General features: G+C 37.6%; 1 protein-coding gene across 1 annotated transcript; it reads right to left on the bottom strand.

Annotated features, from left to right (window-relative positions):
- Positions 1-20,292: 20,292 nt before the first annotated feature.
- HtrA2 (HTRA2-related serine protease) lies at positions 20,293-53,410 on the bottom strand. The gene is made up of 7 exons (XM_083127494.1): positions 52,883-53,410; positions 47,223-47,346; positions 46,453-46,539; positions 44,681-44,875; positions 41,450-41,606; positions 35,544-35,712; positions 20,293-21,559 (listed from the first exon to the last, which is right to left on the bottom strand). Exons 1-7 carry the CDS (start codon positions 53,299-53,301, stop codon positions 21,400-21,402), a joined length of 1,311 nt encoding a protein of 436 aa, XP_082983620.1. The 5' UTR covers positions 53,302-53,410; the 3' UTR covers positions 20,293-21,399.
- Between the last annotated feature and the right edge of the window lie 18,679 nt (positions 53,411-72,089).

Here is a 72,089-nt window from a genome sequence, read left to right as displayed (position 1 = left end):
TTGGTTTGTTATGAGATTGATTAATTGATTATGTAATGTATTTAAATATGCATTAAAGAAACTTTGAATATGTACACAATTTAGTGTTAAGATTTTTGCATATGTATTTTCTTATTTTACGTTGCTCCATGTTTCATATGTCTTCCACGTAGTACACCCTGGACTACAGACTAACGAGGCTCTGGCGAATGGCCCCATGGCCAGTATAATTTTGTTTGTGTTTTCCTGTATTTTGTCCTTATTTGTGCTGAGTGCTCTTTTACAGCCTCAGCTTTTAACGAAAGTCAGAAGATTTTAATATTTTATGATTTTAGTTCTGCAACATTAGAGTTGTTATGTGTAACGATAAGGGGCTGGACCCCGTATAATGTGACGAGTGCAAAATAGCCTTAGTGCTGACGAACCCAAAATTTTAAATTCAAATTCAAATTCATGCTTCATATGCGAAAAGAAAATATTTTACATGAAAATTTTACATGCCATATGAACATTTGGAATGCATTTAGCATGCACTTCCTTTCTTTCACAAACAGTTTGTGTGCTTGTTTTCCATTATTAGCTAATGTAAAATTAAGGTGTTGAAAAAAAATATTTCGAATCCTTTGTTTCAACACAAATGCGTTAGAACCAACTTCTACCCACCCCCTTTTTGCATGATTTATGAGAATAATAATGCCTTTGATGTTACTTTATTACTGTTATTGTTGTTGTTGTTGGCATGTTTATCCAGGTACTTGCCTCTCCAAAAGAAAATTCGTGGTTGCGCCTCTGCAGGCCCGTAGCCAGAATTGATTGGCGGGATGGGGGCGGGGGGCTCATGGGTTATCAGGGAGGTCTTCATAAACCAAGTCCATTTTCAAAGGTTTAATAGTATTGTATGAAAGTAAATTATATGCGTGTGTTGTGTGTGTAGCCTAATCATTAAGTTAATATAGGACACAGAAAATCTAGAAATATTGTTCAGATACTTACAATATATTTTCAATATCTTCCCATTCATAGCTGAAGCCGAGAGAAAATATTCTAATTACTACCTGCTACTTTGACTTCGGCTCGTAAATCAAATGAAATCATTTTACGCCTATCTGTTCTTTGTATTCTGTGAGTTTAACCTTTATCAAGTTTTGAGTAAAATAATATCTGCAGTCTACATTTTCACTCGTCACTGCAAACAAATTTTACAAAGTAGTTTACCAAACTTCAGAAAGGGGGGGGGGGGATGATAACGGCAATGCCACCGGACCCTGTCTGGCTACGGCTCTGGTGTTCGCAGTAGAACAGTGTGTTGCTCTACTCGCGACCTCGGCGTCGAATGTGACATGTTCCAGTAGTGCCCTGGATTATTGGTTGTTTACGACATATTCTTATGGAGCCTATACCATGGAAAACCTATTTCAATGTGTGTGGGTGCAAAAGTAGCAAGCAACATTCTTAAATCTCATTTCATTGGCGATGTGGCTTTGAGTTCCCTTTCTAAGTAGTGAAAATCTATTGAAGTTGGCAACACTGCAGACAGGTGTGCGACCGGTGGAGTTCCTACTCGAAGCAACTATGTCATGCAGAGGGAGGGGCCTGCAGTTGATGGAAAGAACGAACTGAGACCTACTAGGTATCGTAAGACTGCGGGTACCCAGTGGGTCTACAATGCCTGCCAGGAACGATCTGGGCAGGTGGGCATACAAGCTGCTCAAGCGAGGGTGTTGCGCAGGTTGCTGGAATTTTAGGAGCGATGTTTCGCTAATGGGTCTGCTCCAGGTCTTGTGCAGGTCTCTGATAGAGAGGTGTACATTTCTGATTTTCAAATATATTAAAATAGTAAAGCAATTTTGGATGCAATAGATCACCAATGTACTTATGGTAGCAGTGGCGAAGCTTGGTCTTAAGGGAAAGGCAAGCAATGCAGTACTCCGAAAGAGTGGGGGAGGTTGTCCCAGTTTTTCTAGGAGAGAAAGGGCATTTTAAATAATAATAATAATAATAATAATCCCCAACTCCTCTCTCAACAGCCATGCTTGTTAGTTCAAATTCTTGGTCACGTTATTGATATAACTTGCTATTACTTACAGTTTCCCGTACACAATTTGAAATATCCATGTTTGTTTTGGTAAATTCTCAGCACACCAAACAAAAGAGAACTCTTACTTGAACCACTCGTTCTTGGGTCATTCCACGTCAAATCATCCAGGCCATGTCACCCACCATCTCCGATTTTGATGAAATTCGGTATACTTATAGAACTTTTCATGCTAATTACAAAAATGACAACTTTTTTGAGATGGGTCAAGGGGTTCAGAAATTACGCGATTTTAAAAATCTCCCTGTACGCCACATGCGGCTCCACTTTGAATGACACGCATTAGGTTATAAATTATAGTATCTTCTCTCAGGTTTGCCGTAGAAACTTCAAGTTTGATTTCTTTTGCTCAGGATAGTGTAAGATTTCATTTAAATAAGGTTTCTGATCAGTGTATCAATAATCATGTATTTTATGTATAGTTTCATGTATTTTTTTAGAAAAATAAATGACTAACTTCAAGAGCGAATTTCGTGCAATGCCCCCCCTTCAATTTCACCCAAATTTTATATACAGGTAGCTGAGAGTGGGTACTAACGCTTGATGGAAAAATTGGGATGGGCGGTTCAGAGACAGGGTGATAAAAAAATCATTTGCATTAAAAGTTAATCTTATTAAAAATACTTATGTATTTAGCACTAAGTCTGAAGTACAATATGTTTTGAGGTATAACATTCAAAATTTCTGTTCACTATGTGTGAAGGTAAGCATAGGCGTAACCTGGTGGGGGCAAAGGGAATCATTTTTCCTATCCAAAATGTATAGATTAATTAAAACCTACAAGTTAAATATATTTTGTGAACCTCCTGGCACTTGAGGAACAAACAAAAAAAGAGTAATTATTTTGATTTTTCAAATGTATTTAGCAAATAATCTTTGACACTATTTCTATGGGACTGAAAACTTTGATTCTCTCAACCAAAGATAGTTCCCAAGTTCCCAAGTTACGCCCATGAAGATAGTACCGAAAACTCGATTGTATTCTATGCATTGCCAAAATTTCATGCACTATAAATTGTGCCGTTCACATTTTCTGTTCCCAACTGTAAAAAAAATATATCTGTACCTTCTCTGGATGCTACGTAAAAGGATTTTCTTGGAATTGCTGGCCTGTCAAGGAAGCTATGCTTTGTTGCATGCTAACTTCATCCACGCTTTACTTCAATTCATATCTACTTGTATGTGAAAGCTTCAGTATTTTAGGTGGACTGTCGAGCTAGGAAACAGTCATCGTTGAAGGAGTGGATCTTTGGATTTTGTTGAACTTGGAATGGAGGAGAAAGAAATAGGTTCAAGTGGAATCAATGACACCATATTCAAAATACCGTGGTCAGCATTCAAATGATTTCTTAATTAAAATCGTTCAAGCAAAGTTGATTCTGTGTTTCATCATTTATTTGCAGTAGTAATGTAGGTTTATGATGACATACGGATTATGTACTAGAAACACAATTTGTAATTTTTACACAAATCAATGATCATTAACTGTAAGTTTCTTTGACAGTAACTGTAAAGTAACTCAGTTACTTTCAAAGTACCAGTAACTGTAACAGAGTTACTTTTTAAATGAGTAACTTACCGAACACTGTAAATAACCTGTAGCCTAAGTTCAAAACAGTGCATACTTAATCTTCCTGGTGCTGTTGTATAGTACTTTGCAATCGCTGACACATTGTACTGCGGGTTGTTATCATTTCACCTTACGTGATTAATAAGAAATTTATGCCTCGAATACTATTTCTATGGAATTGGTACTTCATTGCTGAACTTGTTACTTGATACTGTTGATGTCTATACAAGTCTTCTAAGTGTTCCAACCACCCCTTCACAAGGAGATTTTCTGTGGTATGTGGCAAGAAATGCTCCATTTGGAAAAACTTCAATCAGCACAAATGTGTATTATTAATTCTTACTTCATATTACTTATCTCCGTGAAGAGTATAAAGAAAAATTCCATATTGAGATAAAATGCACAAAAAGAAGAATGTTCTCGAAGAAAATTTGCTAAGCTTGGGAATGCTAATGACTATGATTATAATATTTTTAAAAAATTGAAGACAGTTGAAACTAACTTAGATAGAGTGGAACTTCGATTTTAGGTTGTTCAGGGGACCAAGCTGAAAAAACTTAGAATGCGAGAAAATATAAAACCGAGGAAAATTTGCTATGTTGGGACCGCCAATATTGAATGTAAAATGCAGGGAAATGTAAAATCGAGGAACTTGAAATCGGGGTTCCACTGCAATTATTATTTGTAGGTTTTAATTAATCTATAAATTTTGGATAGGAAAAATGATTCCCTTTGCCCCCACCAGGTTACGCCTATGCTTACCTTCACACATAGTGAACAGAAATTTTGAATGTTATACCTCAAAACATATTGTACTTCAGACTTAGTGCTAAATACATAAGTATTTTTAATAAGATTAACTTTTAATGCAAATGATTTTTTTATCACCCTGTCTCTGAACCGCCCATCCCAATTTTTCCATGAAGCATTAGTACCCACTCTCAGCTACCTGTATATAAAATTTGGGTGAAATTGAAGGGGGGGCATTGCACGAAATTCGCTCTTGAAGTTAGTCATTTATTTTTCTAAAAAAATACATGAAACTATACATAAAATACATGATTATTGATACACTGATAAGAAACCTTATTTAAATGAAATCTTACACTATCCTGAGCAAAAGAAATCAAACTTGAAGTTTCTACGGCAAACCTGAGAGAAGATACTATAATTTATAACCTAATGCGTGTCATTCAAAGTGGAGCCGCATGTGGCGTACAGGGAGATTTTTAAAATCGCGTAATTTCTGAACCCCTTGACCAATCTCAAAAAAGTTGTCATTTTTGTAATTAGCATGAAAAGTTCTATAAGTATACCGAATTTCATCAAAATCGGAGATGGTGGGTGACATTTTCACAAAATTCTGGATGATTTGACATGGAATGACCCTCTTCCCACACAAATGGAAAATGTTCCGAAAAGCTCCGAAACTAACAGAAAAGTGATACCAACTTCGTTGTAAAAATTATTGTTCACGGTAGAATAAAATAACTGACTTGAAGCTTAAAATTATATGAAGCATTGGAATAATAAGTCATTAGAACAGGAATAAAATACGCCGGTTCTTTTTTTTGACTATGTATCATATTAATAAAAATAGTATTTTGAGTTTGATAGCATTTAGGACTTAACGTTTTTGCTATTTGCAGGTCTCAGAAGAGTGTTTCATTGCTTTCTTGACATAAGTGTTATCGAAAAAACATCAGTTTATTGAATTTGTTTGTATGGAAACTCACGAAAAATATCTTGTAAATTATTTGGTAGTAGTTGTCAACACTGGTGTGGCGTTGCAATTTGAGATGAGAGAGTGTGAGGCGGACAATAGCCAGCTGTTCTGCAGATTCCAGTGCTCTCCAGCGCCGGGGACAACATGTTTATCTGCACGTTTTACAAATCGTGAAAGTTAAAGTAATGCTTCAAAGTATGTTTACGTGGAATTGGAACAGTTATAATGATTTATTTCAATAATTCTGTGTTTATAATAAAGCAAATATCCATCTTCGATATCGTGTTAACACTTATATGCTTTCTGCTAGTAGTGTCTGCTGTCTGCTTGGCTCGGCTGTTTTCGAGAAGCAGAAAAGCAGAGCTTTTATTAGTGGTTTGGGGACCGTACCTTCACCAGCATCTACCCTTCGCCATATGATACTTCAGAAGCGTTGGTTTCCCGCGCAGTGGCTGCAAGCAGAGAGTTTGGTGCTTGCCAACGGGCTGCTGAGAGAGTTTGCGGCCGTAAAATTTCGCGAAATCGAGTGCGATAGAAACTAAATAAGGCACTCAACATTAAATACTATTTTAATAGTGCAAGCAGTGCTTGCATTGCTTGTACTATATCTTCGCCACTGTATGGTAGTATTGCAATGAGCATAAAAATATGGACAACTTTTGATTTACTAAGTTTTTTTGAGATTATGTGGGTACACATGTATATTACGTACAATTTGCAAACACAATCTAGCAAAATTATGATGTTATAAACTTGATATTTGATTAAATTTTACGGTTTGGTCTAAGAAGTAATCGTGAGTATGTATAAAATTATATTTCTCACTTTGAAATGTTTAGAAATTTATATTCTGTGCATATGGTAAAAAGAATACGAATGTGGATACACTGACACTGAAAAATGGAAGGACTTGGAAAGTGAAGTTGTTAAATTTGTGAAATGACTGAAATCAGTCTTTTTCTTGTTCTAAACAAGATAAATGTACCACATTTAATGTTGTGTTAGAATTATATTTCCATATTTGATATGTATTGACAAAACCCACATTGGTAAGTTGAGAAATGGATAAATTTTCGGATGTATCATACATGAAGAGAACGTGAATTCAGCAACCATTTTATTTGATCTTGGACTTTGGGACTTTGAGATAAGTATTAAATATAACAATTCTTTAATTGTTATATGACCAAATAAGTGAACTTTGTAAAAACAAATGGTTAATTTAATCTTCTAGATTCTTCAAAGTTTATCTATTGAAATTACGTTCAACAGAAGAAGGATATATACTATTGTAGAATGTAACTATTTTGACACACACGTGCTTCACGTAAGATTTATAAATCTGAAAATAAACTATATATATATATATTGAAAACTACAGAGCATTGCCTGACATTCGCTACGAGACTTGGCGGCAAGCGGCCCGGCGTAAGCGCTTGTCTTTCCCGGTCAACGGGGTCTGCTACAGTCTGTTTTTTTTTCATGCTCTTTCCTTTTCTGTTGACGTTGCAGACTGACGCCAGTATAATCCTCTCTCGGAAGTTGTGTTATGTCGTGTCCGTGTGTTGAAGATTGTGGCTTAATATGGCACCACAAAAGTTTGCATTACAACAAAGGATTTATCTTTTCGAGCGTTACTTCGGAAAGAGGAATTGTGGAGAAGTGCGACGACGTTTTGCAACGAAATTTCCTGGTGCTCCCGTTCCACATAGGACCACTACATTAAACCTCATAAAAATGTTTAGAGTAACAGGGTCAGTTCTGAATAAAAGTGGAAAGAAAACCCACGTGTACTTAGTGAGGAAAAACTCGATGAGATAGGACAAAGGTTAGAACAGTCTCCTCGAAATCTATCCGCCGCCTCTCACAAGAAACGGGTGTTTCAAAAGCCCTCTAGGTCCCCCAACTTGTCAGCCTGCGATTTTTATTTATGGGGAAATCTAAAAACCGAAGTATACAAAGACAATCCGCACACCATCTGCGAGTTAAAAGAGGGTATTGTACGAGAAATCAGGAGAATTATAGTAGACAAACTTGCACGTGTAAATGCCAATTTCCTTCGGAGATGTCAGGAATGTGTTGCAGCAGAGGGACATCATTTACAACACCTTCTGTAGTCAAGGTTAGTACACAATATGAAAACTGTAATTTAAATAGCAGACTCTAGCGACTGTCGCGGACCCTGTTCACCGGGAAATACAAGCGCTGATGCCGGGCCGCTTGCCACCGAGTCTCATAGCGAATGTCTGGGAATACTCTGTAGTACATATCACAACAACATGACGCTATCTATTGATGTATAAAAATGAATGTTAATTTCTTATGTTGAAATCTGCTAAATACATAACTTATTCATTATATTTACATGTATGATATTATTTAGAGAATAATCATTTTGCTATCCTTAAAGGATCTTATATTTTCATCTTAAAATATGAAATTTTCTTTAATATAGTGATGTAATTAATATTGACTTGCTACTACACCACAATAAGTAATTTATTTTCATACAACTGAGTCTATTTTGTTAAGACATAGTGCTGCAATTTTGACTGGTGCAATTACAAATCTTAATAATTAATTTGATAATGCAGTCTAGGTTTTTGCTCAGGTAAATTGTAGCTGCTGTGATATCGAAGGTAATTCACGAGTGGGTTATAGTCACACTTGGAGAAAAATGAGTTTGGGTGCTAATTTACTTTTAGTCCAGTAAAAGAAGGATTTTTATCAGAAATAATTAGGGAAAAGCTGAATTTTTGTGTATTGTTAGATATGTATATGTTAGATGTATCTTCCAAAAAGTTTCCATTCCTCCCCAATAGCTCCCCTGAACATTCAATATCCAGTGTTTCAGGAAATCATGCATATCTCTGAAACTAGTTAACATATTGTGACTTTTATACTTACTTTTTTCTTTTTGGCACCATATTTTCATTACAAATGATAATATTGGAAAATTATCCCAACAAAAGTTGTAGAGTATTAAATTATATTTCATTTGATATCAATAATGAAGAGCTTGCTACTAAAATTTGCAATGTAGTGAATAAAGTTTGAACATGCACGCGAGCTTTCACTCACTATGTGTGTTCCTCTATTCTCTCGGCCTCCTGCAAAAAATTGAGTTATTTAGTATCTGAATGCACACATTTTGATACTTTTTGTTCATATGTGCTACATTTAAACAATATTTTGTAACATTTCAAAGTAGCCCATGTGTTGTAGATAGATATAATATACAATTTTAGTTGTCTTTTGAAAATATTAAAAATGACCTGTATGAAAATATTTTTACTTATTTCAGAAAATATCATTCTTGTCTGTCATTCTCAAAATGTTGAACTTTACACATGATTGTTTCAAGTACTTTTTCGTAGCCTAATTACACTCTGTACCGGGAATCTGTGGAGCAGAGCTGTGCACAACGGTGGAAAAGGGGAGAGATCAAGTGAACATAAAAAGTGCGTACTGCTGGAAACAGCTGGTACCTGCAGCCACGATTCCCCTCCATGCACTCGCACACTAATTGGTTGAACCCTCTCGAGTCCTACTTGCGCAGACGACTTGTTTTTAGTTTGCTTGCTCCAGAGTTTCCCGAGACAAAGGGAACGTATTTAGCCCTCTTTGAAGAAAATATTCTTCATATTATGTGCATATGTATTACCAAGCAAATTGTCCACGACCATGTTTATTCTGTTTGTTTCATTCAATGAGAGCTTCAGGAATTTAAAAAAAAAAACACTACACAAGTTCTTTACAATGTCTGCTCCAGCATATGTAAAAATCCTTTTCTTAAAACATATAGGATGCAAGCGAGGAATTAATGAAAATAGTCACGGACAATTTGGCGAGCAATACTTGTGCATCCCACTGTACACATACACACAATATTTAGAGCGGTCTATGATATTTTACAACTAACGTTGTAAATTTAGTTAATTTTCATCAGCAAACACTAGGGAATTGTTCCAGGAAAGTCTGTTGTAGTGCTCGCACATAGCAGTGCAGCTATATCTTGATCTCCGGCAACCACAGAAGTCTCTACTAGCTGCCCTGCAGTCACATAAGTCATCAGGAGGAACAGATTGGGTGGTTGTTATTGGTTTCAAATCTTGGCCACGTTTTTTTTTCCATCCCTAGTCAATATGTTTCAGTTTTTTTCCAAACCATGTCTGGATGTGTAAGTGAGCCCTGAAAATATGTTGACATGTTGCTGAAGCAGTTGGAGCGAACTTATCTAAATTAGAATGACCTTTATAATCCGATTTGCTAGTTTGAATTATGAAGCTGAAGTTACAAACTTCATCTAGATGTTTGTATTTACTCAATCCAAACAAGACAAGAATAAACTTCTTTCCTATTGTAATCAATTCTTCTTGAAAGCATCCTCCTTGTCTGAAGATTGCTGCCTGATCTTTTGGATCAGATGATAAAAAGACAGCTTTTGTTTTCTCCAACCCCACTCCCCCTCAGAAAGGAAGCCCTTTACTTTAATGTACTGCAAAAGATGGGACTTCGGGGCCAGCGCAATTGTAGGACCAGCAAATCTACATCTGATCATTGTAACTTTTGACTAATCCTCAATTGTTATTGTAACTTTTGACTAATCCTCAATTGTTGTATGCCCACCTAAATTATGTCAACATCAGCAACTGCTTGTTCAAGAACTACTCCTAAAACAGATTTCGCAAGAGCATTAGCTAGCCTTCTTTTGTTGGATCCATTAGCCTGGTTGTTCTTTCAAACCTCTTAGCCGTAAAAAAATATTGACGACACAATTGATGTTGTTTCTGAAAGAGCCCTGAAGCAATGCTCGAAGTGAGACCGAATGGGATTGGATGTTATCCCTAAGCTAGCAAGATTTTCGCAAAGCATCCTCCCAGCTGTCTAATTGTTACCATATTAAATCATAGGAGCACCCCCTCCCCTCCCACACACACAGTCCCAGCTAACCCCATGGCTCGTCCAAACATCCCCCAGATAAGGTGCTTAGTTTTTTGGAGTTTGGTTTTAAGGCCACTTGGGACTGAACCTACAGTTTCCAAGTGGGATCCAAACCACTATGTGCCTCCATTAAGTATCAAACCCTAGACCTCTTGGTAATAAGTCGATGACATTACCACCACGCCATCCAACCATCCATACAGCCAATGTAATAGAAATGTCGGTAAAATTTTAATTGGTGACTGAAATGACCATTGCCTGACAGCTGATATTATCACATTAGTTATTCCTATTAATCTGTACAGTCATATAACCAATTTTCTCTGCTCTCTCTGTAAAAGCTTCAAGAGTTTCAGGCTCTAGTCCTTCTCTTCCAAGACTTATTGATTCCAGTGAAGTGAATTAATCTATGGTTTGGATGACTTTGATTATTATTAACAACAGCTACCGATAAGATCCACAACCGTTCTATAGTAGGGTCAAGGGAAATCGCAGCTGCAGCTACCAGCTGTTTGCAGCAGCATGCACTGCTTTTTACGTCCACTTGGTCTCTCCCCTATTCCACCATTGTGCACGGCTCTGCTCCACAGATTCCCGATACAGAGTGTAACTAGTTTACGGAAAAGTACTTGAAACAATCATGTGTAACGTTCAACAATTTGAGAATGACAGAGAAGAATGATATTTTCTGAGATAAGTACTAAAAATATTTGTGTACAGGTCATTTTTAATATTTTCAAACCTGGCCCCTAAATTAATATGGACAAAAACAATGTATGAAGTGGAGTGAAATAGCCATATTTAGTATCAAATCATGTATATTCGAAGATTCGGAAGTCAATAAAGCAAAATTGTCATATAACACACACGCAATATAAGTTATTTAATATGGCCATCAAATATGACTGTCAATGTTTATGCACAAATAATTTTCTGTCATGCGAGGGGTAGTTTAATTGTGGCAGTAATATCATATTCTAACCTTTGCTTAAGAGGCAAGTGTGAAAGTAAGTACATAGAAAAGAGAATGAAGAATTTGAATTCAATACAGTAGTGAAACAAGGGAATGGCTTTCGGGTGTCTTATTTAATTTGATACTGCATAAAGTAAAAAATGTAACTGACCAGAAGGGAACAATATTTGGAAAGTCAAGTCAAATCTGTGCATATGCAGATGATAGTACAATTATTACTAAAACAATAAGTACACTCAAACAAATTTATGGGCAACTGGAAAGAGAAGCAATAAAAATGTGGCTTACTGCAAATGAAAAGAAGACTAAGTACACGAGAATGCCTAACTCTTGATATCAGAAGAGCACCTCAAGATCTGACAATTGGAGAGAAAATTGAGTCCCCCTTGTTTCATATATCTGGGGGAAATAATATGAGTAAAGTAATGAAGGAAAGTGTACAGGCAGGCAATCATGCATATCTTGCAAATAAACAGCTGTTCGCACTTTGGGTTCCGGCTATGGGATGAGTGCAGGTTTGAGTCTCCTGGGGGAAGCGTAACAACTTTTCTCCCGTGATTTCGGCCTGTGTATGGGACCAGTGGCCACTCACCATTGTGAGGGAATTGGGGAGCTACAAATGAGTAGTGTAACCCAGTCATGGGAACCTACAACATTGACTGGGTGGACAAACGAATGCACCGTATGACACAAAACATGTCACATCTCTGAAACTATATGGAGTATTGTGATGATTTACGTATTGTTGGTGAGGGGAAGGACAGGCCTAACAGAAACACTTTTACCTGCTCAGAAAGTAGAAACATCTTTGAAGAAAGTAATATGTTGTGATGTAAACAACACTCAACTTCGGGTAATTGTTTGATAGGGAGTCCCAGGTTTTACCACAATGAAAAGTTCCCGGATTTGAACCGGCCGGAGATCGAACCCGGGACCTTTAGCATGGTAGTCAGACGTGTTACCGACTGAGCCCCCACGGCCATAAACAGTAATTTTGCCTGTAGTATTATATGGGTGTGAAACTTCGTCCCTTACATTGAAAGAGGAACATAAATTGAGAGTATTTGAAAATAAGATCCTTAGGAAAATATTTGGACCTAAAAGGGATGAGGAGACAGGTGAGTGGAGAAGGTTACATAATTTAGAACTACATAATTTGTATTCATGTCCAGATATTATTAGAATAATTAAATCAAGAAGACTTAGGTGGGCAGGCCAGGTGGCACGAATGGGAGAGGAAAGAGGAGTTCACAGGATTCTTGTTGGGAAACCCGATGGTAAGAGACCTGTAGGAAGGCCAAGACGAAGATGGAGGGACAACGTTGAGATGGACCTAAAGGAAATCGGTAGGGATGGAAAAAGAGTATATAGATCTTGCTCAAGATAGGGACAGATGGAAGGCCTGTGTTGCTGCAGCCATGAACCTTCGGGTTTAAAAGGCTAGAGAGTTAGTTAGTTAGTTACATGTTATTTCTAGTTTGTGTTGAACGAAATTTGCTTCAACAAATTTTCATTCTTGTTAGGTTAGGAGTGTTTCATGGTGATAGTATTACACGTTATTCTTCGATTCCCTGCATGTTTTGTGCAAATATAACAAACACTGTGGTAACACTTCCAATTGTTTTATGATTTTTTTCAAATTCTGCTAGAAGAAATACTAACTATTTTAGAATTTTGGCAATGATTATCACACGAAATTTGAACCTTCTTTAGAGTAATGAGCACTGTTTGGATTTTGAAAAAAGTTATTTATGTTGGGGAAAAGACGTTAAAATTATCACTGGTAAAGGTTCCGATTGTTTTTTCAAATTCTCCTAGCAGGAAGACTAAATATCGTAGAATCTTGGCAATCGTTGTCATTTTCTTTGGCGAATGCAATCCTCATTTCAGCTCTACGGAGGTCTGACGACCCCTTTCAAGGCATCCCTTAGGGGCTCACAGTTATAAGAACCCACAGCTACTTTCATATATATTTCCTATAACTTAAAAGCTATGATTCCTTTGAGGGATCAGCCTGGAACTTACTGACTTGAGGTACCAGACCAGGGATGCTTTTGCAATTTCTTTTCATGTTAGTTCATACCCTTGCTAACAGATGGCGTAAGCATTTACTTTTCAATTCATTAGTTGTGAAACTTTCTAATAGATGGAACCACTTGAAAAAGAAAGTTATTTTTGTTAAAAGTATGCCACATGGACTTTCATTAGTTCAGACAACTCTCATGAAAGTGAAAAAAAAAAAAAAAAAAAAAATCTTGTTCATTCCCACCCTGGCTCTTTACCTATGCACATTTTGCCCTCCTCAACCCCAATCATTTTATACATATTATCATAAAAATGGACCGTGAAAATAAATTCACACTTTTCGTAAATAACAAGTTTTATTTGTCTGTACTACAACAAAAACCTTTGAGCACACTGTTTCAGGTGACACTGCACCATATACTACAGAAACTCTCAGCTTTGAAGACATGAGTTGTAACCAAGAAGTACTAGAAAAAACAAGAAAATAGAAATCAGACTTCATTACGATTGATTTATTTTGTTTATTTTACTTTGCATTTATACAACTTTTGGCTAAATTGATGAAGGTACACAGCACCCGGGCCCAGGCAAAGATTTCAACTTCTGGCATCATAGCATGATGAGCTAGCAACTCCACCATGGAGGCTGGCAAACTTTATTACAATTTTACATGCTTAACTACTACAAAGAAGAAATTTATATCTTTGTTAGTGTCACTCATTTCTTACTTCTAAGTAATCATGCTAATGAGGACGAATAAAATTGATGAAGGTGCACCAAGAAAACTCCCAAACCAGGGCTCATCCCAGAAATGCAGTGGCAGCAGCAAGGGTAAAATCAACAAGGAAAAGTTTAAAATTCAGAATGACACTTATGAAATTATATAATCTGTGGCTCGATAACCCTTGAAGTACCTACGCCAGTGGCACAGTGGCAACCCCAGCAATGTTCTCTCTGTACTCCTGAAATCTTATATCATTTCAGAAATTCAAAAGATAGTGTTAGTAATTTTAAAACCCTATTTGTGAAATAGAAATAGTGGGTCAATAATGACAAAATTCGAGCTCGAAATTCACTGTGAGCACCGAATAGAAAGACCCAATTTTTTTCTTGTCGGTGAAGTTAAAATACTTATCACCAGAGTTAGCTGTAATGTACGAGGCGCATGTAAAAAAAAGGGGGGGGGGGCTGGTATTTTTTTAAAGTGGGGTTGGAAACACTGATGAAGTTGAGCATGTGCAGGAGCATGCCCTAGTATTCTGTGCTTGCAACAGAGATAGAATCGTCAGAGTGAGGTTGCGTACGTGCGAGTAGCAGTAAGGTGGAATGGCTGCTGTGATACAAAATCCCACCAAATGTGAAGAGAGATCTGTCATACGATTTCTGAATGCCAAAGGACAGAATGCAGCTGACATCCATCGGGAATTGTGTGCAATTTATGGGCCGACAGTGATGAGTGAAGGGAAGGTCAGGCAATGGTGCAGAGTTTCGGGATGGGCATTCAAATGTCCATGACGACGAACGTAGTGTTCAGACGGACGATCTGTTGGAACACATTAACGAGAAAGTGTGTTCCAATCACCTGTTCACAATATCTGAACTCACCAAAGAGTTTCCAGAAGTGTCTGCGAAAACAGTGAATCGAATTGTAACTGACAACCTCGGGTATCACAAACTGTGTGCAAGGTGGGCACAAAAAATGCTGACAGATGCTCACAAAGTGCAAAGAAGGACAGCTGCACGTGATTTTTTGGCCCGCTAGGGGGAGAATGGGGATGATCTCTTTTCGCACATAGCGACAGGGGATGAAACGTGGATATTGCATGCCACTGGGGAGTCAAAGCAGCAGTCAATGCAATGGCGGCACTCTGGTTCTCCTAAAGCGAAGAAATTCAAACAAACACCATCAGTTCAGAAAATCATGGCAACCGTGTTTTGGGACCAAAAGGGTGTGATTTTTGTGGAATTCTTGAAACCAGGATGAACAATTACAGCAGAGGTGTATTGCGAAACACTGAATAATCTGCGACGTGCCATCCAAAATCGGTGGAGAGGAATGCTACGCTCTGGAATTATTCTGATCCATGACAACGCCCGCCCACACACAGCTGCTCATACTGTTGAGACAATTGAAAGATTTTGATGGGAACTATTCAATCATCCCCCTTACAGCCCCGACCTTGCCCCCAGCGATTTCTTTCTTTTTCTTCACCTGAAAAAGTGGCTTGCATCGAAGCGTTTCAACAACAGTGACGTGTTTTCATCAGTTCTGGACTGGCTGCACTCTCAGGCGGCAGAATTTTACACACAGGGTATACGGAAGCTTGTGCCATGTTATCAGAAATGTCTGGAGTTTAATGGTGAGTACGTTGGAAAATAACCAAGGAACCAAGGTATGTACTTGTTTATGAATCACAATAAATTTCTTCTATCATTTTTTTGTTTTTTTTTAAAAATATCGGCCCTTTTTTTTGACAACAAAAAATAAGTATCAAGCAAAAATATGAAATATCATGCACCATATATTTGGCTGCATGAAGCGATCTGAAGAATCCTGGCTGCGCGCCTCTGTTTACGTAAAAGAAAATAATTCAAATTGCTTTTTCTAGATGTTTATCAGAGATTGAGACCGTTCTGCTTTAGTTTCCATAAGCTACTACACTACTTAATCTCGATAACAAAAAATGAGAAGGCAAAGTTAATTGTTTTCTTGTACTGCTGGGGGGCTTTCCCAAACTGTTGTACGTCCGTTACCTTCTGGCATCATCATCGGTGATATGTGCGTTACAGTATTTTCCAATAATATTTTCACTAAAGGGCCCCAATATTTTACTTGCAGGGAGGCCCCAGGAAAATGTGCTATGCCACTAGCCTAGGCTGATCTCCCGACTAACAGTCTTCCTCCTTCAGTCCTACCTAGAGGTGATGGGGTCAACACATCAAACCCCCAGCTGTTATGGTTTTCAGAGCCACCGTTCCTATACACAGACCGAGAGCCCAGAGACTGGACCCAGGCACACTCGAACCTATGCATGGTTGCCAGGAGTAGGTAAGTAACACTTTTTTCACCATAATTTTCATTTTCTTTTTTTCCTGTTTCCAGTATTTCCATGTCATAGACCATCACTAAACACACCTTTTGTTGCCTTCAAACATCAACAGTGTTGCCACTGTACCTCATAATTTTTTTTAAAACACCCATTTGGACCGGTACGCCTTTACGAGGCATTTCAGGATTGGCTATACGTGAAAACGATCGGTTTTCTTCTCTGAACTATAGATGGCGAAATAGTCCACCTACCCAAGGTGGAAATTGACGTCCAAATTTCCATACGAATGTTTGACATGCAATTTTCCATGTTTTGTGGAAAAATAAATGTACACTTTCACTTATATTTGGCAACACTGCAAGAACAACACTGCACCCCGTTTGTTGTTTCTATGTTTAAAAATATCTACTTGGACAGGGCTAACATTTGGTGTATGACTTATGTATGTACATGTTTCGGTTACAAAGTAACGAAACTCTTAATTCCCAGTTGCGCCGTTCGTGGGACACCCTGTAGAAGTCATAAGACAAAATTATAAATCTGAGATATGATAGAATAGTAACCATACGCAGAAAAGATTTTAATTTAAAATTAACAGATCTACTACACAGAAAACAGCTTCACTTATTTTCTTCTATTATACATATATGTACACAAAATATTATGCATTCAACCTGGCAACATTAACTATGTTTTCACACTGCTCAATGGAGTTTTCATATTAATCTCTCAAATAGGCAACATTGCGAGTACATATTCAACAGGTCTTTTAAAATTTTGAAACTAAAGTTCTATGGAATGTAAATTAAAGTTTAAAATGTCAAGACTGAATACTGTTACAAAGATTAATTCTGCAAACATTTTAAGTAGCATTCCTCCATAACAATCACTAAAATATATTTCCATTGGACAACTGTAAATGGGAAATGACTCTTCTCGATGTTGTTGTTGAGTTGGTGTTTTTAATTCCACTTTATACACAGTAAAGATAATCAGGACTGGACCTACAGTTTAAAGTGTGATCCGAACCACTATGCGCCACCACTGGGTATCGAACCCAAGACCACTTTATTACAAGGCGACGACGCAACCACTGTGCCATCAGGAAGGCCTGGGACTTCTTGCAGCTATGTGTATGGTGACATTTAATTGGTACACTATTACAGTATTGAAAAAGTGGCACACTAATTGTAAGGAAGATTTTGCAATGTCCACACAATGAGAGTCTGTTAGAAATAAATTCTCTGTAGCATATTACACATTCAATGATTCAGTTATGAGCCGTGCATTAGATGAAAACTGTGTTTTCCCAAAAACGAACATTGATGAACCTGACTGGCTTGTTGCTTGCTTGGAGTACTAGAAACTGATTGTAGAATTTCAAGTTGTAAAATGATCTGTCCTTCATATATTCTGGTGGGATCTTGCGCAACAGATGTTTGCCTGAAAACAACAGAGTGAACAGTGGTACTTTTAAAGCATGGAAACTTGAGTAGAAATATTTTGTAATTTTTCTGTAATTTTCCTAAAGTAGTTGTGTAAATGATGAAAATAATATTTTAGTCATTGAGAGGATCTTTGGAAATTTTAGGACTGAGCTGATACCTCCCTGAACTAATGCAAACACACTTCGAAATTTTCACTGGCTCAGTACTTGAAAATTTAACAATCATGTTTTCAAAATATTGTTTAAGAGTCTGGAAAACCTGGAAAAGTTTTGGAATTTATTTTTTTCTGGAAATGTCAGGGAAATTTACTGTCTGGAAAAGTCAACATTTTGGTAGTAGTGCACTACTGCAGCAATGGGTACAGCCGACAGGAACTCCTCCACCTCCTGGACACTACCAAAAGAATAATGAACCAGCTACGCCCCCAGAAAGAAAGGATAAAAGAGAAATGGATCGGCCTTCCCAGACATCCTGACTTAACAAAGAAAATTCAAAAAGTTCTAACCAGGCAGAGTTTCAAGATAGAAGACGAACTCTCTCCTTCCATAGCCTCCACCTAACCCATTTCAAACTATATTAAACCAACCCCAATGCAAGAAGTGGCATCTACATGATCACCTGCACATGTGAAAGCAAGTATGTAGGTATGGCAAAGCACAGACTTGATGATAGGCTCAAGGAGCATGATGCTGACAAGTAACTTGGGAGGAGAAGCTGCCACTTCATAGATGAAAGCCATAACATGGACTCTGCGAAAATAGTCATGCAAGCGATATCCACCTTGGAAAGGTTTTCAAAAGAAACCTATGCAATAGTGACCATTCCTGCAGAACTTAACACTGACTCTGGGGCCTTCAATAAAACCTGGCTTCCCATTATCATGAATATGCACACTCATCCAACCTGCTCCCCATGCACGACAAGAAACCAAGCATGGGACTTAAGCCTTCGCCAAAATAATAATAATAATAATAATAAGATAAAAAAAACTGCATGCGAACAAACACTGTCCTTCGGAAGCAGACGAGGAGACCAAGAACCAATGCCTACGGCACCAAAACCCTGATGCACGGCAAAAGAAAGAAACACTGCAACCACACCAGAATGGCAGAAAGTGAAGCGACCACGTCAACTAGCGCCATCGCGAGGACAAGCAGAAGAAGAAGGAACCACGTCGCTCGCAGCAAGACAGCACATGTCTGACGAACCCACCATACGGGTGGGAAAATCGATCGCGAGAAAAAAATTGCATGAAAAATTGAAAAGTAAGCTTAACAAGAGTAATTTACTAAAAGTAGGTTCTTGAACATAGAAAGGAAGAAAGGACAAGCAAGAAATTTAAAACCTGTCGACAAACTTTGAATTTTGAATTTGAATTTGAATTTAAAATTTTGGGTGCGTCAGCACTAAGGCTATTTTGCACCCGTCACATTATATGGGGTCCAGCCCCTTATCGTTACAAATCACAACTCTAACGTTGCAAAACTAAAATCATAAAATATTAAAATGTTCTGACTTTCGTTAAAAGCTGAGGCTGCAAAGGGGCACTCAGCACACATAAGGACAAAAGAACAGGACAATACAAACAAAATTATACTGGCCATGGGGCCAGTCGCCAGAGCCTCGTTAGTCTTCAGTCCAGGGTGTACTAACGTGGAAGTGAGGTTGACATTTGGGTATACTACGTGGAAGGTCACCCCTTGTCGACAAACTATACTTCAGTTTAATATACTGACCATTACCAGTTCTTACAGTAAAATTTGAACTGTTTTCATGTAGAAATCATTATAATAGGTGGCTGTGGGAATTTACCATTTCTTGTTGCGTCTTAGTGTCAGTTTGATAGTTATTGGGAACAATATGTGTGTTATTAAATTGTACTAATTATGTATTATTTATGCTGTAATTTGATTATTTTTAAAAATAATTCTTTGTTAATCATTAGACAATGATCAAGTCAAGTATCACATAAAAACTCACCCCTGATACTTGCTTCCCTCCCCATATCCAACAGTCAATTATTGTTGAGTTTCCCTTCTTGTTATTACCTTTACATGTGAAGTAGATATTCCAGTATTAGGTTTAGCTGAAATATAGTGACATTCTTCCAGACATGGACACTAATTGCACTAATGGTTTGGTCTGGGAAATTTTGATTCTTGGTATGGAAAATCTGGAAAAATCAGGGAATTTTGTTTTTACAAAATTGTAGACATCCTGTTTTTCTTTAGCCAAAAGTGGCATTAGATAACAAAATATGAAGAAAGAAAAAAATATAAACCTTCCTTTGCTCCTCTTGTGGCTGTTGAAATACAATATGTTTTACATACATGATTTTATAGGCTTACTATAGCTATCAGTTATATTTGAAAATCTGCACAATCATTGCATTGTAATATCCCAGCTTACATTATATTTGGAAAAAAATATATGTGATGGGGAAGAAATACATGTGAAACTATTCCATATGTCTCAAATTAGAATTCTGGTTGCGTTCTATGATTTCAATTATTATTGTCCACTTTTACAACAGATGTAACAAATTTGTCAAATTGAAATGAAGACAATTTTCTCGGATCGTGATAGCACATGCACCACGTCCATGATTAATGCAGATGGATTATAGTTGTTTCTCTTCAATAATTTCTTCTTACTTGAGTATTTTACTCCATGAACCAGGCAGGCTATATGTAAAAAATATTAATTATAAATTTATATTGTGTAATATTTTTATGGAAATTTTAAGTAATAGGTGCATTTTCATTGTATGTGTGGTGACTTTTAGGTAATAAAAAACTTTGTCTTAATGATTAAGAATGTGGATTTATCATTTTTAAATAAATCTCCATAAATTGTACAGCATACTATGCCAGAGTAAATGATCAGTTCTAACCATGACTATATATTTGGTATCTGTAAATAAATATATCATACTTTTCATGTTTCTTTTAGTCTTCTAGAAAATGTCTATCAACTTTTTTTTACACGTACAGAAAATAATAAATTTACATTTATTCCAGATCTACTTGTAACTACTTACATTATCTAAAATATAGATGTGGGTACCATATTGGAGACTTGGGTTTGATTCGTCAACTGGGTGATCTCTGTCATGCAAATGCTGCCAAAGCATGGTGCTGGTTACATCTCTACTATTGGCAAAATTGAGAAAGTGGAAGCATCAACTTTGCACCCACCATGCATCTTCAGGGTATGGTGTATGACATACTGACAACTTCCTTTACTTTTTTAACATTTAAAATAGTTAACAATTTGTTTGCACGAAAAAATATTACTTCATCGTCGAATATAGAAAAGCAAGAAAAATAAAATCATCATATATTGGAATTCTATTCACCAATCATATTGCTCACATAGCACGTTCAAAATTAACTTATTATTCAAATATCACACACCACGATTAACATTCAAAAGCAGAGCTTATGTCCACCAGATTTCATTAATATTGGCGCATCAAAAAACACTATGAAAGACATTTATCGTTGGGTTTCAATAATACATAATAATTATGTCACTTTTGCAGTCAAATTAATCACAGATTACTAACAGAGCATGTGCAATTATCACTTCATTCTTCAGGAACAACAGTAATATCCATACGTTGTGGGCCTCTGAAAACTACCATTCGTAACGCACTCTCACTTTCTAATGCAACATAAACATCAGCAGCTGACTGAATGGCCTTTCCATTTATGTGCGTTACTATATCTCCTGGTAACAGACCACCACTGTAAGAAAGAAAAATAATTGTAGCAACTTTTGCTCAGTGTTTATTTTCTAATAAAAAATGTTCAATCATTCATCATTTGACAAGCACTTCATCAGAAAATTTAGATCACACAATTTAAGCCTTAGACACACTGTGGATTATAGATACAGAAAATAAAAGAATCCAAAATACTGTTCATTACTGAGTTCATCTTATGACAATTATATAATCCTCTCAGATTTCAAATATTTTTCTCGTATATAATAACGTAATTAATCTGTGAAAGCCACTTTATATGCATCATGTAATAGCTGTTACATATCAAAAGTTGAATTAATTGGCTGAATTCATGGAAGGTGGCAGAAATATACAGTCCATAATCGGATGCTTACTTGTAGTTTGTGAGTCTGCCAATAGAGGGGTCTTGCCAGCGATGCAGTAAAGGAGAGTTTTTGTTGCTCGTTACTTCTGATTGACAATTTTTTCTTTTTTTGAATGGCAGATCCTATTTTTCGGCTAGAAACTTGGAATATTGCATTTGCCAATTATGTTTGACGTTAAAAGCAATGTTGTAAGTTTCTCACACACAAAAGGGTGTAAATATGTGGAACTGTTTTGTATTTATGGAATGCTTAAGTGTCCGACCTGGCGAGAGTGAGTGGAACTAACGCAGGGAGGACGGAGGAGATTGTTGGGACTCTCGCAAGATAGATGCCGTCATGGAAAGTTGATTGCACGTTGCCACAAAAGTTGTATGTTGACTGTGGCATTTGTGGAACAATTGACCGAGCAGAAGTTAGAAGTTCGTGTGTAGGATAGGGCTGTGCAATATCGATTTTTCAATATCGAAGTTCGATATCGACTCAATATATCAAGTTTCGAAAATGTCGATAATATCGATATTGACAATACCAATGATATCGATATTGACAATACTGAAAATATCAACATCGACAATACCAATATCAGTAATTGCGACAATACAGACACACCTAAATCTTTCAGTATGAAGTTTCAATTATAGTGTTAACCAAGAGAATCAAAGAATCGTATTGTTCTTCGGTGGAAGTGAAAATAGGGGTCCCATAACACAATGGAGTCTGTAGTTCTTAACCACACTAATCAAGGAACTAAAAGTAAGCGAGCTTGAATGATGTTTTTGCATTCCTTACGTTACGTTAAGTCAAGCACAATGTTGTTTATAACGACACCTATACAGGGTGGCTACAAACAAGCAGAAATGAAAATCCCTGACTTTTCCAGGACAAAATTTACATTTTTCCCTGACAATTACAAACTAAACTAAATCGATGTTTTTGCAAATAGAAATAATAAACTCATACAGATCCACGTATGGTTTTGTTAAGTACCAATATTACCTTCTATGTAATTGACTTAATTTCTCTATTCTCTATGATTTGAATTCAAACTGCAAAATAGTGAATTTGGAAAATTATTCACAAGCTAGGGAAGAATTACGGAATTTTGTCATACGCAGTAAGTTTAAAATAAAATACTTGATTATTTGTAAAGTTACGACTAAATTAGATAAGAGTAAAGAGTGAATGATTAAGAAATACAATTTGTAATTTATCAGTCTCCTTATACATTCTCGGTATTATATGTTGATATTTCCACTGAGGTTTGGAACCCTCTGCTTGCAAGAACCATGAGTGTGGACTCATTTTTCAATGCATAAAGCTACATCTCTCTTCTCTGTAAAGCAAACAACTTAACTCTTGCATATAAGTGAAACAATTGAATCGAACAAAATAAAGTGTCATATTTCCTTACATTATCAATGGGATTTCTGCTTCAGTACAGTATATCCAAGTGAAGTACTGTGAAACTGACAACATGCAGTTATAGCATTAATGCTGACGAAAAAGGTATGTAGGTATTAGAAATTTAACGCAAGGAATTTATAGAATTGCATTGTATAGGTAGCTGATTTAGCTAATCACACATTAAAACAGGAACACTCTAATAATAAAAGCTTCTGAAAGTTCATATACGAGGGGCATCCTGAAAAAAGCTCCAATGGTGCCTATACGCAGCACTAGTTGTCGGAGAGCAACACACACACATGCAGGCAGGAAGAAGTGGCATGTAGCTGTAATCTGGTACAGTTGCAATGCAGCCGTTTTAGGACAGTTCTAGGTTAAAGATTGCAGCTCTCATACAAGTCCCCCACCGACTGGGATGTAGCCTACATTGCATGCTCAGAATTTGGCACAAAGCCACCAGCAAATATCTGAAATTATACCTTCATGGTGTTTTTAAACTACTGTTTAAAATTGTAAGTCACATGGCTTACGCCTCTTCGTGAGAGTTTGATATCTTGAAAGTTATTTTGGGAAAGTTATTTTGGGAAAGTTATTTTCCATACCCCTTTTTTAATTTTAAGGTAAGGATTTTAGATAATGGAATTTTCCCCGTATATACTGAAGGGTGCATAATGACCATAAGTGGCAACGCACCAAAAAAATTAAAATCGATCAATCTCACGTGACAGATACCGATATGGCACCAAAAATTGGCATTATCTTTTCTTTAACTTGTTAGTGTTACGTTTCCCAAAATTCGCGTTTTTTTAGAACATTTATCTGCCAAATTTACCGAAACGTAATACTATTAAACTATTATTTTAAATTGTAGGTCACATGGTCTACGTATTTTCGTGACAGTTTGATATGTTGGAACAGATTTTTGAGGAAGTAAAAGTAAAGTGCTCCCCCTGCACTTTTCCATGAAGGTGTATAGTAGGGGTGTGGAGTTAGGGCCCCAAAATTTACTTGATCACAGCTGAAGGTAGGGGTGATGTGATTAGCACCACTCTCCTGGCTATCTTTATCCCTCAAAGTTTCCTCAAGGTACCAGCTTCATATGATGCTGGGTGGGCGCCGGAGCAGTTTGAATAGGTGGAAAACATCCATGTTCTCCCCCGCAGGGGATCGACCCCAGGTCTCTCGCATAGTAGTCAGATGCCCTAACGACTGAGCTCCATTATTACTCGCTCGACAAATGCCGATGGTGCGCACTTAGCTTGATAATTCAAAACATATCTCGTGCGACAAATACGAAGATGTGGCTCCAGTGTGACGGTAGATAAGCACTCGATCTCCTGTTAGAACCCTGCCACTTTGCTCTGTGATGGAAATGGTTTTGATAGAAGTTGAAAAAATCTTGGGAAATACATGATTTAATGTGGCTGTCGGAATTATTTCATGTACGTATAACTCTATAGTTTACTCTTGAGTAAAATGTTGGAAAACTTGCATGTTCTATGTACACAAACATGGCCTAGAAAAGACATGAATGTTGGATGTCATGGAATTTTTCTTTGTTTTAGGACATTTCTTTTAAAAAAATCACTAAAAACGCCAACAATTCGCATAATTTCGATATTTAGCAGGGCTGGCAGAGAAAAGTCAATTCTTGAAGAAAGAGATTTGCTTTTATGATTGAATGATTCGAGTAAATATGATATTAAAATATTTACGTATTTATTATTAGTATTTTATTTCATAATATTGAACATTAACCATACTCCGTGAGAGATTAATGACCATCTCTCATGACTTTAAGACAGGACAGTGAGTGGCGTTAATTTCATTGCAATACTAGTGTTGCAGTAAATTTGAGGTTGGGAGCATGCACTTGTCAATTTTTATAACGTTCACCAATGCAGATTTATGTTTCACTTTTTCGTGATAGTATTCAATATATATCCCATTTGGTTGGATTCTTCTTGATATCTAAGAATAGTGCAATGTCATTGTAAACGTATGTTAACTTGTGCGAAACCAGTAATACGTCAGGATGATGAAAGAAAACCTTCGTAAGCACTGCTACATTAAATAAGGTGAAGTGAGCCAGAAGAGTAATAAAATTCCAGCAGCATATTTGCAGTCTAAAGCTCTTCTTGTTTATGCATTCGATTTTTGTTGGATGTTGTATTTGTTTCCATGTTCCTTCAGTTTGCCCAACAAAATGCCTTACTACGACGTCCGACAACTATCTGACGGCGCAACCCGCTTTTATCCCCTCCATCTGTTGACAAGTCCCCTTACTACTCCCATACGGACAAGAAAAAAATGATAATTCAATGCATTTTCCACGTAATATTTAGAGGCTTAAACTTTACTTCCCCGATGATACCATATGGTATCATCAAAGTAAGGTCGTACTGGCCCGATGATACCATATGGTATCATGGTGCTGATTACGAAATGAATGTGCTCTTGGACCTTCATACTCTTATGTTTGGGTGGAAACTCTGACACAGGTCTGGAGCAAGCCTGGGAAATTCATATTGATGAACAATCTCTTCCCCTGTCCCCCCCTACCCTCTTCGCAACATATCTATGCCACATTTCCGAACAGAGTTTCACATTTTGGCTCATTATTCAACTTGTATGGCACCCAGGAACATGAAACATGTTTCAATCTCTTTCGAAACGTCCATTCTTTGAAGAATACTAAGGCTTGTGCCTTCTCCCCAAAATAGCGGGAGAAGAGGGGGCAAATTCCAGATTTTTATGTTTTTCTTTCAATGAAATTCGGTGGTCGCGCCCCCAAACCCCCCTTCCTCGGTTCGGTGTTCCGAATTGTACATGGTTGCATTCTCTGATGTTTTAGCTGCAAAACAAAACTTATCCGAAGTAGATTTCTCCCATAGTGGCCGAGTTATAACAATTTTCTGAGCAATATGCAAATTACCTATTTTTCGTAAAAACAGTGTTTCACATTTTGGTCTATTATTTAACTTGTATGGCACCCAAAAACATGAAACATTTTTCATTATCTTTGAAAATGTCCATTCTTTGAAGAGAATACTAAGGTTTGTGCCTTCTCCCCAAAATAGCGGAAGAAGAGGGGGAAAACTCCAGATTTTTATATTTTTTTCATTGAAATTCGGAGGTCGCACCCCCCCAAGCCCCTCTTCTTCGGGTCCGGCGTTCTGAATTATACATAATTGCATGCTCTGATGTTCTAGCTGCAAAACAAAACTTATCCGAAGTAAATTGCTCCCATAGTACCAGAGTTATAACAATTTATATCCAAAAATCCAAATTACCTATTTTTCATAAAAAAAAGAACATGAAACATGTTACGTTCTCTTGAGAAATGTCCATTCTTTGAAAAGAATACTAAAGTTCGCGCCTTTTAACAAAATAGCGGGGGAAGAAGGGGCAACCTCCAGATTTTTGTTTTTTCCATTGAAATTCGGCGGTCGTGCCCCCAAGCCCGTTCCTCGGTCCGGCATTCTGAATTGTACACTGTTGCATGCTATGACGTTTTAGCTGCAAAACAAAACTTATCCGAAGTAGATTGCTCCCATAGCGCCTGCGTTATAACACTTTTCCTCCAAAAATGCAAATTACCTATTTTTCGTAAAAAAATATCACATTTTGGCTTATTATTCTATTCAACTTGTATGTAACCCAAGAACATGAAACATGTTTCATTCTCTTCAGAAATACCTATTAATTGAAAAGAATACTGAAGTTCTCGGCTTCTCCCCAAAATAGTGGGAGAAGAGGGGGCAAACTCCAGATTTTTGTATTTTTTTCATTGAAATTCGAGGGTTGCGCCCCTCAAACCGCCTTCCTCAGTTCGGCGTTCTGAATTGTACACGGTTGCATGCTCCGATGTTTTAGCTGCAAAACAAAACTTATCCGAAGTAGATTCTTCCCATACTGCCAGAGTTATAACAATTTTCCTCCAAAAATGGAAATTACCTATTTTTCGTAAAAAAATAATAATCAAATTTTGGCTTATTATTCAACTTGTATGGCACCCAAGAACATGAAACATGTTTCATTCTATTGAGAAATGTCCATTATTTGATAAGAATACTAAAGTTCGCGGCTTCTCCCCAAAATAGCTGGAGAAGAGGGGGCAAACTACGGATTTTTATGTGTTTTCCATTTAAATTCGGGGGACGTGTCCCCCCCCCAAGCCCCCCTTCCTCGGTCCGGTGTTCTGAATTGTACACGGTTGCATGCGCTGATGTTTTACCTGAAAAAACAAAAATTATCCGAAGTAGATTGCTCCCATAGGGCCCGAGTTATAACAATTTTCCTCAAAAGAGTGTTCGAATTTAAAATTCCCGCCGAGAAGCCCGGGCGAGAGAAATTTCTCTCTCTCTCTCTCCTCCTGCCATCACTGGTTTCTGGCGCCATGGTTGTGTGCGCGTAAAAGGGGCCTAAAAGTTGAGGCCGAAACTTACGAACGAGATTTCCTGTTCCCGTGCATAGTTCCATAACGATATCTTTAAATAAATAAAATAAAATAAAAATTTTAAAAAAGTCAATGAAGACGAAATTCCCTGACATTTCCCTGACTTTGTTTGACACCTCAAATTCCCTGACTTTTCCTGGTTTTCCAGGTCTGTCGCCACCCTGCTATAGCACTAGCCATGAGGACAGAACTTTTTTTAAAGTGAATGATTACAAACTATTTTGTAATAAAATTTTTCTGTCTGGTGCACAGTTTCGATGCTATGGGCACCCAGAAGAGGGCAGAGACGAACACCCCCACAGTTGGTCAGTCTCACTCCTTCCAGCAAAGAAGAAAAACTAGAAAAGTAATATGTTTTATAAATGTAATACCCCGAAAACATTCACGCCGCTCTTACTTCTCACTCATTATTCTGGTTTCACCACTGCCCAATTGCAAAATACAAACTGTAACCTGAATACTCCCGTGTGTATGATGCATCCAAGCAGCATATAGCTTTACATGGTCACTATGGATTCACGTAATTTCTTTAACAAAATATAGACTTATCTACAAATACTCAGGTAGACATCCGTTTGCTATGGCAGAAGAAAGAGCATAGTAAAGTAAATTTGGTTGACGTAAAATTTTCAAATGTTGTACCGAATGTCTCGTCTCAACTTTTAAGAGGCCTGCCTCACTCTCGGTCTAGTCTCAAAGAGTCTGGGCATGTTCTCATCCAGGGACAGACTGGCCCACCGGGACACCGGGCAAAATCCCGGTATGGCCTCTCAGTACCCTTCCGAAAAACACACATACCATCACTCATTATTCTGGTTTCACCACTGCCCAATTGCAAAATACAAACTGTAACCTGAATACTCCCGTGTGTATGATGCATCCAAGCAGCATATAGCTTTACATGGTCACTATGGATTCACGTAATTTCTTTAACAAAATATAGACTTATCTACAAATACTCAGGTAGACATCCGTTTGCTATGGCAGAAGAAAGAGCATAGTAAAGTAAATTTGGTTGACGTAAAATTTTCAAATGTTGTACCGAATGTCTCGTCTCAACTTTTAAGAGGCCTGCCTCACTCTCGGTCTAGTCTCAAAGAGTCTGGGCATGTTCTCATCCAGGGACAGACTGGCCCACCGGGACACCGGGCAAAATCCCGGTATGGCCTCTCAGTACCCTTCCGAAAAACACACATACCATCACTCATTATTCTGGTTTCACCACTGCCCAATTGCAAAATACAAACTGTAACCTGAATACTCCCGTGTGTATGATGCATCCAAGCAGCATATAGCTTTACATGGTCACTATGGATTCACGTAATTTCTTTAACAAAATATAGACTTAAATACTCAGGTAGACATCCGTTTGCTATGGCAGAAGAAAGAGCATAGTAAAGTAAATTTGGTTGACGTAAAATTTTCAAATGTTGTACCGAATGTCTCGTCTCGACTTTTAAGAGGCCTGCCTCACTCTCGGTCTAGTCTCAAAGAGTCTGGGCATGTTCTCATCCAGGGACAGACTGGCCCACCGGGACACCGGGCAAAATCCCGGTATGGCCTCTCAGTACCCTTCCGAAAAACACACATACCATCCCCCCCAACTGTTCACAATATAGTGTGCTCACTGCATACGGCATTCTTTCGCACCATGTAGCAGATATGGTACAGCCATGGAACGGATTTATATGTCTTAAGAATGTGCAAAATATGGCGGTAAATATGGACATAAAATTGTAAAAATTACCTTTTTAATAATGTGAGACATTAAGTACGTAACTATTGAGTTTTTAAAACAATTGATTTTGCCCTCTTGTTATTGGTGGCTGCGGTGGCTCAGTCGGTAATGCGTCTGACTACCATGCTCAAAGTCCCGGGTTCGATCCCCGGCCGGTTCAAATCCGGGAACTTTTCTAACGATGGAAGCGGCCCCGGCGCCCACCCAGCGTCGAATAACATGGGTACCTGGGGGAAACCCTGGGGGGTAAAGGCGGTCAGGGGCGTGATGCTGATCACATCACCCCCACTTACGACCGGATCAAGAAAGTGTGGGGCGTTACCCCCACACCCCCTATACGCCTTCATGGCGTGGTGCTATGCGCAGGGGAACACTTTACCTTTACCTTTTACCTCTTGTCATTGTAACTATTACCGTGACTGTCTTGAAGAGAAGCCAGAAGCGAATCCCGTAAGTGTGCCACAAAATCATTCCCTCTGGCGCTGCTGTCAGGCATGCAACTACCTAGGTAGTTAGCAATGGGCTGCACGACTTGGAATTCTCTTCCAACAGTGCAAAAATAACTTTTGAGCCCTCATTCTCTATTGTTGACAACAATTGTAAATAAACAAGAATTTTAAGTGGTTTACAATAGCAAAAGCAAACAGTTGGGAGGTGAAAAATAGAAACTATTGTTCGGACGGCAGAAAACTTGTAATTAACACAGTTGAAGGGTCGTAAACTTTGGACTTTATTCAGTTATTTGCAAGAAATTAGCCCAACTCTTTCGGTTACACGGGAACATGTATTTATTGCGCGAATATGGAGTATATGTTGAGAAATGTTTGGAAATATGGAAAAAATATGTAAAAATAACTAGAATATGAGCCAAAACCTAATTTAATGTACAAATATAGAAAATAAACTGTTTTTTCGAGTCTACCTACTTGCCATGATGCGCAAAGATAAAACAAAATATAACTGATTTCAGCTTCATATATAAATATGTATTTACATATAAATCTGTTCTCTATCATGATCTTAGTTGGCAAAAGAAACTACAAATGAAACGGCGAAACATGATCGAGTCATAATTGTATTTTAATACCAACAAATTTAAGAATGGAGATACCGATAAATCCGACAATAATATTGATATCTACATATCAAATATCAATATCGATATATTGCACAGCCCTAGTATAGGAATACACGAGCATTGTGTAGATGTATAATATCCTGTCGGGGAAGACTGGATACGTGTCCCAGAAGAGAAGAAGAAAGGGATTGTACGTCACAGGTATTCCAACCACGTGGTGGAGAAAAGAGGTGAGGAAGTTTTACTTTCCTCAAGTGCAGTGTCGACATGATCTATGAATGCATGCGAGAACACAGTTGTCCGTAGTGAACGTTTCATGATAGCTATCACAATAATGATATCTTCGAGAGATATCGAAATATAAATGGTATACCAATCTACAAGCAATATGGCGGACTTTAATCCTGTACGGGAAATGGCAACCTAATGCACGTGTGTTCGCTAAACGACATTATCATTATTTTCTCTATGCTGAAAGGTTTACATACCTCTGGAGAGTTTGATTTTGCCACGTCCCGGAGAGGGTGACACCAGTCGGGCTTAGGCCAGGGTAAAGCATGACATTCAGGGCTACCAAAACTGAATGATAACTTATTTGAGGAAAAAACTACAGGAAAAAACTTCTTTAACCTACTACAGAAGGTACAATGCACCGTATTTTCTTAATTTTTCAGGCTACATTCAATTTATATACATGATTGTATTTGAAGCTGTCTATTTCTTTATTTATCACATATATGTATTTCTTGTAATTATATGGAATGTATCTACTGGAAGGCTTCTTCTTCTTTACTATGGAGATGTGAAGGACTTGTTCTTCTTGACATCTAGTTATCGATAGGTGAAGACTACTTCCTCTCATATATATGGATAAAAGCAAGGAGGGCCAAAAGGTCTAAATAAAAATCAAAGAAGGAGAAAGGAAACACTCACCGGACAGTGTAAAAATTCAAAATTTTCGCTAGCTTAGTAGCATCATCAGTGTGAGACGAAAGAGATTTGGATAGTTAAAGGGTTTTGATTTTTTGAAGTTTTGGTTATGTGGTAGTTTAAGTTGGAGTTTTCGGGTAACACAAAGGGGTGGGCTTCCATGCCTGGGGCGGACCATTATAATCTGCTTTCAATCATACTCACTGTTCTGCATTCTTTGAGCGTGTTAATATCAGATGTGCTCCACTCCCCAAGGCCAATGGTTTGCGCCCCCTCCCCCCCTAGATCATATCATATACAATATGTCCGTAAAGTCATGGTCGGGTTTCGGAGTCCTATAATATCTAAACGAAACAAAAACAAAGGATGATTATTACACTGTATTGAAGAGTAACCCAAAGAGTTTCCTTACATGTTTAGTGCAGTTCGATGTGGTTTCCGTTTGTTGCCTAACACACATCTAATCAATATTCCAATTCTTGCCACACACGACTCAGAACATTAGGTGTAACAGACTGGACAGCTTCTCTGATTCTCTCTTTTAAATTATGAATTTTGTTCACACGATCACGTTACACACATTGTTTGATGTAGCCCCAGAAATAAAAATCTAAGGTCCGGCGATCGTGGTGGCCATGCCTTCCATCCACCATGTGGAAATGTCTTATCCAGAAACTAGCGAACAATTTTGCCATAGTGTGGAGGAGCACCATCTCGTTGAAAGATGACATCTTCACCTTCATCTTGAATTTGTGGCACTGCATACGATTCCAACATGTCAAGGTAGTTGTTTGATGTCACTGTACGCTCCGCAAAGAAAAATGGGCTTATAATTTTATCATGTGTGAGGGCACATCAGACATTCACCTTAGGACAGTTACGTTCATGCTATATGTAGGCATGAGGTTGTTCATTAGCCCATATTCTGATGTGATGTCGATGAACATGACCGCATGCATGGAATGTTGCCGCATCACTAAACACAATCTTCTGTAAGAACATATCATCACTGTCCATTTCACCAAGCATCTGCACAACAAAATCAAATCGTTTAGGTACATTGCATGTAACAACCACAGTTTGTAACCCATAAAACGGAGACATTTCTTCAAAACGTGAAGTCTTGTCTTCTTCAGACCTAGATTTTGAGCACAGACACGAAACAAATTTCTTGGGGCTCTTTAGGTAGGTCTCCCGTAGAGCTTCAACAGACTCGTCAGTAACCGATGGCCTCCCGAAAGATTTTGCATCCAATAAACTGCCAGTCTCCTTAAGCCGGTGATTCCACCAGCAAATGTTATTTTCATGTGGTGCCTCTTCATTGTACACACGACGATATTCACGACGAACACGCACCATGGGTTTAAATTTTGCAAGCCAAAGGATGCATTGAACTTTCCTCTGCACCATCCACATCTTAACTGACGGAATGGCGTGATTTGCTTCACCGTCACGTGATTACCTGCACGCGCATCGTAAGTATTCGCTTCACTATGCTTCCGAAACTCTTTGACTTACTCTTCCATGCAGTGTAATAATCATCCTTTGTTTTTGTTTTGTTTAGATAGTATAGGACACTGAAACCCAACCATGACTTTACGGACACACTCTATCCCCACAAAGTATTTAATTACCACAGCATTCTACTACTATGCTATTACTTAAAGTCACTCTTTACTTGATCTGTCTGTAGAGAAATGCATACATGCTTAGTGAGGGACCGGACCATTGGCTCATAAACATTGGGAATGACTACATCAGTGATGGCCATTGCGATAACCAACACTCATTATGCACCTTGGTTGTTGAACGATTTGCTTTATTTTACTTTGCTTTTCTGCCACTTTTACCTAATTTCAAAGATGAGGATCAGTGATAATATGATAGAGGGAACTCGGAAAGAACACCAATGTCCATGCCCACATTCAAACCTGGGACCCTGGCATCGTAGCATGCAGAGCTTAACTCCACCATGGAGGTCAGCACACCATTGTTGTCTTGTAACAGTGTTACTGTATATTTGTCCCTCTCTTGTTTCCTGTAAAAACCTTTGCTTTGATATCAATTATTTTGTTTCAGCCATCTCCTGGCATATCCCATTCTCTTCTGTAAACATCACATTATACAACTAATTTTTTGAGCATTGTATATAGACAAGAAACAAACTAATACTGATTGAGTACTGGAATGTGATTTATCAACTTAGATATAGATTTACACGAATTGCAGTGGTAAATTTTATAACGCACTTTACTGGTATAGACAAGAGTTTGTGAATACTCTATCTACATACCCATGAAAAAATAGCTCAAGTTCACTGATAATTACAGTAAAAACTGCATATCCTGGAACCTCTATAAGAGTGAAACCTGTAAATACGGAAAAAAAAAGTCCCCATAATGGACCAATTTTATACCTGAAAATTATCTGCTTAAGGTGGAAACGGAACACCATTTAAAGACCAATGAGATGTTTTTATTCTCAGTAAGATTGAAATTTCTTCCTTTATTTTTTTTTGCAGGCAAGAAAACAATGCAATACTGTAAGTGGAACATGCCTATGTTGCCACTCGCTTATCGGTAACATTGTCGATATGAATGAATGCGCTACAATACTCATAGCTGTTACGATTCAGTTTCTTTCATCTCTTACCCTCTTTCTCCACCTTTCTTTGTCCATTCCTCCTCTATTCTTTCGTCATCCTTCTATTTTTCTTGTTATCTCTCTTTGTTTCTTTCTTTTCTTCTTCACTTTTATCCCAATCTTTCTTCACCTCTCTCTTATTCCATCTTTCAATCTTTCTCTTTCCCTCTATGCACATCGTGCTAAGGCGCCAGGGGTCCCAGGTTCGAATCCTCGAATGTAAGTGTCCATTTTACTTCGCTTTTTGTGCCACTTTTGGCTAATTTGTGAAGATCGGGATGAGTGATGATGATTCACCAAGCAATGAAGAAAGTCACTCTAGAAACAGTAAAGAAATGCTTCGTAAAAGCAGGTTTCCCTTGTGAGGACAGAACTGCTGAGCATGGTCAAGTCGAGGAGAACTTAGGTTGCATTGCCGACATTTGTAAACAGGCTAATTTATCAATTGCAGCTGAGAACATAATAAATTTCGACAGCGAATTGGTGACAGGACCTAGAGAAAGCTGTTGATTCATTACATCTACAGCACATTGAAGAAAAAGACGACGATGTTGTAAAAGAGGATGACAGAGGGGAAGAAGAAATGCCACGTGACTTGAAGATATCCAGTTACAAACATGCACTCTTCAATGTCAAGAATTACAAGAATTCGCTGCTTCTCGCAACGACTCTGAATTGATACAACTCTTGCAAGATGTAGAGAACTACACACTTGGTCATGTTGTGAGCAAAACATGTCAACCAACTTTGAAGCAGGTGTGGGGAAAATATACATAAGTACGTACTGTACTATGACTGTAGAAAATGTCTTATGTCACGTGCCGGAAACATATTGGTTAAAACACTAAAATCACACACAAACAGCATGATAAAAAACACTTCGGAGTTCTTTTAAGCTTTCGACAATGTTACACAGTGTAACGACAACCACGTCTACTCAGTCTTTCCTCAACCAGCCCTGAAGATGACTCCGTGAAGAAGTTGAAAGCTTGGAAGAACTCCGAAGTGTTTTTTTATCATGCTGTTTGTGTGCGATTTTAGTGTTTTAACAAATACGTACTGTACATTCTTACAATACTGTAAAAAGTGTACCAACATGTTGTGTAGTTTCATAATTGTAATCTCTGCTATGCTTATTGCGACTGTATCACATTTTTATTCATGTACGTACATGCATTAGTACATTATAAGTAATGCGAAATATAAATCTGTCTTCCCATTATTTCCTGCAGTGCTCTATACTGTATTTAAAGTCAACCCTGTATAAGAAGGAAAACTGTTAAGACAGAAAATTTTGCTCGGAACCATCATGTTCCGGGATAGACAGGTTTTACTGTATAATAATCACTTAGAAGTTTTAATACATACCTGTAAGCTGGAGATCCAGTAACAACTTTCCACACCAGCACACCATGGAGGATGGATGAAGGCACTTGATGATTGCGCATCTGTAATTCATTGATTATTTTTGGCGTCAAGGTTAACATGGTGATTCCCATGTACCGTCGAATCATGGAATCCTTCTTGCCAATTAAACCTAAAAAAGCCGAAAGTGTGAATAGGAAGGAAATGCCAAGAATTAATGCATCAATATGTATCTCTAGTTGCAGAACTCATGAAACAAATGTTACTGGCAATGGGCTACAATATTTTGTGTCAGAGCGCGCAAATGATTGTAGTTACACAAAAGCAATAGCTATAGGAAATTTATTTCTCAGCTGAGTTTTGAAATTCAGTGTAAGCTCGCAAGGTAACCAAAACAACTATAAACTTTGTCCATTGTACAGGATCTGAAGTCTGAATAACCAATGAAATATTATTTTCATTTAGAGTAAGTTTTTGTTTTAAGTCCACTTTATGCACATATAGGCTAGTCGGGATTGGACCTATAGTTTAAAGTAGAATCTGAAACACTGTGAAACCATATCCTTCCTAGAAATAAGGAAGGGCTGCGAGATGTAATTACCATGTTGATTCATTGCAGTATAGGCGGATGTTCATCCTTGGCAAAAGGAACGAACATATGCCTACAAATTTACGTAGTCGAATTATAAAATACCCATTTATTCCCCAACTTTCTAAATAACTGGTACAACAGAGATTCACATTTAGGTGCTAGGTTGGTATAATTTACCTGGGATGACTGAGGACCTTCTCCTGAATCGATGCTATTTCGTTGCCAGCTCTATTTCAACTCCTCTACCCTTGTTCTTCCTCTTCCACCAAAACTCCCGATCATTCCCCTTTATATGTCAACACCCTTACCACATCTGACATTAGCACCGCTCTGCATTCCAGCTCATGCTGACGCTTACACTTCCTTGTTCCTGCTTCTTTCCTAACACACCACAAAATGTACTTCCACCAGGTATCAAAACCAGGACCCCTTGATTATAAGGTGTTACCACTGCACCATCAGGGAGGCTATTTTTATTTAGAATGTACAACATGCATTTGCTTCCGATAGTACACAATGGTACAGATGATAATGCAACATTACTTTCAGGCTATGTTCAAAGTAAACAAAATATTACATGTACGTCATGCCAGGCTTTGTCAGGAGGTCCATGTAGTACACCCTGGACTGCATTTTGCAGACTAATGAGGCCCTGGCATCTGTGTTTTGTCCATGTGAGTGCTGAGTGCCCCTTTATAGCCTCAGCTTTTAACCGAAGTCAGAATGTTTTAATATTTCGGTAAATGACATTACAGTTATTTTAGGTAAGGTAAGGGGCTGGACCCCGTATAATTTGATGGGTGCAAAATAGCCTTAAGTGCTGACACACTCAAAGTTCAAATTTAAAAAAAAAAAAAATGTCAGTAGGTCTGAGCCAATGCCACCACAAATACTAGTGGTATCATTATTGTAAAGTATCAGTTCAAATCACTCAAATGATATTGGCAAATGGGTCTGCAAAAACGACAATATGTTTTCCTGGCTGATAACCTTGTAAATTATGCAAAATAAAAACTGCATGCAATATGCTAATTATGCAATAGTTCTTCCAGCCAGGACCATGACACACGTTCAGTTGATTCCCATCGCAATATTTTTATTACTATTATTACTTTGGCTCTTGAGAGAGGTTTCCACTCCTATTACTTCATGTAACTCCCCAATCGTCCTCACGATGCTGAGTCAAGTCCAACATTTTTGAACTCACACCGAGAATCAAAGCTGGACTGTTCACACCAAAAGCAAGAGTGCTAACCATTTGCCTGATTTTTATTTAATTTTACACCAACACCATGTGGAAAAAATTATTAATTTCAGTCATAGCTACTTTAATACTCTGATTATCTCTTATGCAAAAAAATAATATTTATAAACAAACTTTTAATTGCTATAAAGTTCAAGCATGAGTACTGGTACAGAAACAGGATTAATTTTTCACACTGCAAATGGTAGAAGACTACAGTTTGTAAAACAAACAACATTTTGTAACTCATGGAGAAAACTGAAATTACAAAAAAATTATGCTTTTGAAAAAACAACTGAAAAAGTGCTGCAAAATGAAGAATACATTTTTTTAAAATATTAATTTAGTTGGCAAAACTAGTAGTATAATTTAATTCTAATTAATCATACTACTACATACCGCACTACTGTTTGTAAAGCAAACAACATTTTGTAACTCTTGGAGAAAACTAAAATTACAAAAAATTATGCTTTTGAAAAAACAACTGAAAGAGTGCTGCAAAATGAAGAATACATTTAAAAAAAAAATTAGTTGACTAAATTAGTAGGTTAATTTAATTCTAATTAATGATACATAATTTTTTCTTGGCGAGATTGGACTTATTGACAAAGTGGGTCCATTTTTACAAGATTTGGTGTTTCCGATTTCTTTCACCTTTGTGTCAATTTTCTAGATGCTTCCCTTTGTTTAGCATCCTTTTAAAATTAAATCCACGTTCTGATTTCTGCTCCATCAATTTTCCTGAATACACAAACAAGCCATTTGAAGGATGGATATGAATAACTTGGAATTAAAAAAAAAGAAAATTTGTCTTTTGTTCCATACATTACATTCTGGGGAAATTATTGGCTATACAGCATGATTTTCACATGCATGAAAAAATTGCTACACCGTATATATGAATGAACATATATATATATATAAATGTATGATTTATGTAAAAATATAATCTAAAGTACAGTCAGTGGCAAAGATAATGGTAGGCAAATTGTCCATCGCTATTTTCACTACTTTTTTATTCTACATCGTGTGTTGTTTTAAGGAATGAAACTATGTTGGTTCGAAACAGGTATTGTTCTCTGCTTATTGACGTCTTTATTTTAATTCATTGTCATCACATTGTGTAATTCAGACAGAATGAAAATGGTGGTGGACAATTTGCCTACAGTTTCTTTCGCCGTTGCGTGTACATTGCTTTATCGAAATCAGACTGTAAATACACACACAAGAACAGCAGAAATAACAGTAAGCATGTCTAGTTATTGATATGTACTTGGTTAATCAAGAGTACCTAAGTTACATTTATTGATGAAGGCACATGTATAAAGGTTTGTATTCCACTCCTGTATGACAGTCATTAGCCTATTCTATCTGAATATAAAGTAGACTTGAAACAAAATTAGAATAACAACGCACATTTAATCGTTTCTGAAAAAATGCTAAAAATAAAAGTTGAACACAAGTCTTTTAGCCAATTATTAATCTAGATAAAGCTTACTAAAATTGCCATAAATGAATTGTTTTGACTCGCTCATGTTTTTATGTATTACCGTATTTACTCATGTATAATGAGCACTTTTTTTAAAAAATTGTTGTCCCCAAAAACTGTGGTGCATGTTATGCATGGAATAATTCTCAGACAGCCAACATTAACACTTAAAGGATGGCGTGTCACAGCAGGTATTTACCTTTAGGACAGCTTGTGACACTGGTGTCACATGCATGTTTTCACTATGTCACTGTGTATAACACACATGTATATATACAGAGTGTCCCACAAAGGGGTTTACACTATTTGAATGCGAATAAGAGAGAAAGTATTACAGATAACCTGATGGAACTTTTTGTATCTGAATCTGTCATGATTAGTGCTTGTTGCCATTCATTTGTTTTTCTTTAATTTCAGTTCAGTTGCCAGCAGTGACAAGTAATTGACAAGATGGCTGGGAACCTTTCCGTTGAGCAACGGAAGTGGATTTTAAAGAGTTTTTGGAAATGTGAGAACATAAAAGACGTGTAGAGACGATGGTGGGCAGAATTTGATACTGCGCCACCGTCACGTGTAACAATTACGAAATTACGTGACAAGTTTGAGAGGGAAGGAACTGTGTGTGATCTGGGATGGTGTGGCAGGAAGAAATCAGTATCGGACGAAAGAGGGATGGAAGCAGTGGTACAAACTTTCACAAGATCCCCCAAGAAGTCCATACATCAAATTCTGCCTGCCATCGTCTCTGCACTTCTTTCATGTTCTCACATTTCCAAAAACACTTTAAAATTCACTTCCGTTGCTCAATGGAAAGGTTCCCAGCCATCTTGTCAATTACTTGTCACTACTGGCAACTGAACTGAAATTAAAGAAAAACAAATGAATGGCAACAAGCACTAATCATGACAGATTCAGATACAAAAAGTTCCATCGGGTTATCTGTAATACTTTCTCTCTTATTCGCATTCAAATAGTGTAAACCCCTTTGTGGGACACTCGGTATATCAACAGGTGCAAATACAAATTACCAGGTTAGATTTCTTTAGCAATAATTGAAGGGCTCTGGTGTAAAACATGGTAACCAACATTTTGGTTATTTCTGAGTTCATTAAGAAAAAATGTTATTAGAAGCTGTACTGTAGAAAAATTGTTTTTGTGTTGTGTTTACCCATTTCAGAAGGCTTCACTGAGTCCAATGCAAACTGTATGAAATGGCAATTTCAATCGAAAATTGAAGGATGGCACATTTTACTTTGTAACTCAAAAATTACCAAAATGTCACTTACAACGTTTTACACCCGAGCCCTTAAAAAAAAAGAAAGAAAGAAAGGTGAGATGGCCATTTCCCAACGTTTTTCACTTTGTAATGGAATGTTTTGCTACACCATGTCGTTCTAGCAGAATTCAAGCATGCACCTCCCATCACACAGGATGTGTATCAGCAGTTTTTGATGGGTGAGAAATAATAGAAAATAACTTTCAGAGTGCTGCAAATCCATAACATAATTTGAATCTTGCTTTCTTCTACGAGAGAGCCAAGGTGGTCTAGTCAGTAGGGCATCTGACTGCCACGTGGGAGACCCAGGTTCGATTCCCGGAATTTTTCTGGCCTTGTCCCCACATAAAGCGGCTCACTCAGTTTCAAATCAATGGGTACCTGGGGGCAACCCTGAGAGGTAAAGGCAGCCAGAGCATGGTGCTGATCACATCACCTCAAAAATGGCAAAATGGCCCTACCCCCACATCCTCTAAATGTGCCTTCATGGCACGGTGCCATGTGCATGGGGAACTTCAACTTTACCTTTCCTCTACTACAGAATAAAGAAAGTGGTTACAGAAGTCAAAGCTTTTGGAAGCTAAATACATTGGAGGAATGGAGGGGGAGGTAGTGTGGGTTGGTGACGCATTGAATAGGTATAGGTATGATGTCCTTCACTCTTGATTGACATAACTACAACTATATGATCTACCACTAAGAAGGCCATTTCTTGAACCTAAATTGTACTGTGCATTATATACGAAATATAATTGTTAGTCACTTTTCCCCATAAAAATCCAGGGTGTACATTATGCACAGGTCATTCCATATCAAATCAACCAAGGTCTGAAACTTGACATCTCAGTAATTGAAAATTTTTGGTGCAGTGATAGTACCAGTAAAGTTGACTAAAACTTCCAAATTTCAGATTTTTTTCGGCTCTTCGTTTTTGAGTTATTGACTTTCAAAAAAGCAAAAATCCCAAAATTTGAAATCTTTAAAGAGCTGTAGATCAAAAACTATTTGACCTAGAGAGCTCAAATTGGTGTCATTCTCTTCTGCTTTTAATGAGCTTTAATTTGGCAGTTTTGTCATCTTGATAGGTAAAAAAGTAAAAAAAATAAAAAATAATTAAAAAATCTGAATCCTAAAAGTTCAAAAATATTTTTTATTGATTGATTTGACATGGAATGGCTAATAAATATTTTCATATGCATCCATGCAAGAATCCAGCCACTAGGCTTCATAGGTCTCTCTCTGCTCCTCATGTTTCATGAGCGAACATGAATATAACGTCTTGAATGATTCTCAATCTACTGGAACTCACCTCCTGATTTGCCCTTTTTCCTGTCATCACTCTTTCGCAGAAACTCCTTGGCATAATCAATAGGAATTGCAAATGAGATTCCAGCTGTCACTTTCATAGCATTAATGCCGATAACCTCCCCATCCAGATTTACAAGGGGCCCACCTGAGTTACCAAACTGAAAATAAAATATATCATAATATATAAACCAAAGATTTTCAAGGACATTTTTCACATTGGTACTAATCAAGCTGGCGAAATTCTGCCTACACCACATATTTCCATGAAGTGTGGCATAATTTACTTTAAAATGTCAAAAGGATTGAGTTACTGAAATTTACAACTATAGTGGTATATCTTTTAATGAATGCTGGAGGTGGAACTCCATGTCTCATTTTAATCTCCGTGTTTAGTCCCAATTAGGCCACAGGTGTATAGTGTGGATTTAAAACAAATAAGATACACACTTACCACGTAAAAACTTTGTTCCTACAATAATTTTGTCTACGTAATTTTTGTTAAGAATTATTCTTGCAGTCTTAAGATTAACTGGAATGATCTATAAGGAAAAATGTGATGTAAATAGAATGTTTCCATACTACATGGCAGAAATTCTATGTTTCCTGAATTATACCTTGAAATTTCCTGGTCCGAAAATAGCAGAACGTCGGAATTATTACCCAGATTATATGAGGGCATTTTGAAATGTTTTGCCTCCTATGCAATAACTCTGGCAACACTGCTCACACACGCGAAATTGGTGTGGGAATAATTGCTGATTCACTGACTGTTGCAACATCTAGCGGCGTTCGCCTACATCATCACGCATGCGCACAATAGTGAGTAAAATGGCAACGTACATGGACGTGCGGTTGAAACATGCTGTTATTGAATTCCTCACAGCAGTTGACATTCATCGACGAATCAATGCTGTCTATGGCGACACCTGTGTGGATGCGAGTACTGTCAGGAGGTGGACAAGGAATCTGAAAGGTGACAATCTGGCCATGACGAGCCTGCATGATCAGGTCAGCAGGGGACGACCCATAACAGCCATGGATGCACAGCATCGAACGCACGTGGACAAACTGATTCGTGCCAATCTCGGCATAGTCCACACAGAATTTTTGGAGCATGGAACCACTGTAAACTCTGATTGGTACGTGAAGACTTTGGAGAAACTCTGTGCATGATTACATTACTGTGAGTTAGGCCTGGCAAGGATGCAATTCTTCAACATTACAATGCTCGCTCACACACGAGTCGCCAAACACAGGATGCATTGTAGTGTCTCAAATTCCACAATATTTTACCCCACCCGCCATACAGCCCAGATCTCACATCTTGTGACTTTTTCCGAGCCTGAAAGAGCACCGGAAGGGACACCTTTACACCAGCAATGTGGAGGTGCAAGCAGATGTGCGTCGCTGGTGCCGGGAGAAGATGCCTGATTTCTTCGTCGACGGGATGCAACAACTAACTTGTCCAGTATTGGCATTTGTGTGTGGACAGTGATAGTGACTATGTGGAAAGGTAGTGACACCCTGGTAGAGGACATTACAAGCTTTAAGACATATAGTTCATGTAAGTATCTTGCATATTATTGACGTTATTGCGTAGGAAGCATATGTCCTTGTACATTTTCTGGCATTTTAAGTTATATAGCCATGTTACAAAAAAAATTTCCATTGTGTTTTGTCTGGTCTAAAGAACTATGTGGGTAACATTTTCCATACACAGGAAGAAAAGAATGAAATACCTTTGCATGGGTGGTTCTCACCACACAGACCATACTGTACTCATATGAAAATAACTTGCCATTTCCTACATTATGGTTTTCAAAGCATGGCAGAAAATATGCCTAAAAATGTGTCATGCTGTTGAGCAGTGGAACCTTTGATGCAGAAGATGCACCATAAGAGCAAAGTGACACTTTGGTTTGAGTTGCTGTTTTAAGTCCACTTTATGCACAGTAAGGCTAATCGGAACTGGACCTACAGTTTAAAGTGGGATCCGAACCACTTGTGCCTCCACCGGGTATCGAACCCGGGACCCCTTGATTACAAGGCAATGACGCTACCACTGCGCCATGGGGGAGGCCCTCAAAGTGACACTGTCAGCAATATCTATACATGAGTCAAATGATGATTATGATAATTCTGACAATCTACAATATATATGTGATTATGTGATCAAAGATACCTCATCCAACCAAATGCACATAATATCATTACCACAATGCTGCTGTCTTGTAATCAAGAAGTTCCAGATTCAATCCCCAGTTGGAGCACATTGTACAGTGGTCAAGATCCCTCTTTAAACTGAGCATTCAGTCCCAATTTGCCTATCTGAGTATAAAGTGACTAAAAAACCTTCATAATCCATTAACCTGGCTTCTAATGTTGAAGGAGGTGGAACATCAAGTCAAAACAAACCCAGAGCCACATCATTCTACCCACAGGGTAAGGACCCAAAAACAATGCAAAGATGACTCACCCAGGTGATGATTGCATGTAATTAACTGCAAGAAATTAAATGTGCATTACGTTTCCTTAATGATTCATTGATCTCCTTAATAAATGCATGTTACCATATGGACCATGCTTTTGCAATGCAAAAGAAGCTGCATACAGTGAAACTTTGATTTTATGATTTTCAGGGGACCTAGCTGAACGAACTTAAAATGCGGGAAAATGTACAATCAGGTAAGATTTTTTTACATTTTGCTATGTTGACACCATGAAAATTAAATGCATAATGCAGGAAACTGTAAAATCTAGGAACATAAAATTTAGGTCCCACTGTATTTAGACATTTACTATTTTAAAAAGTCGGGAATGGAGATTATGTTATATGTCCATAAAAATTACAACAAAATGGCACAATGTTGCATTAAATTGCGAGATATTTTGGACCGGTAAAATGAATGATTCATTTTAACAATTCAGCACAGAATGAGTACTCTAAAAGATTTTCTTTGTATAATTAAATTCATTCAAACCATCTACATACACAAAGAAGCTTATCCAATTTAGAGCCACTTTTGTTCGGCAATTTTTTTTTCACCTCTGATCTAACAGTTTGTTACTGTTTTTGTCAATTTTTATTTACCATAAATTTGTGTCTCCACCAATAAATTACTAATTAATTTGTCCAACCCTTAGTACCATGGTAGATAAGGATTACTGCACAATTTACATGTCCATCCTGGATCATAAACACAATATTGTACTACCTGCTTTACATACCTACCGTTATGGCAGCATCTGTCTGAATGTATTCCATGTCCTTTCCCCGAAGGCCCAATTCCTCACTGAGCCTGTGCACAGAACTCACCACGCCTGCAGTGATCGTGTTGGAGAGGGACAGAGGGCTTCCGATGGCAACCACCCATTCACCTGGCCGCAGGGTCTGAGAGGATCCCAGCTTCATTATGGGCAAGTTTTTCTGTAATAAAAAGTACCATCAAGAATGTCATGATGGCACAGCAATCGACTGTTCATCTACAAAAATGCAATCTACATTAATAAATGAAGTTTCAAATTTATCTCGATTGCATTAATTAATTTCTCAGAGCCAGTGATGGCAAGCACAGAAAGATTTGTAATCATTCAAACTGACACCATATTATGTCATGTTGAAGAACTTACATATTAGGTTCGGTGTAGTTTGCTAAGATGATAAGTGGTAAACTGATAGGTGTTGATACATGGTACTAGTGTTATTACATGCATTGCGTGCATTGAAGAATTGTGACCAAACTAAAAATAATTGTCTGATGAAGGGAGTGTGTGTTCTCCTGAAATGTCACAACAAAAAAAACTGTGTTTTTATGTTTGTAACAACCATAGACTACAGGGGAAATAGTATTACAATGGCACAACATAAGTACACTTTAGAACAAAGATTTTTCATGTAAGATTCTACAATTCTTATGTGAAAACAAACTCGTGTAGAAGAGTGAGGATGCGATTTTTAAGGTAATTACCCCATTGTCCCTGCTCTGCACATCTTCTTGTTAATAACTTTAGGGAAACGGTGGGCACTCTTGATACGAAGCTGCAAATAAATTGCTGTGTGCTTACAGAGGAGAAATGTGATGAAAGCTCAGTTTGCAAAGGAACCCCCATTCACTATGCACTTGTTTGAGGGATTATGTACATCCAATTCTGCCAACAAGCAGCATGCTTTCAACTGCTACACAGGCCACATTCTAACAGGACTGCATATACAAATGAGAGAGAAAAGTAGTTCTGCATGAAAGAGGAAGTATATAATCTGAATATCTGTTTATTATGTGCTTATACAAGGTGATTCAGAAGTATGATACAAACTGTAAGAATGAAAAGTATGCATTAGAAACAAAAAGGTTGCAATCAACATGGTCCACAATTGAACTGTGGAACTGTTCTACAGCACAAGTCAGTGGAGGAACATGACAATATATACATACAACTGCCATTTTCTTGTGAATGGTTCATTTGCAGGCCCATGTTGACTCTAGGACTTTATTTGCTTCTCCTAGTGTGTACTTTCCACCCTTACAGTTTGTAGTTGTACCATCGCTTCTAAATCAACCTGCATGCATGTATAGAATTAAGATTTATACAGAAAATCTAGCTGTATAATGGTGACATCAATGGTAACACATTTAACTTGGTCAGTATTTAAATGTTTTGGTGACATCAAAATCACACAATCTGAACTTCGACCTTACAGATACAATATAAAACTAGCCATACTCATTTGCTAACTTTGCAGATCATAATTAAACACTTCCACTTCCAAGCATGATTTTTACAATACAAATGGTGGACACAAAACGGGTGGCACTACCATGAACTGAGTTTCATATCAAGTTACGTGTATATGGGCAAGGAATCCTCTCCTGCATCAAAAATTTATGTTTACACATGGAGGACAATGATGAAAGATGTGTAAATTTAATTGATCTTGTACATCAATTTGCATGTTGATTGGAGCAAGATAATATTAAAAATGTTCACAATACAGATTATACTCACACAAGGAATTCTGACAGTGGCAAGATCTGATTTCATGTCAACATCTTCAACAACTCCCACAAACGTCCTTCCATCATTAAGGCGAACCTAAAATGAAAAACAAACATTAAATGTTCATTCACATTGTTGATTAATTTGCACATGTTCCACAATTCTCACTAATTTTGATAAAACAGAGTCGCATGCCATATTCTTCCTGTCGAATGAAATGTTATGTAAGACAGCAAGTTCTTGACAGTGCAAGGAACATAACCTGGTGTTTCCACCATGCTGCAAGAAATTTGTTGAGGAAATTGGATGGAGTCTCTTCAACAAAAAAGCTGTTAAGATGCGAGTGGGGATTGAATCTAGGTGGACCCAAATTTCTGCATCTAAGTTACCCAGTTTCGAAAATAGTTGAATCTGGATCCTGCATGTACTAAGTACCAAGATCCAATATTGACCTGGACCCAGGTATTTCAGAATCCAGATCTGGCCATTGCTAATGTATATCCTTCCCTGCCTTTTTCGTCAAATATCTTTGATTGTAAGAAAATACCAGAAATAACGAAAATTAAATGCATTGCAGTACAAAATGATTGACCAAATAATGTAAATGATTATTTAACATAAAATTTTAAATATTCCATGCATTTTTACATCAAAAATATCTAAGTTGGAATATGGTAAATTTGAACAAAAATCTTTGTTCCTCAATTTGTAAAGCAAAATCATGTGCAGTAATCAGAAAAATCATTTTAACTTTTACATTTCTGTAACCTGATACTTACATGTACTGAACTATGTGGCTTATTAATAACAACATGTGCATTTGTCAATATTAACCCATCTGACTGCACTACAAAGCCTGATCCATTGGAGGCAGTTGCAGGATTACCAGTGAAAAAATCAACTCTGGAAAAAGAAAATACAAAACATTAACCACAAAAATATTCAATGTGTGTGTATCGGAATATTGCTCTCTCCACGAAAATAGTTCAGCCAAGGTCGGAGCTTCCCCTTGCCTTCTCCACACCCCTGGCCCTCCAGGCTTGCCATACTTATTCTAAGCATTTCAGTCGACACTTTGCGATTTGTTGTTTGCAGTTGATTTCGTCTATGCTGGTGTATTGAGTAAAGGTCATTTGGTTTTGTATTCATTATGAGTGGCATTGAGGAGCAGCATCCTACGTGTGGTACATTCGCAAGTAGAATTAATGATTATGTACGTGCCTTCCATAATGGACATTATAAAAAAGAGTTAGATAATTATTGGAAACATTTACAAATTTTTCAGAAAGCTTGCCCATAACGAAAAAGCAAGGAGAAGCATCTTTAACTTCGACAGTGGCTTTGTATAAAAAACATCGGTGGTGGTCACCACAAAGATCAGTGCATGTTGTGTCAGTTTTGCCAGCATTGCTGTTAAGAATTGTTTCCTCCCTTGTTTATTCATCCGGCCCATTTGTAGTTTTCGGCATACATTTTATAACCACTTTCTTGGAATGTAATATATAATATAGTATGCTATTGGCCTTCCTTGAACCAGGCTTGTTAGTTTCAAATTACAAAACATGTGTTTGTTGGCTGTAGTAAAATCTTGCAAAAATGGAACACCACATCGTGGTGAATTTTGCTCTCGCCACTGGAGTTTACTGGTTAGAGTCCTGTGTTCTTTGTGAATGTTCATTCATCAATGTCACCCAGTCATTCATTCTCATTGATGTGATTGTCAAAAGTGGGAGAAAAGCAGTGCTAAATAACACATACTACACTTTCATTGGCATATTTTCATAGAAATCTACTAAAAGTTGACCGGTATTAACATATGTACACGTTTGTTTCATGTTTTCTTAATTTTCAACATCACAACCCCTTAACTTGATTTCTGCATTACCCCTGCATCCCTAGATGATTAATCCTGGTGCTGCCACTGTTACAGAGAGAGATTGTGATGATTCTTACTGTGGACCAAGTTCAAATATGTGGATTTACGGGAAATATTTTGCTTCCCCAGTAAGTAAATGTAGCCGGGCACACATCACAGGCAGTGCTCAGATAAGCGCAAGATCGACGTGCAGCAATATTTGTTCAGCCATGTAGCTGACATGCCACTCTAAAGATGCTGAATGCATTTTTTTTAAAAAATTGCAATGATTTATTACAAACTTTCTTGCTGAAAGTTTATAGTGAACACAAGTTAGCCAGCAATGATATTTTACATTACATAACCCAAAAATGTTTGCGAATCTTAGAACATTTTACTTTTTTACTTCAAATGCTTCTACATTTTGTGTATAAAATATATACTGTAAGCACTGCGACAGGTTAAGTTTGAAGCAGGCTTCATGTATTATTCCACACGGAACGGCACTCAACATCTTCCGAGACAGTCTTGCCTCAATCACCTAGCTGTTCATGTCACATACAGTAAGAAAATCAGCAGTATTGCAGCAGAAATTCTGCAAGTACGTTTGGGTCTATATATGCGAAAAGTTGATGCAAACCTAACCTGTCGCGGGGCTTAGGCATCTATGAATCTTAAGAATGTTTCACTATTTTCTCCAACCCTCTTGTGTTTTCCGATTTTGAATTATTTTTTTTTTAGTTTTCAGTGAAAAAAATATTTTTTCTCGCGAATTTCATGGAAACATGTTTTATTATTTTCTGAATGGCCAAGAAAATATTACAAAATACCTCGTAATGTTCTTTATGTGAAGTACTATTTTCTAACATTTTTTTCGGAATTATTATTGAAAGTTCAAATTGTTGCTTATTGTCAACACTGTAGATGAGCAGCAAGACCTTGACTGGACTAGTTTCATAGCTTTAGCTTAAACAATTGTAGTACATTGTGTTTATACTTAAAACGTAAAAATGTAACTCGCTTATGTCTAACTTTTATCAACTACATCATTTAACCCCCAAACATGAATTGTGTTTACATCAAGATATTAGCCTCTTTTCTAGGGATTTAACTTTTGAATAAAAATGTGAATACAGAAAATAATTATGCTTATGTAACGTCATAGGATGTTTGAAAGCATGTCTCCTCTCATATACGTACCTTATTCACTGAAAAAGTGCTACAACATGTTGAAAATATCTGCTACACATATCTGGCTCGTTATGTTCAACAGTGGTGAACATATAGTACAAGCAGCAGGGAGCCAGTCCTCCCCCCTTGAGGGAAAATACACTGTTAAAAGAAATCAATACCAAGGTGGATCGATTTATATCAAGTGATTTTTATTTTAAATCGCAGATTTAAATCACTTTAAAAAAATAATATATAGAATAATGGGTACTACTTTACTATACCGGAGACACCTATCAATGATTTCTTTCGCAATTTTTTACATTGCTAACGTACTCTTCTGCATTGCGGAACATTTCTTTAGGTGAAATAATGAATTTATAACGAAAATAATGTCTATTTCTTACATTAACGAGTACTTACTGTTGTTCCTTATTTCCCACAAACCATCCACGGGTAGCTACAAAAACCATTGACGTTAGCCCAAAAATTCACGATAGCCCCTCGAACCATCACGGGGACGAGGTATGCCTACTAGGTTAGGTTAGGCCTGTTAGGTTAGGTTCCATTAGCACTCCTTTCGTTCAATTTAGCATATACGGACAACATCATGGCAGCAGCAGCAGCAATAGCGCATCGGAAATAGATTTTCGTAGAAAACCACATGCATTCGCATTAAAATGGATCAAAACTACATTCCCGAACATCAACAACACTACAGAAAATTATTTGCGTAAGTACTTTCTCCTGTAAATTTGAAGAAATCCATCTCCCGTATAGTAAAGTGTTACCGAATAATGTACATAAGGATTTTGTAGATATGTGAATCACTTCTGGTGATAGTACATCAATCTCGTAATCATTTAATGGTGTGAAGCTCGTTCAAAAAGAAATGTAATTTAATATGTAAATGTATTTTGATTTAAAATTCAGTAATGTCTATGGTCAAAAATAGTAAATAATTTGTGTAGAATAATATACAAAATACTGAACATGTTAAACCGTAAGTAGTGTCATTATCATTAGTGTAAATAAACATGGCAGCTGATATGCGACAGCTCAAGAGTCAAGCAAACGATCCACATTGCCATAATCCATGCTGTTCGTAAACTGCAGCTAGTGACGTTTCCTGCGACATCTGTGTAACACTCCTAAGACTTGGGCTGATTTGGCTGGAGTTTATGAACGACAGTATTTAAATTTGAATTTGAATTTAAAATTTTGGGAGCGTCAGCACTTAGGCTATTTTGCTCCCGTCACATTATACGGGGGCCAGCCCCTTATCATTACAAATAACAACTCGAACGTTGCGTAACTAAAAATCTTAAAATCTTCTGACTTCTGTTAAAAGCTGAGGCTGTAAACGGGCACTCAGCACACACAAGGACAAAAAACAGCACAACACACACAAAATTATACTGGCCATAGTGCCAGTCGCCAGAGCCTCGTTAGTCTTTAGTCCAGGGTGCACTATGTGGAAGTGAGGTTGACTTTTGGGCACCTATGTGGAAGGTACCCCCTTACACCCCATGAACGACAGTATAGTGTCCAATAATTATTTTACTTATGTCTCACACAGCAGTCATACATGCTTCTCTACACAACTGTTTCTCTATCTTATGTAAAACAAAACAGGTTCAAAATTGTTTTCTAAAGTTTTGAGCAAGGAACTACAATTATATTGAAGTAATAATGAGCTTCTAAGAACGTGTGGCACAATGTTCCGTTTTCTGCAAATTTGGAATGAAACAATCGGAACTTGGGCCCAAAACTACACTGTGATCTTTAGAAGCACAAACAAACAAAAAAAAAAAAAAAAAAAAAAAAAAATGTTACACAGGCATTTTTCTACATGGTTTGATTTCTAATTATGTCTGTTAACATATACTTCAGTGTCTTGGTGTTTTCTGGAAACTGATTTTAAATCGAAATTAAACCATGTTATTTTGCATTCGTAGCATGATGAAATCGAAATAACACAAAAGGAACTTGAACCCTGTTTTCCCCTCAAATATACCCCAATATGTTTCTTTGTTTGCGAGTAGTAATTTGTTTCCTGTCGTCTTGAGAAGAGACTACTTCTGCTATCTACTTCATGTGTGTGGGATGCAAAGGGATATTTCATGGCTAAATGCTTTAGTTGTTAAGATAGGTAGGTGAGCTTTACAGCACTTAGCATTAATAAAATATCGGTATATATTGAGAATACCGGAAGTATCTCCAATTGATTTCAAATTCAGTATACTCACTAATTTTGGCCTCGTAATCACATATCTGCAGTTAAAATTTGGCGGTCACATCTAGAAATTGCAAAATAAGCTTGTCAATTACTGCTATGATTCTCCATACATTAGCATGGAAACCGAAGAAGTCTTCCTTTCCGCAGAACGGTCTTGCTACCGCAGTCATAACACAATGTTGCTCAAGTGATGTGTGTAAAGGTGGAAAACATGTTTGTCCCACGAACCATTCACGGTAAGGTTAAGTTAGGCAAGCATAGTTAAAATTAAGGGTGATCGTAAACATAGTTATGAAACGCTAATCATTGCAAAAAATATTTTTGTTTTCTTCAGAAATCAAGGGTGGGTAAAAGTTCAGTATATCGGAGACACATTTCTTCATTTTTACACAAGAAACTACGGTATGACTTGAGATGACCGGACCCCTCTCCGATTTTCTTCACATTTGACATAGTAAGTACGAAGCATGCGAAACACAAAATATCAGATTTTAATGTCTCTCCGATATACTGAACATTTACCCAAGGGTGTTTACTCTGTTCACTGACCCACTTTCTTTAACTTATTTTGCAATTTCTAGACTTGACCGCCAAATTTTTAACTGCAGATTCGTGATTACGAGGCCAAAATTAGTGAGTATGCCGAATTTGAATGCAATTGCAATTACTTCTGGTATCAATTTGCTCCAAAATATCCCTAAATCCTATCGTTGTTAGGCAAGGTGGTATATGACCCTTAGCATTAAAATATTGCCTCTCAATGCTTTTTAAACACCTGATCACGTAATATCTTGTCTCGAGCAAGAAAATCACAGTCTCTCACATTAAAATCCATTTGTGGCCAAGTCGACTGAAAAACCAAGCATGCCAGCTTGCGCAAGCTACATTTCAAAGCATAATTTGTTCGGTAATTAATACGTAGTGAAGCTTTTAACTTTGCTAATTAGTTTCTCCAAGATTCTAACTTACTCCCACAATTGTTTCCAGCATTCTAAGGCATTTCCCAATACTCCTACACAACTTGCGAAAAACCATTAAACATTCGGAACCGTTACCCAGATTTGAAACCCAATAAATGATTAAATTTGCATACAAGAATACCTACAGGAAATATGATTCTAAATAAGATTCATATACAGTATTAACGTCACGTCTAAACCTATCTGTCAATATACCTTCTTTTGTCCTTTATTTCTATATAAACAACAGCTGGAGACGAAACTTCCACAATGTCTGCAATAAAATTATACACATCCCTGTTACTTCTTCTCGTAGCGTTTTTGTTCACGTCATCTGGTCCCATTGGTTTTGCAGCAGACACAAAAGGTATCAATTTCTCACTAAAAGATGAAATTTTTCTTTTGTCTTTGTTGTAATTATACAGTAAACTTAAACTTACACCAATTCCCAAGCCTAATAACACACTCCCCACTACTTTCGAATTATTTGAATTATTGTTCTTCACTTCTGAAATGTTCCTACTTAGGCACTTGGTTCTCGTGCATGCTGCACAAATACCTCTCTCGTATAATAAACGCTCAAAATTGCACTTGCTTATCACAGAAATTCTGCTTATTACACTTCGGCTTAGCATTTTGCGACTTGTAGTAAATCATAAGTGCATTAATTTCCTACTACACTTGATTCCAAAAAGTTTCACAACTTTAGAAACTTCTTATTACAGTGTGTTGCAGAATGACTGCTCCCTGTCCTACTACTTATCCCATGCCATATGCAGGCAACGAGATGAAAATAATTTATAAAAAGTTAAAACGTTCAATTTGAGAAAAAATGAAAGATTTTTTACTAATTTTAGAATGAGATATACATTGTATATAAATCTATAAATTGTCAACTAAAAATATTTTGTGGATATTAATTCGTTACAGGACTAATTGAAAGATCGTATAATTCTCTCGAGTTAATCGTGACGTCACAAGAGCCAGTTCAGACGATGTATGTTTCCAAACGTCCACGCCCGAAGCGTTCATGCATTGAATGAAAAAAACTAGGGGTGTGGGGACAGAATTTTTTTGGTCGGGACGGGAAAAATTCGCCATTTCCCGACAAAGTCGGAAAATTTTCGGGAAGGGAAATTTCCCGAAGCTCTAAAAATCTCGAATTCTACACATCATTTTCAACTTAACCCGGTACCGCATGTTGTGCCATATCTGGGACATACCGTTTTTTTCCGTTCTAGCAGAGGCGAAGATATAGTACAAGCAATGCAAGCATTGCTTGCATAATTCGAATATCATTTAATGTACTTAATGTTCTAACCGTATTTAGTTTCCATCGCACTCGATTTCGCGAAAAAAATGCGGCCGCAAACTCCCCCAGCAGGTCTGTAGCAAGCACCAGCCTCAATGCTTGCAGCCGTTCTGCGGGAAAATAAGGCCTCCGAAGGAGTCACATGGCGAAGCGTGAATTCTGGTGGAACCAGCCTTGCCAACCCCTCAGCTACGAAAAGTGCTGCTCGAACTGTGAAATTATGCTAGAATGCCACCCAATTGTGCTAGGACAGTGTTATTATTATTATTATTATTAACAATGTATTTTATTACTATTTTCAAATGTTATATTTTATCCCACCCTAAGATGTATTTATTTTAAGTCCCTTTTTTGCCTTAGGATCTCTGGGACTGGGAGTAAGTATAACAATGAGAATGAATGAAGAACTGAAATGGTCTATGAACTATGGGATGGAAAAAACATAATTACATGTCCATACCTTACCAAGGGTCGAACTAGGGCATGTGGCTTAGTAAATTTGTAAAAATACTTCACATATTTTTTCTAGCAGATGGGGAGAGGGAAGACGTCATTACCTTTCGAGTACTTCCGGGGTGGGGGTCGGTGTATAATTCACAAATATCTTTCATATACTGCTGCATTTTTTTCCCAACTCCAACAACACCTTGCTAGAGACACACACTTTTGTGCTAGTTCTTTACAACTTTCAAATGCTCATGCAATGCATTTCTATGTAAACTAACAATTTTTCCAAATAAAAAAAAGGAAAGGAAAGGAAAAAAGTTACTCACCAAACGAAAAAATAAAAACTGCCTCTTTCCCACTCCTTTCTATATTTCTGAGCATACGACTCCCATTTCTGGTTTAAATCCCCACGGTCTTTTTTTTCTTTTCGGGAGTTTCACAGTTACTTCTTTTGCTATTAGTACTCATTTTTCGAAATTGTTACAAATATATTTTATTTTATATAAAAATAATTAAAAATCAGGAAAAAAAACCACTCATAGATACACTCAAACACATGCTCAAAAATACACTGAAAGACGCACGCACGAAGAATTAAAATCATGCACAGGAACAACGCTTTTTCGCCGTGGGAGACGGCTTCCGAAATGGTAAGATGTCGAGTTGACTTTGCCGACAAAGGGGAGTGCCACATGAGCTTTATAAGTCAATGAAATTTTCCACTAAACATTCCTCGCGAAAATACAGGCACCGCAAATGGCACCCCTTATGTCGGTACTGAGAAAGGACAAACTTTTGAGGGTGGGCCGCCCCAACCCTCCTCTTCGATTTTATGGCAGGAAGATGCGGAAGAGATGAAAGGCGTTGGTGGGGGACGGGATCCCTGGGCCGGTTTACTCTTTTGTTGGTTGGATATATGTCCACTCCTGAAATAGAGATGTGCAATTACTTTTATTTTTACTTCTTCAGAGCACTTTCCTTGGAGTTCAGTATCTACAGACGGTTGTAGATTATGCTAGATTTGGCTGTTATGCCAAACACAGGGTGCTAGGTGCCAAAGACGGTTAAATTATGCTAGGTTTAGCACCATTATGCTAGGGTTGGCATCGCTGGGTGGAACCCGTCCACAAAGCTTCTACAAAAAGCTGTGCTTTCCGAGCTTGCGTGATTCCCGAAAATAGCCGAGTTCAACCGAAAGCAGAAGGATTCATCTATGGGTACGTTGCCAGCAAAGACTAGTAACGAATATGTGTCTTCATGAACACGTAAACAAGATCGCAAATATAATAATAATTGTTAGTCATAAAATAACTAAAAGAAGTTATTATCACTGTTCTAAATTCCATATATATCATATTATATTACAAATTATTTTATATTTCGCGAAATGTAAAACGCGTAAAAAAAGTTGACATTGGGAGTTAGGGCAGTGGAATTTCTGCACCCCCGTGAAGAGTTTTCTCAGGGAGGGAGGGAAGATTGGACGGACCTTGGTCCTGCACCCTGCTTCCTGGTCGGTCCAGCTCAAATTACGCCAGAAGTGTTGACCGCTACCAGTGTTTGCAACTGCCAAATTATTTACGCAGTAATTCAAGTGAGCTCTTTCACAAATTTTACAATCAATAAATTGACTGCTTTTGAATAAAACTTGGGGTGAAAATAAAGCTATCTGAGAAAGAACTATCTACTGACATTTGTACATGGCATAGAAGTAAATCGTATACATTCTGCATATTATGAGCACAAGAATATGTTTTAATGATTGATTGATTGATTTGCTGTTTTAAGTCCACTTTATGCACAGTAAGGCTAATCGGGACTGGACCTACAGTTTAAAATGGGATCTGAAACACTTGTGCCTCCACCGGGTATCGAACCCGGAACCCCTTGATTACAAGGCGACGACACTACCACTGCGCCATCGGGGAGGCCCGAATATGTTTTAAGTTCTATTATTATGACGCAAGTGGTGTTCCCAGGGTCTTTTTACGGTCCCCATTTTGTCATCTTTTCCTTCCTTTGACGTTTTTTCTTAGATATACTGGGCCAAAAGGGGGTTATGTCTACCATCCACCCCCCCCCCTTCGCCCCGGGCACGCCATTGAATGACACTTTATTACTTAAATATTAATGTACATACTCGTTCTGCTGAAATGATTGTGATTCCTCCGCGTAATTTTTATCTCCAAACTGATATATCTTTCCTTTGTGACGGATAAAATTAAGGAAATAGGTTGGTATCACTTTCTGTTGTTTCAGAGATTTTCAAAGTGATCTTGTGTAGATGCTTGCATTTGCAGTTGTGGAAAGCGCGTGGGATAGTGTGAGTGTTTGTTGCTTCGTGTTTTGTGCTGTGAATTTATCGGAATGAACGCGTATTTAGGAACGGTTGATGTGAAGTGCGGGTGTATTATTGAGCAATTGAAAATTGCTTCGTTTAGCTCGAGAGAGATAAGTGTTAAAATGAAAATCGTGGAAGGGGGTCGACCAACACCAAGAGTTTGAAATTTATTGTGGTGAGTACATCGTCTATGCATGTGTTTCTTTGCTTTGAAATGAATTTTTTATTGTTTGTGTTTAACTTTTTATTTAGTGTTTAAGTTACTCCAATGCGGTTTTTAGGGTGTCCAAAAATACTAAATTACATCATGCAGCGTAAAATAAACAAATGATTCCCATTTTTTTTTTATCTAAATCGGTTTGGTCACCGTTTGACCATATTAAATAATAATGAACAAATAAAGGTACTAATAAGTAAGTAAGAAATTCCGTCTCCCTTTAGTCGTATGCGGAAAGTTCGCATATGCAAAACGTTTAATATCATATGAATAACGTTACCTGGATTTTTTTTAAAAAGTAAATGTGACGTTTGCGGATCATATGGTTTATTTTTAGTACAGTCACTTTATTACGATATTTTGACAAATCCAGCGACTGGGTAAATGATTCTATACTAAACCTTGAATCTTTCCCCTCGGCATGTCGTTGTACTACATGTTTTGTTGTACTGAAACATTGCTTGCCTCCTTCGTAAGACTACGCTTCGCTACTGCGTTCTAGGGTTTTCACCTTTTACCTCTCTTCAACTACATGTGCATGAGGCTGTTCGTTATGAATGTGTTACTCGGTCCGCAGGAACTGGTGCCACCTTGTGGCTAATTTCTCAATTACAGCGCGCCAAATGTTCTGTTGTGCTCTTCGTGTGGACGTGAAGTTGATGGACAAAAATAATAGATTTTTTTTTCAGTGATTATTTATTTCTGACCAATAAGAACTATATACATTTTGTTCCTGAACATTCTTGTTCGATTTACAATTGTTTTATACAATTATTTGTTACGCATAGTGTGAGAACTTGGTTTTCTGTGTTTGTGCCACATGTGGCACATTGTGCAATAGAGGTCATGGATCCAAATTCCTTTTATGGGCGAAAGAATCTCCCTAGAACATTTTCAAATGAGTGGCAACTGCCGAGTAGCAGTGAAGATTCTGACTTGTCTTGCTCTGATGATGATCCTGAATGTAAGTATAATTTTATTTATTTTGTATATTGTTGTATAATCATGATAAAAGTAATAGAAATACCACAATGAAAACCATTGCAATCACAAAACGATAAATTGTCATCAAATATAAATGATTAAGTATGCAGTTGTCCTTCCTAGGTTTATAGAAATGATGAAATTTATCATATTATGATAATGATATGATATCATATTATCACTGATAATTATATCAAATTTGTAAAGCATGGTGGAATTTATTATTTGCAGGTTATACAAATAATAATAATAATAATAATAATTCCACTCAGGTAAAACAGCGATAGCAAAAAATCAGGCGAGGCTAGGCTGACTCGGTAGCTCAGTGGTTAGAGTAATGGCACGGTATGCCAGAGACCCGGGTTCGAGTTCTGGTCGAGCCTGCATTTTTCGCTGAAAATTTCTACGTAGGACATCTCCTGTGCGTGCCTATCTAAAATAATTTCATATTGATTGAAATTACATTGCTTTCAAATTTGTTGCATGTTTAGAAAATATAAATCCTAATTACTCGTATTCTTTATTCCAGATGTACCTGAAAATGATGACTGTACTAGCAGTGATGATGATTCACAAAGTATGGAAGATGTTGAAAGAAAGTCATCCAATGAAGAACCAGCTGCAGGATCTTCCTCCGAGGGTTGTCAACAATCTACAAGAGCTGTAGATGGAAGACGCATAATATGGAAGCACAATTACCTCCAACATTCGGCTAGTGACACATTATTTTCAGGTGTTACAGATTTGCCTTAGTGTGTTTCTGCTCTCAAAAGTCCATTTGATTTCTTTTCCTTTTACTTCACACCTGAACTGATAGAACTGATTGTGGAACAAACACGACTCTATTCAGCACAGAAAAGACCTCAGAAACCAATTGATCTGACAAAAGATGATATGGAAAAGTTTTTAGGTTCTCTTTTGTGGATGTCTATCATCAAACTGCCTAGATCAAGACTATATTGGAACAGCAGTTTCTTCATACCCCAATTGCCTCCCTGATGCCACTGAACCAATGGGAAGAATTAAAACAGTTTTTACATTTCAATGATAATTCCACTCAGGTATCTCGGGATCAACCTGGATATGATAAGCAACATAAAATAAGACCACTCTTAGAAAACATAAAAGTTCAATGCCTGAAAGTTCCAATGGAAGAGAATCTGTCTGTAGACGAACAAATATGTGCTTTCAAAGGACGGAGCTCACTAAAACAGTATAATCCCAAAAATGTCAACATTTGTGGGAAGTCAACCTGCAGGAAAGGCTAAGAGATGGTTTTCCTCAGAGAAAACATTCAAAGATGTTGACTGCCCAAGTGTAGTTTTGGCTTACAATAAGCACATGGGAGGAGTGGATTTACTAGACTCACTTCTGTCACTGTATAGAATACAACTTCGTTCGAAAAAATGGTATTTCAGGCTATTTACTCACATGCTGGACTTCACAGTTGTCTCTGCATGGATTTTGTATCGTAGAACTAAGATAGAGCAAGGAATGTCTCCACGTGAAGTACTAAACCTCTTCCAGTTCAAAGCAGAAGTTGCGGAGTGCCTTGCTTTATTCAAAAAGTCGAATATTCGAAAAAAATCTGGTCGTCAGAGTAGAGAAGTTGAACAAGAACTGGAAGCCAAGAGACATAAGGGCCCAAGAGCAGCAGTCCCTGTCTCTGATGTTAGGTTGGATGCGACGAGCCATTGGCCTGAAGTTACTGATGATCGCCAGAGATGTAAGAAACCTAAGTGCAGTGGCAAGTCCTTCATAAAATGTTCTAAATGTTCTGTTCATCTGTGTCTCAAGAAAACAAATAATTGTTTTGTAGAATTTCACACAATGTGACATAAAATAATACAGTATGGTTTGTTAAATATTTACTTCACTATTTACTATAATTAATTCCTTGAGCTTCACATGTGCACATCATATTTGGAACATATTGTAAGTGACTTGAAAAATGTTCTAAGTGTTCAGTTCAATTTTATCAAAAAAATTATTTGAAAAATTACTTTGCACAATCCCATAGAAACTAATAATGCATGAAATTTGCCCATTTTTACCATTAATGCAAAGGTGCACAACGTGCCATATCTGGCACATACTGGTATCTCAAATTCAAATAGTGGTAGATGATTTTGGTTAACATTCTTTCCATATGTACAACCAATTGACAATAAAAACCAAAAATAAATATTTTTTTAGTTTCATTTTCTTAATTCATGCAATGGAGGGTTAAGTGATTGTTTTTGCATTTCTAAAATAAAAACAAACAATTTCCGATAAGTTCCAGACACCTGCAATGCAGAAAATGTCGAGAATTAACAACTTTTTAAAATGACCATTCGGTCTTTCCCGACTGCTCGTGATCCCGAAAAGTCGGGAAGTCATTCCAGAAGACGGGATCGGGATGGGAATTTTTTTTCCCGATTCCGGTCCCGACTTTTCGGAATTCCGCACACTCCTAAAAAGAACTGAAAACTAATCGCGGAGGGGTGACATTTATTTCCGTGACAGCAGTTAGGAAGCAAAATAGTTTGTGTATATTACATCATTGTAAAGATTAGATTCTAGGGAATACCTGGATATTTGACTTATTCCTAACACTTGGCAAGATGAGGGAATTTCTGCTGCTCATTTACAATATAATAATTAATATAGAATAGAATAGTCTTTTTATTTTCTACTGAACGAGGTTCAGCCTAAGGCTGCTCTTCCACCTATATAATGAAAACTTCCACTTTACCACGGTGCCCATTTATTTGAGGGAGAGTTAACCCCAGGGGACCACTTTATACAGGGACAATGCCGCAAAATTCCGAATTTTCATCACCCGCCCGGGAATCAAACGCGTGTCTTCTACGTGGCCGGTAGACCAAAATATAAATAAGTTTCCAATATATTGTAGGGAAACAGGAATCCAGCAGTGACGCTAAATAGAGTTCAAGGTGGCCCTCTCCCCCATAGGAAAATAACTGGTCCCCAGTTGTTGTTTATTTTGATTATTTATATACAGGTTGGCTCAAAAAGTCACTTAACACCCTCGGTACAAGGCCACTGCAGCGTGCAACATGGAAATGGTGATGATCAATCGTTATCAGGCCAAGGAGGAACCACATTGACGCCACCCGCGCGGTCGGCGGCCATCTTGATGTCCGACATCTTGAATTCAACTTTAGGATTTTAAATGGGAAGGTGGTGATATGATATATCAAATCAGGCTAAAATTTCACGAGAAATGCAATGGTGAAGGTTTTTTCGACGTATCTTTAACCAGTAAAAAGTTATGACTGAATTCTTGTACCAATTTCCTTTTCGAGGTGTTAGAAAAATGACTTAAAATTTGTTTAGCACATCGGTAATGCATCGAGATCAAAGTGATGTCTAGGGAGAGAAGTTTGCATGCCATTGCACACGATTTTAATCGGATACATCCACGAAGAGCTGCGCATTATGAATGGTTGTCGCGAACAATTTACAGTGTGACGCTTCCATTGAATTAAAAGTCCTTCACAGTGACAAGGCTAATGTTTATGTTCATAAACAGAATATGCGACCCTTGTCATTTGATAACTAACTTTGGACAGAAACTGCTTCACAACGTTCCCATAGTGCTCTGGTGTTTCTCCCTATTTAAAAAAAAAACTCTGTAAAAAGTACCTTCTTCCATAAGCAAGGATGAAAAAACCTGTTTATTTAACAAATCAAAGTAGCCCTAAGCATTTAAGGTTCCGTTGATGGAAAATTGACTAACCAATCGTGTTCCACACAGCACGCCACACCATTAACTTACCAACAATAACCATTCAGCTTTGATCTGTCGAAAATGAGTTATCAGATAAAAAGCATCGAATATTCTGTTTATGAACTTCCTTATGAACATAAACATTAGCCTTGTCACTGTGAAGGACTTTTCATTTCATGGAAGCGTCACACTGTAATTGTTCGTGACAACCATTCATAATGCACAGCTCTTCGTGGATGTATCCGATTGAAATCATGTGCAATGGCATGTGAACTTCTCTCCCTAGACGTCACTTTGATCTCGATGCATTACCGATGCGCTAAACAAATTTTAAGTCATTTTTCTAACACCTCGAAAAGGAGCAAATTGGTACAAGAATTTAGTCATAACTTTTTACTGGTTAATGATACGTCGAAAAAACCTTCACCATTGCATTTCTCGTGAAATTCTAGCCTGATTTGATATATCATATCCCCCCCTTCCCATTTAAAATTCTAAAGTTGAACTCAATATGGCGGACATCAAGATGGCCGCCGACCGTGCGGGTGGCGTCAATGTGGTTCCCCCTTGGCCTGGCAACGATTGATCATCACCATTTCCATGTTGCACGCTGCAGTGGCCTTGTACCGAGGGTGTTAAGTGACTTTTTGAGCCACCCTGTATAATAATGGCATCATAATAACTAGGGTGGGATTTGAAGGGGTATAAGGGGAAATTTATTCTGGGTATTGTGTGCTGGGGAACGGGATTGAGATCGGGTGACGTTATAAGCAGTGGCGGCGATTAGGGGGGACGCGGGGGCAGTTCCCCCCTACTTTTTGTCACTTTGCCCCCGCACTATGCTAAACCTTATGTACCAAGGGAAAGTAAACTGTCCTTGCCCCCCTAGTTTTGGTACCTTGCCCTCCCAATTTTGGTACCCCAACTGCCGCTACTAGTTATTAGGGAGTTGTACTTGCTAAATTCATGCATGAATAAATTCTTGTAAAGTACACAATCACACACACACACACACACACACACACACACATACACACAATATACAGTAATGTTCAGAACCACGAGCCGCCACTGGCATATAGTCTTTATTAGCAACGCTAGAAGTCCAGAGTTTTGTCGACAGACAACATGTATCCAAGTACTGACCAGCAACCGCATGAAGAGCGTAATTCATAAATTTAGTCACATATTTGTCGTGAGTGGTATTAGACCCCACACTAACGTAGTCTAAAAATTTAAATGAAATGAACGATTTATGGTATAATCAGTGGCGTGCCCAAGGGGGGTTGGTGGGGGTTATAACCCCCCTTCGGCCCATTTTTCCTAAAAAAAAAAACGTCAATGGTAGGAAAATATGACAAAATGAGGGCGGACTACCAAGAAAAAGTATATGTAACCCCTCCCTTACGAAAATCCTGGACACGCCACTGGGTATAATATTATATTCTAATCTAGCAGAATACTATACTTCCATCTATTTGAAATCTTTGATACACATTATAATACATCAAACCATAACCTTCAAATGTCCACAAAAAATCAGGTTTAAAAAAACTAACAAATGTAATAGATAAACATATCTGATGTTACCAAAGAACAAAATTTAAGTCTTGTACTCGACGTATTCGAGATTATTTGAGAGCTTTTATGAAATTAGCTTGCAGAGACGTGCTTCCAATAATGAATGAGATCCAATAATCGTATGATTACTATACATTTTGAAGCTTCATTTTGACCTTCAATGAAAGCACAGGTAGTGGTAGTTTATCGATGGTATACAGGTTTTAGAAATGTAGCAAAAGTTGAGTGGAAATGTCTTCCGTATCTCTTCGGCGGGGACTTAACCAGGTTGATGTGTTCGGGGGCCAAATTTTTATTGCTCTCTACATAATATACATACAGAATACACTTATAATCTGTGACATATTAAGTTCTTATTATGTAATAGTGTCCCACGGCGTGGCCATGCGGTCTAAGGCGTCATGCTTTGGACTCCGCAGGTTCGAGTCTCCTGGGGGAAGCGTACCAACTTTTAACCTAGAATTTCTACCTGTGTATGGGATCGGTGGCCAACCACCATCGTGAGAAAATTGGGGAGCTACGAATGAATAGCTTAACCCTGTCAAGAAAACCTACTACAACGACTGTGGGTTCGTCGTGCTGACCACACGTCACTCCCAAACTGGTTGGATGATCTCGGCAGACGGTAGGTAGGCTCTGGCCCTCATAGGCTGTTGCGCTACGGGTTATTATTATTATTATTATTATTATTATTATTATTATTATTATTATTATTATATAGTAGTAGTTGTTTAATATATGTATATATTGTAGCGTGAAGTCGGGTATGGCACGGGATCGAGTCACGCCGGGACGTGGCTCAGTTAAATAAAGCCCCTATCACACGGAACTGGATTTCTAGTAGGAATGCCCTAGATGGCGCTGAACTAACTTTCTAGGTAGCAATCATGGCCTCCTGGCTGACTGCTTGACTGGTTTGGAGGAATAGGACATACTTTCCTCGTCTGGATTCTGTGGAACAGTCAATCAGAGCAAAGTTTCGCCATGTGAAGATAATCTGTGATTGTGCAAAGGAGCGTTTTTGTCTGTGGTTTCCGAGTGTTACTCCAGCAATGTATAACGTATATAGCATCAAAGGCGCGTTGAGTTACGGTGTTTACATTTGAAACAACTAAAATATTCTTCCATACTTATACAGTAAACGTTGTAAAGTAAGTATGTATTTAAGCAGCGCCATTGTTTTGTACCTAATAACGTTTTATACGAAACGTTATTCCTCTCGGTTGAATAGTTATCGGCTTTTAAAAGTGTGGAGTGATACATTCTTTACATCTCACGAGGCCGCCATTACAACTTCCCTCGTATGGGAGCAAAAGTCTATCGACAAGTACAATGATAAGTATCGTGTGAGGCGAAAACTAGGAAATTGGTAACTATTCCAGCGCCAATTAGGGCATACCTACTGGAAATCCAGTTCCGTGTGATGCGGGCTTAAGATAGGTTTTTAGTTTTGATCTAGCTGAACCATCTCTACCCTGAATGGTGCGGATGAAGGATTGTTGGGAGCCTAAGTCGTTGAACGCTACTCACCCCTTGCTCGTTGTCCTGTCCTTCGGCTTCTGGCATCTGCGACGGTCGGAATGGAGACGGGTGCCCGCTGGAGAGATTGTTGGCGGCGATAAGAGACGGCTGGCGATGCGGCGACTTAATTAACAGAGCACTGATTCTCCAAACTCGGGCTGGCTTTAGGCTAATGATTCTCCGTAGTCCGGACTGCTTCTTAAACTGCTCGCTCGTTGCCGCCTCGTAAAGTAGCGATCTCTCAGCTGGCAGTTATTGTGGACTCGTCCATCGTCTTGCTGGCAATTGTGAAGATTGAAAGAGATCGATTTACCGTCTCCAGGGGTTTTATACATTGGAATCGAGTCATGACGTGGTGGACTTTGCACCTTCAACTGTTCACCTGGGGTATCCCTAGGTGCAGGTGGAAAGTTCCAGTTGGAGGTGCACTCACCGCCAGTGATGCCAAAAGCAGGGAAATTTCCCTCGTCACAGGGAAATTTGAGGGTGAAAAGAGAAAAGGGAAATTTAATAGCTAAAAAACAGGGAAATTTAAACTCACATTTTCGTTTCATTCTTTTAAAAAGTTCGAAAATATTTTTTTTTCAGCGTGTACTTTTTCCAAATGAATAGTTAGCAACAGTGATACTTTTCAGTAAGCTTTCTTTCTCCCTGTTATAGATGACCTTGACCGGTCAGTCTTATATTAGTCGCGTTTCCTAGAAGGCCTCAAGGCACCTGGAAATAATTTGGAACGCGATTTGCAACTTCTTTCCTTGTTCCATCCATCATTTCAGAACGTGTCTTAGTGGCTCTGTGTGTGATTTTGTGTGTCCTGTGTTGTTGCAAGAAAAATGGAAGAGGTGACTGATAGGAAGCTATATGCAACTCGCACAAAAGTTAGAAAACGTCGTGGGGATTTATCTGCGGATGAAAAGATATCTGGGAAACATGTGATTTTTTTTTATTGAGTGGCTGCCCTTTACTTCACACTTTTATGATTTTCATAAATATTTAATAATAATAATAATAATAAAAAGTTTGTTTCTCAGGCAAAACAGGCGTCAAAAGAAAAATATTAACAGCATGCCCCTAGCTAAGCTTTGACAATGGGTGAGTTTCAAAGTCCGACAATCATTGCGCCACAGACGAAATTTTATTTTGGTTTGGGGATTTTTTCAATACATTAGTGTTTTATTTTAAAATTCAAATGTTTATTTTAGGATAATTATATTATGAAACTATGATCAGTTTCTAGTATTTTATTCAATGGGGGTTTGAACCCACTAAACCGCCTTATAGACCGTGTTAAAAATGTAAACATAAACAATGGTGAGATCTTGCCCGGTCCCCCCGGAACTTCCGGTTTAGGTCAGTCCCCGTTGCTTCCAGTACAGATTCACTGGCAAACGAAGTAAGAAGTGAGCGCTTGTTTTCATCAATTGTTCTACGATAGTCAAGAAATGTATTTGTTAAACTTCTACTATGACGGAGTGGACGTCTAGAACCCGTCGGACGGTCGGATGATCAACTACAGAGCAGATTATTAAAACATGACGTGTCTTTGTGGCCGCCAGTTGTATAGCATACTACGTATCTCATGTAAAGTGTCTCTCAAACGTTTTAGGACAACGACATTTTAAACTAGGCAACCCAATTTACACAAGGCGTTGGTGGGTTGCGTGTAGAGTTAGGCTCAATTTCAGAGTTGCCACATGCACAATAAATATTTATAAAATACGCGAAAGAAATAAAAACAAGTATTAGTGTATAAAAAGTATTAAAAATATCAAGTGACAAAATTCTTTCCGAAAGAAAAATAATAGGTTTTCTAGCATTTCATCGCTGATGAGTCTGCAGAAAGGAGAAGAGGTAAGAGAAAACGAGAGGTGACAAAGGACAGGAGAAAGAGAAAGCGAGAGGAGAAGAGGAAAAGTAGAGGAGAGAAGAAAGAGAGGATAGACGAGGAGAGGAGATGTAGTGAGGAGAATGGAAAAATATTCTAGGAGAGATGAGGAAAATAGAGCAAAGAAGAGAAAAGAGAAGGAAAACGAGATGAGAGAAGAGTGGAGAGTAGAGCAAGGAGAGAAAAAGAGAAGAACGAAAAGAAGAGGAGAAAAGTGCGTGGAGTCGGAAATCTAAGACAGGAAAGGAGATACGAGGAGTGGAGGTGAGTGGGATGGAGATAAGATGCGAGAAAAGTAGGGAAGGCGATATGAGATAAAAGCAGAGCAGAAGGAGGGGAGAGAAGAAGGAGAAGGAGAAGAGAAGAACAGAAGGGACTGAAGAGAAGAGGTAGTTGCAGAAAATATCGTCTCAGCGTCAAGAATTGATGCATTGGTCAAATTATCGACATGAAACATTCAATAACATTTTGAAATGTATTGGAGAATGTATAAAATCGGTGCGAAATGTCTTTTGGCTTAGTTCAGAGCAAGGTAAAATCTTCCATGTAAGATCTTTGATTTTACCTGCGATTATACCACTAAAAACATGAATATAATTTTAATATTTATAAAAATTATCCAATTTTTGTCCACTTCTCGGTTCGTTGAAATGGAGATTTTGGAATTTAATATTTCCCGTCACCCCATCGTTAATTCGAAACTGAATCATTCCGTTTCACACGGGGTGAACAATGAACACAATGGGATAGGTCTAAAACTTACGAAAATTTTCTGCCACCGGAAGGGTTTGAACCTACGACCATCAGATTGACAGTCCTGAACGTTAAACACTACCCTACAAGCTTTAGCTCCTGAAAGTAAGTAGAAGGAGCTGACCAATGTGAAATGTAGATGCAACTCTCCTCCTACATGTAATGCGCAAACAATACTTGTTTGTAACAAAGAAAACGAAGGTAGTACGACTCGGAGAAAACATTTATTGGAGAATTGCACATGATGAGAACTTTTCATTCGATATTTGCGGAGGTATCCTTGCATTGAACTCGAGTGGGAAAAGGGGTAAAATTAGTATGTCCTGAATTGCCACAAATATAAATAGTTCTTTCATTAATATTTGTCAATTTCTTTGAAGCAGTACACAATTATCGTTAAAGTATTATAATTCACGATCTTATACATGAAAATATCCCTTTGAACGTGTGTCAATTCATTTATTTGTTTATTTTTTTTATAAATTCCATTTGCAGAACAATGTAGCTACTATACACTGCTATTATAATTAATGTTACCATGCTCTTGTTTGTAATAGAAGGAGAATTAATAAAAGAACACCTCCTAAGGAGGATCGAACCTGGGACCACAATCAATGCTTTCAAGAACTCTAACCACTACACCACACCCCTACTTTCGATTGAAACAACAATTTTTAAGTACTCTGTCTCTTCAATATTGTAAATGAAGTTGGGTATACATGTGGTTGAACTTTTACTTTAATTTTGCATTGCTTTCTTGTAGTATAGCACATATCTTCGAGAAATAATTTTCGAAGTGATGAAGAAAAACGAGAATATTGGTAGTTGTGAAAATGCGAGTTATTTCTTCTAACTTATTATTGTGATTAGACATTATTAATGAAAAATATCTAGAGACTTGAACATTGCAGGACGATGTTCTTTTCCTGTGATACTGCAACAGACGAAATGCTTGTTTACTGACGCAAGTCTGGTGTTCAGAACAGTCTTATGAAATGTATTTGCTGTTGCATAAGGTAACACGAAATAATTACACCGTTTGCGAGCTACCAAATCTGCGCAACGTTAGACGTAAACAGGCGGAAAATTTTATTCATCACACTTGACAGTATTAGTCAAGAGAGACTCGTGGGACACTGTGTTAAGGTGCTGGAGTAAATCCTTCTTATTTTTCTTCCTCGAAGGACAACAATTTTTAAAGTAGAGCAACAGTAGTTCCGCTCTTTCTTATTTCTTTTAAATTCTTCCACATTCCTTTCATTGGGTTAAATATAAATAAAAGTATTGCTTGCATTTCTGTCATTGACGTAGACCAGGCCAGTACGCAGGATTTCTTTGAGGGAGTGGCCAGACCCAAATGTGTGTGTGTGTATGTTGTATATATATATATATATATATATATATATATATATATATATATATGAGAGAGAGAGAGAGACAGATATTACAAAATAGTTCAAATAGTGCGAGCGCGATTCAAAAGTCATGATAATTCTTTGTTTAGAAAATAATATAGTTATAAATTAAATGTTGCGTACTAGGAATTATTATTACAATAAAGAACATGTCTAATTGTGAGTTAAGAAAACAACAATAACAAAGAGACATTCTCACATCACGATTGCAGTTCGAAAAAGTCGGGACAGGGATTGAAAGTAGCGCACTGTCCTGACTAAATCGGTGAATCGGACGTCTGCTAGCCTTGCATTATAAAACTAAAACCATCCAATATGCAGCCTGAAGACTTTTGCGCAAGAAACAGATTCATTTATGTAAGAACAAAATTGAAATGTTTACACATTTCTAAAATCGACGATGTTATTTTCGTAGTTATTGATAGGTTCACATTTAAATATTTCAGGGTTCGAGGGGGGCATGGCCCCCATGCCCCCCTTGGATACTGGCCTGACGTTAGTGACGTAGACAGTGGGAGAGAAATTTTTCAGAATCTTTGTATTAAATTTATTATTTACATCCACCTTATGCTCAGATAGGTTTATTGACAATCGTGAACTCTTCGTTTAATAGATAATATTTGGTTTTAAACGACGGGAGAACATTGGTCTAATTTTCTTTCTTGCTCTTTTGTGAGAATATATACACACACAATAGTAAAAAATAATAGCAATCGCGTTCGGAAACGGTGAAAAAAAATGACTTGGTTTTCAAAGGCAGACAACCTTGGTAGCGTAGCTTGCTCGCGTTCAAAGTGACTCACTCACGCTATTCAAGGCCGCTTCTTATGGCAAAACATTGTCCGTCGATGCACCCAACAAGTTACGAGTGACCAGAGTCGAATTTTAAAGAGAATCTGAAGAATGATAGATTTCATCAGAGGCGGCTAGGTGGGCACTAGCTCAACATGCAATAGTTTAAGTGATAATTTCTGACCACCAAGAAACCTTATTGAATAAGTATTGGGATAGTAATACGCGTACCCGCTCCTTTTTAACAATGTAAGCTCGAAGACAATCTGTATTCCATTTGTTTGTATTGGCAACTTGGTCAACCTGAGGTTATTATAAGGAACTATTTCCTAGATGTTCATGCAACCGTTATAAAATTACAAATAAAATATATTCACAAGCTTAGATATACTAACAACGAAGAAGTAAATTCAGAGTTAATTTTCAAATGCATGTGTATAGAGTAATTCTAGAAGTAGAGAGCTAACTTATATCAGAGTATTGAACTTCTTTTTGCAGGATAACGTTTACAATATTGACGCGACAGAATAATTAAGAACTGTTGCTCCAAGGGAAGCAAAGGGCGTAGTGTATTGGTTAGAGTTCTTGAAAGCATTGATTGTGGTCCCAGGTTCGATCCTCCTTAGGAGGTGTTCTTTTATTAATTCTCCTTCTATTACAAACAAGAGCATGGTAACATTAATTATAATAGCAGTGTATAGTAGCTACATTGTTTTGCAAATGGAATTTATATAAAAAAATAAACAAATAAATGAATTGACACACGTTCAAAGAGATATTTTCATGTATAAGATCGTGAATTATAATACTTTAACGATAATTGTGTACTGCTTCAAAGAAATTGACAAATATTAATGAAAGAACTATTTATATTTGTGGCAATTCAGGACATACTAATTTTACCCCTTTTCCCACTCGAGTTCAATGCAAGGATACCTCCGCAAATATCGAATGAAAAGTTCTCATCATGTGCAATTCTCCATTATATGTTTTCTCCGAGTCGTACTACCTTCGTTTTCTTTGTTACAAACAAGTATTGTTTGCACATTACATGTAGGAGGAGAGTTGCATCTACATTTCACATTGGTCAGCTCCTTCTACTTACTTTCAGGAGCTAAAGCTTGTAGGGTAGTGTTTAACGTTCAGGACTGTCAATCTGATGGTCGTAGGTTCAAACCCTTCCGGTGGCAGAAAATTTTCGTAAGTTTTAGACCTATCCCATTGTGTTCATTGTTCACCCCGTGTGAAACGGAATGATTCAGTTTCGAATTAACGATGGGGTGACGGGAAATATTAAATTCCAAAATCTCCATTTCAACGAACCGAGAAGTGGACAAAAATTGGATAATTCTTATAAATATTAAAATTATATTCATGTTTTTAGTGGTATAATTGCAAGTAAAATCAAAGATCTTACATGGAAGATTTTACCTTGCTCTGAACTAAGCCAAAAGACATTTCGCACCGATTTTATACATTCTCCAATACATTTCAAAATGTTATTGAATGTTTCATGTCGATAATTTGACCAATACATCAATTCTTGACGCTGAGACGATATTTTCTGCAACTACCTCTTCTCTTCAGTCCCTTCTGTTCTTCTCTTATCCTTCTCCTTCTTCTCTCCCCTCCTTCTGCTCTGCTTTTATCTCATATCGCCTTCCCTACTTTTCTCGCATCTTATCTCCATCCCACTCACCTCCACTCCTCGTATCTCCTTTCCTGTCTTAGATTTCCGACTCCACGCACTTTTCTCCTCTTCTTTTCGTTCTTCTCTTTTTCTCTCCTTTACTCTACTCTCCACTCTTCTCTCATCTCGTTTTGCTTCTCTTTTCTCTTCTTTGCTCTATTTTCCTCATCTCTCCTAGAATATTTTTCCATTCTCCTCACTACATCTCCTCTCCTCGTCTATCCTCTCTTTCTTCTCTCCTCTACTTTTCCTCTTCTCCTCTCGCTTTCTCTTTCTCCTGTCCTTCGTCACCTCTCGTTTTCTCTTACCTCTTCTCCTTTCTGTAGACTCATCAGCGATGAAATGCTAGAAAACCTATTATTTTTCTTTCGGAAAGAATTTTGTCACTTGATATTTTTAATACTTTTTATACACTAATACTTGTTTTTATTTCTTTCGTGTATTTTATAAATATTTATTGTGCATGTGGCAACCCTGAAATTGAGCCTAACTCTACACGCAACCCACCAACGCCTTGTGTAAATTGGGTTGCCTAGTTTAAAATGTCGTTGTCCTAAAACTTTTGAGAGGCACTGTACACGCAAGACGAACTCAAAACGTACGAAAGTTTAGATATACACGTACAATTATATTGTAAATGGAAAAGTGACGGAAATAGAATTCTATAAAACTAGTGATATTATTATATTATAAAGTATGCTTAAGTGAATCTTTGCCAACAAATCTGCAGAAGTAATGACACATACAAA

Source organism: Lepisma saccharinum, chromosome 8 (assembly GCF_977018435.1).
Source record: "Lepisma saccharinum chromosome 8, izLepSacc3.1, whole genome shotgun sequence".
In the NCBI taxonomy this organism is placed as follows: Eukaryota; Metazoa; Arthropoda; class Insecta; order Zygentoma; family Lepismatidae; genus Lepisma; species Lepisma saccharinum.
The sequence above is the reverse complement of the archived record's forward strand: the minus strand, read 5'-3'. Positions and strand labels throughout refer to the sequence as shown.

Coding starts and splice junctions, on each gene's coding strand:
- HtrA2 (XM_083127494.1), bottom strand. CDS start 53,301: ATGCTAAGCCGAAGTGTAATAAGCAGAATTTCTGTGATAAGCAAGTGC. Junction 47,347..52,882: donor GAAATAAAGGACAAAAGAAG/GTATATTGACAG, acceptor TTCTTTTTCCAG/AGTTGATTTTTTCACTGGTA. Junction 46,540..47,222: donor AGCCACATAGTTCAGTACAT/GTAAGTATCAGG, acceptor TTTTCATTTTAG/GTTCGCCTTAATGATGGAAG.